The sequence below is a fragment of the Bombina bombina genome, chromosome 3 (genome assembly GCF_027579735.1).
Source record: "Bombina bombina isolate aBomBom1 chromosome 3, aBomBom1.pri, whole genome shotgun sequence".
NCBI classification, from domain to species: domain Eukaryota; kingdom Metazoa; phylum Chordata; class Amphibia; order Anura; family Bombinatoridae; genus Bombina; species Bombina bombina.
In genome coordinates this window covers 842,782,400-842,854,488 of record NC_069501.1, presented here as the reverse complement: position 1 = coordinate 842,854,488, position 72,089 = coordinate 842,782,400, and the positions used below count along the sequence as shown (strand labels likewise).

General features: G+C 36.2%; 1 protein-coding gene across 1 annotated transcript; it reads right to left on the bottom strand.

Annotated features, from left to right (window-relative positions):
* Positions 1-18,142: 18,142 nt before the first annotated feature.
* LOC128651949 (ileal sodium/bile acid cotransporter-like) lies at positions 18,143-64,650 on the bottom strand. Its single transcript, XM_053704909.1, has 6 exons — positions 64,210-64,650; positions 48,534-48,652; positions 39,164-39,252; positions 35,193-35,368; positions 23,762-23,919; positions 18,143-19,387 (listed from the first exon to the last, which is right to left on the bottom strand). Exons 1-6 carry the CDS (start codon positions 64,602-64,604, stop codon positions 19,278-19,280), a joined length of 1,047 nt encoding a protein of 348 aa, XP_053560884.1. The 5' UTR covers positions 64,605-64,650; the 3' UTR covers positions 18,143-19,277.
* Positions 64,651-72,089: the final 7,439 nt, after the last annotated feature.

The window sequence follows — 72,089 nt, the reverse complement described above, 5'->3', positions numbered from 1 at the left end:
CTTCACCTGTAACTGCGCCCCAGCTCGCCTCCGGAGAAGCACATATGTGCACCTGAATTTATAAAAAAATAGACGTAACTTGGCGCAGGCTAGCTGGGGCATAATAATGATAACTTTCGCCTGTTGGCAAAAGCATTTACTCCCTATTTATCAGAGTAGATACCTATAAATATTTACGCCGCCATGTTTTGATTATTAAAAAAGCATTTTTTAGGTAACTATTTAGCTTATATTTATATTATATAATGTTTTTATGCTGTTTTTGCCATATGTTGATAATTTAAGATCACAAAAATAAATATATCAATATATTGAGATATATATATATATATATATATATATATATATATATATATATATATAACTGTTGGTACCCATATGCTCCTGTGGAAATGCAAATTTCTTGCAATAACATTCTTTTTGTCGCTGAGCCTTTGAAAAATTAGTTAAAAGAAGAAAGTACTGCATCACAAGATGTAAAAGCATGTATTATAATGGTGTTCGCTTCAGTCTGTATGGCGAAATATACAACACGCAATTGAAGCCAAAATTTCAGTTCCCTATCGGCGCAAAGCAATGATGAATTCCAAACAAGTCGCATTTCTATGTCTGCCTCTAAAATTACGTCTGTAAGCAATGTGTATTAGCACTGTCGGGAGCGCGCCAAGGCGAACAGATTTCTCCAACATAGGTGTGTCCGGTCCACGGCGTCATCCTTACTTGTGGGATATTCTCTTCCCCAACAGGAAATGGCAAAGAGCCCAGCAAAGCTGGTCACATGATCCCTCCTAGGCTCCGCCTACCCCAGTCATTCTCTTTGCCGTTGCACCGGCAACATCTCCACGGAGATGGTTAAGAGTTTTTTGGTGTTTAAATGTAGTTTTTATTCTTCAATCAAGTGTTTGTTATTTTAAAATAGTGCTGGTATGTACTATTTACTCTGAAACAGAAAAGAGATGAAGATTTCTGTTTGTAAGAGGAAGATGATTTTAGCAAACGTTACTAAAATCGATTGCTGTTTCCACACAGGACTGTTGAGATGAAGTAACTTCAGTTGGGGGAAGCAGTTGGCAGACTTTTCTGCCTGAGGTATGACTGGCCACATTTCTAACAAGACTTTGTAATGCTGGAAGGCTGTCATTTTCCCTATGGGGACCGGTAAGCCATTTTCTTAGATTAAGTAAAAGAATAAAGGGCTTTATAAGGGCTTAAAAAACTGGTAGACATTTTTCTGGGCTAAAACGATTACTTTGCTAAGCATATTTGGCAGATTATAACTCTTTATAGTTATTATAATCTTGGGGATTGTTGTTAAAAAACGGCAGGCACTGTATGGACACCTTTTTCAGATGGGGGCCTTCTCTAGTCATAGGCAGAGCCTCATTTTCGCGCCACTAATGCGCAGTTGTTTTTGGAAAGCAAGGCATGCAGATGCATGTGTGAGGAGCTAAGAACCACTGAAAAAGCTTATAGAAGGCGTCATTTGGTATCGTATTCCCCTCTGGGCTTGGTTGGGTCTCAGCAAAGCAGATACCTGGGACTGTATAGGGGTTAAATGTAAAAACGGCTCCGGTTCCGTTATTTTAAGGGTTAAAGCTTTCAAATTTGGTGTGCAATACTTTTAAGGCTTTAAGACACTGTGGTGAAATTTTGGTGAATTTTGAACATTTCCTTCATGCTTTTTCGCATATTCAGTAATAAAGTGTGTTCTGTTTAAAATTTAAAGTGACAGTAACGGTTTTTTGTGCTTTGTTGACAAGTTTAAGCCTGTTTAACATGTCTGAACCATCAGATAAGCGATGTTCTATATGTATGAAAGCCAATGTGTCTCCCCATTTAAATATATGTGATAATTGTGACATAGTGTCCAAACAAAGTAGGGACAATGATGCCACAGATAATAATTGCCCAAGATGATTCTTCAAACGAGGGGAGTAAGCATGGTACTGCATCATCCCCTTCTGTGTCTACACCAGTTTTGCCTACACAAGAGGCCCCTAGTACATCTAGTGCGCCAATACTTATTACCATGCAACAATTAACGGCTGTTATGGATAATTCTATTGCAAATATTTTATCTAAAATGCCTACTTATCAGAGAAAGCGCGATTGCTCTGTTTTAAACACTGAAGAGCAAGAGGACGCTGATGATAACGTTTCTGACATACCCTCACACCAATCTGAAGGGGCCAGGAGGGAGGTTTTGTCTGAGGGAGAAATTTCAGATTCAGGAAAAAATTCTCAACAAGCTGAACCTGATGTTGTAACATTTAAATTTAAATTAGAACATCTCCGCGCACTGCTTAAGGAGGTATTATCTACTCTGGATGATTGTGACAATTTGGTAATTCCAGAGAAATTATGTAAGATGGACAAGTTCCTAGAGGTTCCGGTGCCCCCCGATGCTTTTCCTATACCCAAGCGGGTGGCGGACATAGTAAATAAGGAATGGGAAAGGCCCGGCATACCTTTTGTTCCTCCCCCTATATTTAAGAAATTATTTCCTATAGTCGACCCCAGAAAGGACTTATGGCATACAGTCCCTAAGGTCGAGGGGGCGGTCTCTACTCTAAACAAACGCACTACTATTCCCATAGAAGATAGTTGTGCTTTCAAAGATCCTATGGATAAAAAATTAGAGGGTTTGCTTAAAAAGATGTTTGTTCAGCAAGGTTACCTTCTACAACCAATTTCATGCATTGTTCCTGTCACTACGGCAGCGTGTTTCTGGTTCGAAGAACTAGAAAAGTAGCTCAATAAAGAATCTTCGTATGAGGAGGTTATGGACAGAGTTCAAGCACTTAAATTGGCTAACTCTTTTATTCTAGATGCCGCTTTGCAATTAGCTAGATTAGCGGCGAAAAATTCAGGGTTTGCTATCGTGGCGCGCAGAGCGCTTTGGCTAAAGTCTTGGTCAGCGGATGTGTCTTCCAAGACAAAATTGCTTAACATCCCTTTCAAGGGTAAAACACTGTTTGGTCCTGATTTGAAAGAGATTATTTCAGACATCACCGGGGGAAAGGGCCACGCCCTTCCTCAGGATAGGTCTTTTAAGGCTAAAAATAACTGCAAAAGTAAATGTGAAAGATACTAACACTCTCAGGCTCTGTAGCTGACCCAGAACATTAGCGAATCTCCAAAACGCTAATGTGAGAAAACATGGAAAAGAGGTGCAGGGTAGCGCTAATGAAAGCACAGAGCTCAATTTGTATATGGTATATCTATACTAATATGGTGATGTATAAAAAATATATGTCTAAAAAAGATAATAACTATGTGAATCTTTAAAAATTTATTATACAATAATCGTATAATCATATAACAATAGTGCCGGCACTGATTAGAACAGTATAAAAAAAGGACATAAACATAAAATACATAAACAATGGGTGTTGATTTCAAGTAATATTGGCAAAAGATAAAAATGGCAAGAGAAAAAGTTAGCTTGCTAAGTATTTTGGCAGCCTAAACTTCAAATGTGTCCGTATTGGATAATTCACAAATGTTCTCATATAGGGCACATTAAATTACCGTCTCTGCTATGTGTGGAGTTGTCCGTTGTTTTTATTAAGTCCCGTGACTTTGTGCAGAGTGATTCTCCTGGTGTAAGTAGAGCAAGTATTAATGTAGAGAGCACGCTGGTAATTGTAATCCTTCAGTGCTTGCTGTGAGTGATCCAGTAGCGTCCTAGGGTAATGGCCACAGTGGCAGATGTAAGGGTAGGTCCTGGGACCGAAGGTATTAGCTGGTTTCTGATGCTTTGTTTGACAGCTGTACCAAACGAGTCCTATTACCCTTACAGTATCAGAGTCGGGAGTGTGCTTCAAACCCCAGATGTATTGCGGTAATCATAAGGTGGACACAAGCGGTAGGCAGATCATGGGCCGGTTAATTAAGCATATATCAGCCTCTGTGTATTGTGAGAGGGATATTGCACCGTACCTACTGTAACCACTTGAATCAGAGTAGAAGTTATGTGCAGACGAGCAAATCTACGCGTTTCAGCCCGATAGGCCTTTATCAAGATGCTCGTTCTGTGTTAATCCAGGTTTAAATGTCTATAAGATCCTCCTTATTGGTTGGGAAGTACCCTCCTTGGTGGGTGTGTTTCTAATTGAATTAACAGGTGTGTTTGATGTCATTCAAGATTTGGGAGCTTGTTTTCCAATTTGTATGGGAAAAAAACTTTTTCTCTTTTTAGACACATTCGTTACAAACCTTGCAATAAATTGTATGTACATATGTACAGGGAGTCACAATTAAATATGAAGCATAAATGTAAAGTGTACAGATATTCCATATCTATCTCTCATAGGTGTAATATGTATGAACTTAGAAAATCGTTCTTAGAAAAAAACGATCTATGTGATGTCGTATTTTTGCTATGTTGCGTGTAATCGTGATCTTAATATATAACCTAGGAAAGTGACAGCAGAAATTTAAGAGAAAATGAAGAGTTCACTTTGACATATCAAATGAGAAACAATGTTTCGAAATGTGTGAATGCAGAACAATTTTTTGGTATGGGAGTACTTTTGTTGAATAAATGAATTTAAAGGAGTTAATAATATAAGGAAAAAAGTTAATAATAATAATATAGAATGCTACGTTAAATTGAAATATTAGTTTAAATTTGTATGATGTTTATTTAGATAATATTGGACTATGTAGTAGCTCATATAAACATCAAGTACTTTGATATTAATCAAATGGATTTTTTTGTACTAGATGTTAATTGCATTTGCTTAACTGACTTGTATATGTTACGAAGGAATGTGGGAATAAATAATAAGTAAATGTGAGGTTAGATGCAATATTTAGAAGGCTTATCAGCATTATATGTAGTGACTATTCTAAGTTACCTATTACTACTTTAACTTACTTTGAAGATATATATCAGTCACAAAAAAGTGTGAATATGGAAAAAAGGCGAGCTCATAGCGTTTTTTTCAAAAAACTCTAAAGAATTCTCTGAAAGCTTTTAAAAGGTATTCAATATTGTTTTTAATGAAACATATGCTAATATTCTTGGATAGAGTGTACATATTAGTGTTATGTGAAGTTTTATGATCTTAAAGGGAAATTATTTTGTGCATAGAAGAGAATTTTTTTGTGTAATCATATATTTAAAAATGGAAGTGAATTAGTTAGAAGGAATTTTTAAACTTAATATACGGTGCCAAGATGTTGGAAATTACTCCTTGAGTTTTTGTTTATGAGTTTTTATATAAGTGAATTTAGGTCCAGCTCTGAATTTAAACCGTGAGGGTGTAAGGTATTATAGTGGAATATTAGTTCTGCTTCTTTTCTCATAAGTAGTTTGTTCATGTTGCCGCCCCTCTTATTAATGGTCAGCTTTTTTATGCCCCAGAATTTAAAATGTTTAAGGTTTCCCTGATGTATCTCTTTAAAATGTGAATATAGTTTGGTGTCTGAGGCTCCATGTTCAATTTTTAGAAGATGTTCACGTATTCTATCTTTGAGCATTCTACTTGTTTGTCCGAAGTAGGAAAGTGAACAGGAACATTGTATACAATATACAATGTTTCTATCTGTACATCTAATGACTTCTTTGATTTTAGTTGAATATTTGGTAGTGGGGGATTTTAGTTCTTTGAGTTTGGTGCTGTATTGACAAGATTTACAAGATATGCAAGGGTAATATCCACTTAATTCTTTACCTAAAAGATCTCTATCATGTGCTTGTTTACCCCTTTTAAATTCACTTGGTGAGAGTATCATTTTAAGGTTCCTAGCTTTTCTAAAAATAATATCTGGTTGATTTTTGAGGTTGTGGCCTAGAATTTGATCTTGTTTGAGTAAATTCCAATGTTTCTTTAGGATTTTCTTAATTTCTAGATGTTGTGAACTGTAATCTGTTATAAATGGTATGAAAAGATCTTCTGAATTGTTGTTCATATTGACATTTCTTTTATGATTTTTATTTTTGTTTTTTAGTAATGTCTCTCTATCTATGGTGGCTACCTCATTCATTGTTTTTTTGATACTGAGCGGGTTATATCCTTTCTCTATAAATCTAGTAGTTAATATTTCTGATTGAAGATTATAATTTTCTAATGAGGAACAGTTTTTTTTAATCCTCATAAACTGACTTTTGGGTATGTTTGATTTCCATTGTGTTAAATGGCAGCTCTCAAAGTGTATGTAATTGTTGGCGTCAATATCTTTAAAATATGTTTTGGTATGGATTTGGTTATTAACTATTTCGATTTCTATATCTAGGAAATGCATCTTTCTGCTACTGTATTCGTGGGTGAAAGTAATACCCATATTATTATTATTTATATCAGTCATAAAGGTATCTAATAGCTCTATATCACCCTTCCATATCAGAAATATATCGTCAATGTATCTGCAATAGTGCACGAGGTTCGCCCCCCCATGGGCCATCATAGATGTATGTTTTTTCAAATGAGCCCATGAATAGATTGGCATAACTGGGGGCGAACCTCGTGCCCATCGCAGTCCCTTTTATTTGGAGGAACAATTCATCATTAAATAAGAAACAGTTATTTGATAGAATAAACTTAATGCATTCAATTATAAATTTATTTTGTAATGATGAGAGTTCATTATCTCTATCTAGAAAAGTTTTGACTGCTGTAAGTCCCAGTTCATGTTGGATATTTGTGTAAAGTGAATTCACATCACATGTGACTAGAGTATAGTTATCTTGCCAGGTTAGATTTTTGATAGAATTAAGAAAATGTGTTGAATCTTTGAGGTATGATTGTAAATTTATGACATATTGCTGTAAATAAAAATAAATGTATTGTGATAAATTACTAGTGAGTGATTCAATCCCTGATATTATTGGGCGACCTGGTGGTTTTGTCCGGTGTTTGTGTATTTTTGGTAAGAAATAAAATGTTGGAGTCTTAGGGTGAATTATAGTAAGAAAGTCTAGTTCTGATTGGTTGATAATCCCTTCTTTTTTAGCATTTTGTAAAAGGACATCTAGTTGTCGTATCTGTTTGGGGAGCAGGTTTATAGATAATTTTTTATAAGTTTCCATATCATTGAGCAATCTGTAAGATTCTTCTATGTAGTAACTAGTATCCATGACTACAATCCCTCCCCCCTTATCTGCCGGCTTTATTATTATTTCCTTTATGTTTTTAAGTTCTTCTAGTATTTCAAATTCTTTTTTTGTGAGGTTATTTTTCATTGGCTTAGTCAAATCTAATGATGTGAGATCTTTCTTAATATTCTGTTCAAATAATTTGATATGTTCACTTTTCTCATTGATTGGGTAGAAGTCTGACTTAGGTTTATAATTCGTATGTATGTAACTGTTATTATCAGATTGTTGTTGATATTGTATTGGGTTCTTAAGGAAATATCTTTTAAGTGTCAGCTTACGTATGTATTGATTTATGTTGATTAGCGTTTCAAATTTATTCATTTTGCACGATGGTGCAAAAGTGAGGCCCTTATTGAGGACCTCTTCTTGTTTTTCATTTAATTTTATTTTACTCAAATTGAAAATCCCTGATCTTATTGGTATTGTCTTTTTGCTGTTTTGTTTTGTGTGTCTTCCCCCTCTTCTGCCTCTAGTCTTCTTTTGTTTTGTGGGATTCTTTGTGGTTTTGCTGGTTCTTGGCATTCTTTTGAGGGCCCCGCTTTCACGGGGGAGTTCCCTAAAAAAGATGCTCCCTCAGATTTATTTCCTTGTTTTTCGTAATTTCTACTCAAGAATGTTCTGTCTCTATTTGGTGTTACTTGTAGGGGTTCGAATCTGTTTTTTACAGGGATTCTCCAATTTTGGTTATAGTGGTTATAGTGGTTATAGTCCCTGTAGTGTGGTAAGTCATTGTAGTTTCTTCTATTTTGTATTGGTTGTGATTCATAATTGTAATTATCTCTTCTATTATATTTGTTCTTGTATTGGTAGTTGGATCTATAGTGTCCATAGTTGTCGTTTTTAAAATTTGGTTTATAAGGTCTTATCTGATGTTCTGTGTGTGTAAATCTGTCGTAATAGTTATGATGAAAGTTATGTTTAGATCTGTCTTCATTCAGATACTGTGGTTCTTGGTTCCTATCATATGTGTCCCTATATGTTCCCTGATTTCTATTCCAATTAGTCCTTCTATTGGGGGTGTAAATGTGTGGTGCACTCCTTGCAGTGTAGTTAGTTTTTTCTTTCCAATTGTGTTGATTAGTGTTTGTTCCTGTTTTATTCTCATCGTGATAAGTCTGTCTTGTATTTTGCTTATCTAACTTTTTATTCTGTGGAGTTTGTAATTGGTTGTGTATTTTGGAAGAATTTTTACTAAAAATAGTAGAGAGATCTTTTTTATGGGTAATTAGTAAGTTATCTGTTGTAGTGTCACTGTGTTCTTCATTGTGGGTACTATTCTCTTCTACCCCTTTGTAATCTTCAGTGTCTCTGTTGAATTTTGAGTTTTTTTGTATAATTATATTCTCCTTCTGTTCTGAAAGTTTGCTTATGATATCTAGTTGTATTTGTTTATATTCTTCAGTGATATCTGAGTTATTAAGTGTATTTTTTAACGTATCTATCTCATTTTTGGTATCCATGAGATGAATCTGTCTTGCTTTAATAATTATTTTCATGAGTCCTAAAGATGCTGTTTCTAAGGTTTCTAACCATTCGCTGGATAATGTGTCTGGTAGGATGAATGTACAGCTCTTTTTGAGTCTTAGACCCCTCGGTACCATGTTTAAATTTATATAATTTTGTATATATTTTATCTCCAGTGTGTGTTTAATTTCTTTAAGGAGTAAATTTTCAAGGTCAGAAAAAATTTCATCTAAGTTTGATTCAGTGTGACCTTCTGGTGTAATTGTGATATTAGTGGCAATATTGCCACTAATATCACAATTACACCAGAAGGTCACACTGAATCAAACTTAGATGAAATTTTTTCTGACCTTGAAAATTTACTCCTTAAAGAAATTAAACACACACTGGAGATAAAATATATACAAAATTATATAAATTTAAACATGGTACCGAGGGGTCTAAGACTCAAAAAGAGCTGTACATTCATCCTACCAGACACATTATCCAGCGAATGGTTAGAAACCTTAGAAACAGCATCTTTAGGACTCATGAAAATAATTATTAAAGCAAGACAGATTCATCTCATAGATACCAAAAATGAGATAGATACGTTAAAAAATACACTTAATAACTCAGATATCACTGAAGAATATAAACAAATACAACTAGATATCATAAGCAAACTTTCAGAACAGAAGGAGAATATAATTATACAAAAAAACTCAAAATTCAACAGAGACACTGAAGATTACAAAGGGGTAGAAGAGAATAGTACCCACAATGAAGAACACAGTGACACTACAACAGATAACTTACTAATTACCCATAAAAAAGATCTCTCTACTATTTTTAGTAAAAATTCTTCTAAAATACACAACCAATTACAAACTCCACAGAATAAAAAGTTAGATAAGCAAAATACAAGACAGACTTATCACGATGAGAATAAAACAGGAACAAACACTAATCAACACAATTGGAAAGAAAAAACTAACTACACTGCAAGGAGTGCACCACACATTTACACCCCCAATAGAAGGACTAATTGGAATAGAAATCAGGGAACATATAGGGACACACATGATAGGAACCAAGAACCACAGTATCTGAATGAAGACAGATCTAAACATAACTTTCATCATAACTATTACGACAGATTTACACACACAGAACATCAGATAAGACCTTATAAACCAAATTTTAAAAACGACAACTATGGACACTATAGATCCAACTACCAATACAAGAACAACTATAATAGAAGAGATAATTACAATTATGAATCACAACCAATACAAAATAGAAGAAACTACAATGACTTACCACACTACAGGGACTATAACCACTATAACCACTATAACCAAAATTGGAGAATCCCTGTAAAAAACAGATTCGAACCCCTACAAGTAACACCAAATAGAGACAGAACATTCTTGAGTAGAAATTACGAAAAACAAGGAAATAAATCTGAGGGAGCATCTTTTTTAGGGCACTCCCCCGTGAAAGCGGGGCCCTCAAAAGAATGCCAAGAACCAGCAAAACCACAAAGAATCCCACAAAACAAAAGAAGACTAGAGGCAGAAGAGGGGGAAGACACACAAAACAAAACAGCAAAAAGACAATACCAATAAGATCAGGGATTTTCAATTTGAGTAAAATAAAATTAAATGAAAAACAAGAAGAGGTCCTCAATAAGGGCCTCACTTTTGCACCATCGTGCAAAATGAATAAATTTGAAACGCTAATCAACATAAATCAATACATACGTAAGCTGACACTTAAAAGATATTTCCTTAAGAACCCAATACAATATCAACAACAATCTGATAATAACAGTTACATACATACGAATTATAAACCTAAGTCAGACTTCTACCCAATCAATGAGAAAAGTGAACATATCAAATTATTTGAACAGAATATTAAGAAAGATCTCACATCATTAGATTTGACTAAGCCAATGAAAAATAACCTCACAAAAAAAGAATTTGAAATACTAGAAGAACTTAAAAACATAAAGGAAATAATAATAAAGCCGGCAGATAAGGGGGGAGGGATTGTAGTCATGGATACTAGTTACTACATAGAAGAATCTTACAGATTGCTCAATGATATGGAAACTTATAAAAAATTATCTATAAACCCGCTCCCCAAACAGATACGACAACTAGATGTCCTTTTACAAAATGCTAAAAAAGAAGGGATTATCAACCAATCAGAACTAGACTTTCTTACTATAATTCACCCTAAGACTCCAACATTTTATTTCTTACCAAAAATACACAAACACCGGACAAAACCACCAGGTCGCCCAATAATATCAGGGATTGAATCACTCACTAGTAATTTATCACAATACATTGATTTTTATTTACAGCAATATGTCATAAATTTACAATCATACCTCAAAGATTCAACACATTTTCTTAATTCTATCAAAAATCTAACCTGGCAAGATAACTATACTCTAGTCACATGTGATGTGAATTCACTTTACACAAATATCCAACATGAACTGGGACTTACAGCAGTCAAAACTTTTCTAGATAGAGATAATGAACTCCCATCATTACAAAATAAATTTATAATTGAATGCATTAAGTTTATTCTATCAAATAACTGTTTCTTATTTAATGATGAATTGTTCCTCCAAATAAAAGGGACTGCGATGGGCACGAGGTTCGCCCCCAGTTATGCCAATCTATTCATGGGCTCATTTGAAAAAACATACATCTATGATGGCCCATGGGGGGCGAACCTCGTGCACTATTGCAGATACATTGACGATATATTTCTGATATGGAAGGGTGATATAGAGCTATTAGATACCTTTATGACTGATATAAATAATAATAATATGGGTATTACTTTCACCCACGAATACAGTAGCAGAAAGATGCATTTCCTAGATATAGAAATCGAAATAGTTAATAACCAAATCCATACCAAAACATATTTTAAAGATATTGACGCCAACAATTACATACACTTTGAGAGCTGCCATTTAACACAATGGAAATCAAACATACCCAAAAGTCAGTTTATGAGGATTAAAAAAAACTGTTCCTCATTAGAAAATTATAATCTTCAATCAGAAATATTAACTACTAGATTTATAGAGAAAGGATATAACCCGCTCAGTATAAAAAAAACAATGAATGAGGTAGCCACCATAGATAGAGAGACATTACTAAAAAACAAAAATAAAAATCATAAAAGAAATGTCAATATGAACAACAATTCAGAAGATCTTTTCATACCATTTATAACAGATTACAGTTCACAACATCTAGAAATTAAGAAAATCCTAAAGAAACATTGGAATTTACTCAAACAAGATCAAATTCTAGGCCACAACCTCAAAAATCAACCAGATATTATTTTTAGAAAAGCTAGGAACCTTAAAATGATACTCTCACCAAGTGAATTTAAAAGGGGTAAACAAGCACATGATAGAGATCTTTTAGGTAAAGAATTAAGTGGATATTACCCTTGCATATCTTGTAAATCTTGTCAATACAGCACCAAACTCAAAGAACTAAAATCCCCCACTACCAAATATTCAACTAAAATCAAAGAAGTCATTAGATGTACAGATAGAAACATTGTATATTGTATACAATGTTCCTGTTCACTTTCCTACTTCGGACAAACAAGTAGAATGCTCAAAGATAGAATACGTGAACATCTTCTAAAAATTGAACATGGAGCCTCAGACACCAAACTATATTCACATTTTAAAGAGATACATCAGGGAAACCTTAAACATTTTAAATTCTGGGGCATAAAAAAGCTGACCATTAATAAGAGGGGCGGCAACATGAACAAACTACTTATGAGAAAAGAAGCAGAACTAATATTCCACTATAATACCTTACACCCTCACGGTTTAAATTCAGAGCTGGACCTAAATTCACTTATATAAAAACTCATAAACAAAAACTCAAGGAGTAATTTCCAACATCTTGGCACCGTATATTAAGTTTAAAAATTCCTTCTAACTAATTCACTTCCATTTTTAAATATATGATTACACAAAAAAATTCTCTTCTATGCACAAAATAATTTCCCTTTAAGATCATAAAACTTCACATAACACTAATATGTACACTCTATCCAAGTATATTAGCATATGTTTCATTAAAAACAATATTGAATACCTTTTAAAAGCTTTCAGAGAATTCTTTAGAGTTTTTTGAAAAAAACGCTATGAGCTCGCCTTTTTTCCATATTCACACTTTTTTGTGACTGATATATATCTTCAAAGTAAGTTAAAGTAGTAATAGGTAACTTAGAATAGTCACTACATATAATGCTGATAAGCCTTCTAAATATTGCATCTAACCTCACATTTACTTATTATTTATTCCCACATTCCTTCGTAACATATACAAGTCAGTTAAGCAAATGCAATTAACATCTAGTACAAAAAAATCCATTTGATTAATATCAAAGTACTTGATGTTTATATGAGCTACTACATAGTCCAATATTATCTAAATAAACATCATACAAATTTAAACTAATATTTCAATTTAACGTAGCATTCTATATTATTATTATTAACTTTTTTCCTTATATTATTAACTCCTTTAAATTCATTTATTCAACAAAAGTACTCCCATACCAAAAAATTGTTCTGCATTCACACATTTCGAAACATTGTTTCTCATTTGATATGTCAAAGTGAACTCTTCATTTTCTCTTAAATTTCTGCTGTCACTTTCCTAGGTTATATATTAAGATCACGATTACACGCAACATAGCAAAAATACGACATCACATAGATCGTTTTTTTCTAAGAACGATTTTCTAAGTTCATACATATTACACCTATGAGAGATAGATATGGAATATCTGTACACTTTACATTTATGCTTCATATTTAATTGTGACTCCCTGTACATATGTACATACAATTTATTGCAAGGTTTGTAACGAATGTGTCTAAAAAGAGAAAAAGTTTTTTTCCCATACAAATTGGAAAACAAGCTCCCAAATCTTGAATGACATCAAACACACCTGTTAATTCAATTAGAAACACACCCACCAAGGAGGGTACTTCCCAACCAATAAGGAGGATCTTATAGACATTTAAACCTGGATTAACACAGAACGAGCATCTTGATAAAGGCCTATCGGGCTGAAACGCGTAGATTTGCTCGTCTGCACATAACTTCTACTCTGATTCAAGTGGTTACAGTAGGTACGGTGCAATATCCCTCTCACAATACACAGAGGCTGATATATGCTTAATTAACCGGCCCATGATCTGCCTACCGCTTGTGTCCACCTTATGATTACCGCAATACATCTGGGGTTTGAAGCACACTCCCGACTCTGATACTGTAAGGGTAATAGGACTCGTTTGGTACAGCTGTCAAACAAAGCATCAGAAACCAGCTAATACCTTCGGTCCCAGGACCTACCCTTACATCTGCCACTGTGGCCATTACCCTAGGACGCTACTGGATCACTCACAGCAAGCACTGAAGGATTACAATTACCAGCGTGCTCTCTACATTAATACTTGCTCTACTTACACCAGGAGAATCACTCTGCACAAAGTCACGGGACTTAATAAAAACAACGGACAACTCCACACATAGCAGAGACGGTAATTTAATGTGCCCTATATGAGAACATTTGTGAATTATCCAATACGGACACATTTGAAGTTTAGGCTGCCAAAATACTTAGCAAGCTAACTTTTTCTCTTGCCATTTTTATCTTTTGCCAATATTACTTGAAATCAACACCCATTGTTTATGTATTTTATGTTTATGTCCTTTTTTTATACTGTTCTAATCAGTGCCGGCACTATTGTTATATGATTATACGATTATTGTATAATACATTTTTAAAGATTCACATAGTTATTATCTTTTTTAGACATATATTTTTTATACATCACCATATTAGTATAGATATACCATATACAAATTGAGCTCTGTGCTTTCATTAGCGCTACCCTGCACCTCTTTTCCAAGGCTAAAAATAAGCCTAATTTTCGTCCCTTTCGCAGAAACGGACCAGCCTCTACTTCTACATCCTCTAAGCAAGAGGGTAATACTTCTCAACCCAAACCAGCCTGGAGACCGATGCAAGGCTGGAACAAGGGTAAGCAGGCCAAGAAGCCTGCCACTGCTACCAAAACAGCATGAAGGGATGGCCCCCGATCCGGGACCGGATCTGGTGGGGGGCAGACTTTCTCTCTTTGCTCAGGCCTGGGCAAGAGATGTTCAGGATCCTTGGGCACTAGAAATAGTTTCTCAAGGTTATCTCCTGGAATTCAAGGAACTACCCCCAAGGGGAAGGTTCCACAGGTCTCAATTATCTTCAAACCAAATAAAAAGACAGGCATTCTTACATTGTGTAGAAGACCTGTTAAAGATGGGAGTAATTCATCCAGTTCCAATAGGAGAACAAGGGATGGGGTTTTACTCCAACCTGTTCATAGTTCCCAAAAAAGAGGGAACATTCAGACCAATTTTGGATCTCAAAATCCTAAACAAATTTCTCAGGGTTCCATCGTTCAAAATGGAAACCATTCGAACGATCCTTCCTACCATCCAGGAAGGTCAATTTATGACCACGGTGGATTTAAAGGATGCGTACCTACATATTCCTATCCACAAGGAACATCATCAGTTCCTAAGGTTCGCTTTTCTGGACAAGCATTACCAGTTTGTGGCACTTCCATTCGGATTAGCCACTGCTCCCAGAATTTTCACAAAGGTACTAGGGTCCCTTCTAGCGGTTCTAAGACCAAGGGGCATTGCAGTAGTACCTTACTTGGACGACATCCTGATTCAAGCGTCGTCTCTGTCAAAAGCAAAGGCTCATACGGACATCGTTCTAGCCTTTCTCAGATCTCACGGATGGAAAGTGAACATAGAAAAAAGTTCTCTGTCCCCGTCAACAAGAGTTCCCTTCTTGGGAACAATAATAGATTCCTTAGAAATGAGGATTTTTCTGACAGAAGTCAGAAAATCAAAACTTCTAAGCTCTTGTCAAGTACTTCATTCTGTTCTTCATCCTTCCATAGCGCAGTGCATGGAAGTAATAGGATTGATGGTTGCAGCAATGGACATAGTTCCTTTTGCGCGAATTCATCTAAGACCATTACAACTGTGCATGCTCAGACAGTGGAATGGGGATTATACAGACTTGTCTCCGACGATTCAAGTAGATCAAAGGACCAGAGATTCACTCCGTTGGTGGCTGATCCTGGACAACCTGTCACAGGGAATGAGCTTCCGCAGACCAGAGTGGGTCATTGTCACGACCGACGCCAGTCTGGTGGGCTGGGGCGCGGTCTGGGAACCCCTGAAAGCTCAGGGTCTATGGTCTCGGGAAGAATCTCTTCTCCCGATAAACATTCTGGAACTGAGAGTAATATTCAATGATCTCAAAGCTTGGCCTCATCTGGCAAAGGCCAAATTCATAAGGTTTCAATCAGACAACATGACGACTGTTGCATATATCAACCATCAGGGGGGAACAAGGAGTTCCCTGGCGATGGAGGAAGTTACCAAGATAATTCAATGGGCGGAGGATCACTCTTGCCACTTGTCTGCAATCCACATCCCAGGAGTGGAAAATTGGGAAGCGGATTTTCTGAGTCGTCAGACCTTCCATCCGGGGGAGTGGGAACTCCATCCGGAAATCTTTGCCCAAATAACTCAATTATGGGGCATTCCAGACATGGATCTGATGGCGTCTCGTCAGAACTTCAAGGTTCCTTGCTACGGGTCCAGATCTAGGGATCCCAAGGCGACTCTAGTGGATGCACTAGTAGCACCTTGGACCTTCAACCTAGCTTATGTATTCCCACCGTTTCCTCTCATTCCCAGGCTGGTAGCCAGGATCAATCAGGAGAGGGCTTCGGTGATCTTGATAGCTCCTGCGTGGCCACGCAGGACTTGGTATGCAGACCTGGTGAATATGTCATCGGCTCCACCATGGAAGCTACCTTTGAGACAGGACCTTCTTGTTCAAGGTCCATTCGAACATCCGAATCTGGTTTCCCTACAACTGACTGCTTGGAGATTGAACGCTTGATTTTATCAAAGCGTGGGTTTTCAGATTCTGTAATAGATACTCTGATTCAGGCTAGAAAGCCTGTAACTAGAAAAATTTACCATAAAATATGGAAAAAATATATCTGTTGGTGTGAATCTAAAGGATTCCCATGGAACAAGATAAAAATTCCTAAGATTCTATCCTTTCTACAAGAAGGTTTGGAGAAAGGATTATCTGCAAGTTCTCTGAAGGGACAGATCTCTGCGTTATCTGTTTTACTTCACAAAAGGCTGGCAGCTGTGCCAGACGTTCAAGCGTTTGTTCAGGCTCTGGTTAGAATCAAGCCTGTTTACAGACCTTTGACTCCTCCCTGGAGTCTTAATCTAGTTCTTTCAGTTCTTCAAGGGGTTCCGTTTGAACCCTTACATTCCGTAGATATTAAGTTATTATCTTGGAAAGTTTTGTTTTTGGTTGCAATTTCTTCTGCTAGAAGAGTTTCTGAGTTATCTGCTCTGCAGTGTTCTCCGCCCTATCTGGTGTTCCATGCAGATAAGGTGGTTTTGCGTACTAAGCCTGGTTTTCTTCCGAAAGTTGTTTCCAACAAGAATATTAACCAGGAGATAGTTGTACCTTCTTTGTGTCCGAATCCAGTTTCAAAGAAGGAACGTTTGTTACACAATTTGGACGTAGTCCGTGCTCTAAAATTCTATTTAGAGGCCACTAAGGATTTCAGACAAACATCTTCTTTGTTTGTTGTTTATTCTGGTAAAAGGAGAGGTCAAAAAGCAACTTCTACCTCTCTTTCTTTTTGGCTTAAAAGCATTATCCGATTGGCTTATGAGACTGCCGGACGGCAGCCTCCTGAAAGAATCACAGCTCATTCCACTAGGGCTGTGGCTTCCACATGGGCCTTCAAGAATGAGGCTTCTGTTGACCAGATATGTAAGGCAGCGACTTGGTCTTCACTGCACACTTTTGCCAAATTTTACAAATTTGATACTTTTGCTTCTTCAGAGGCTATTTTTGGGAGAAAGGTTTTGCAAGCCGTGGTGCCTTCCATTTAGGTGACCTGATTTGCTCCATCCCTTCATCAGTGTCCTAAAGCTTTGGTATTGGTTCCCACAAGTAAGGATGACGCCGTGGACCGGACACACCTATGTTGGAGAAAACAGAATTTATGCTTACCTGATAAATTACTTTCTCCAACGGTGTGTCCGGTCCACGGCCCGCCCTGGTTTTTTAATCAGGTCTGATGAATTATTTTCTCTAACTACAGTCACCACGGTATCATATGGTTTCTCCTATGCATATTTCCTCCTGTACGCCGGTCGAATGACTGGGGTAGGCGGAGCCTAGGAGGGATCATGTGACCAGCTTTGCTGGGCTCTTTGCCATTTCCTGTTGGGGAAGAGAATATCCCACAAGTAAGGATGACGCCGTGGACCGGACACACCGTTGGAGAAAGTAATTTATCAGGTAAGCATAAATTCTGTTTTCTTTCAGATTTGCGCAATTAAAGGCACACAGTAGTTTACTGAATATGGGGATCAGTGTGTATGTGTTATTTTGAGCGTGATTGTAGGAGAATGACTTTGATAAATCTAGCCCATAGTGTCCTATGTGTTTAATGACAAAAAAGAAAATACTCTGTTAAAGCATTTTATTATTGCTTGGATATGTAACTATGAGCTTAATGCTTGCAAATGTTTAAACACATAGCTCCAGTAAGGAATTACAGCGTCTTAGCCTACCTAGGTATGCTTTTCAACAATGCATTACTGTGACCTAGCTGAATACATCTGTAGAGCCAATGACAAAAGGCATATGTGTGTAGGCAGCCATCACTGGCTAGCTCACAGTAAGGCATTACAGCTCAGACTACCTAGGTATGCTTTTCAACAAAGAATACCAAGAGAAAGAACTACATTTGTTAAGAAGTAAATTGAAAAGTCTGTTAAAATTTGCATGTTCTATCTGAATCGTGGCAGTTTGTGACCAGCCTGGTGCTTGAAGTGAGAGAGAAGGTAGTGGAGAAGCTGAGATGAGCTATGTAACTGTACATTGCAAAGTGGGAGGAGCAGCACCAGAATCTAATCTTGAATCTCTTTCCGAACTACTTGCGACACTGTTACATGCCATAAACAATCAGGTGGGGGTCAGTTCTGCCAAACACAGGAGTCTTTGTTGTATAAAACCTTCCAGGTCTGTGGACTATAATTTGGACTTGCATTAAAGTGTAGCTTTAATATGAATATGTTTTCTTTTGTTTTTTACATAGTGTTCTGATTTTATTTTTTCAGGTGCCTTAAATTTGGCAATACCACACATGCAATGCATTTGAGACTCGCAGAACACAAAACAATCATACTGTACAGTGCACAAGCATGCAATGCCAAACAGAAAAGTGGTATATACCTCAAAAATGTGTTGCCCAGATTCAGTAGTCAAGGTCTACAAACAGTCCATGTATTAGTATTGAGAGCATCCCTACCAAAATAGCAGAATATATTCTGCTGTTCTTTGTTCAGCAGGAATAATCCTAAAATCAGAACCATTGATAGATCTGGAGGATTATAGTAAGTCACCCCCTCCATTTTAATTATACAGTTATGTACTCTTGTTCATCCACCTGTCATCAATGTTCTTTTACACCATTATGTACACTGTTCAATGTCTTCTGCTTTGAAAAGCACAATGCAACTCAATTATCCACTTTGTCATCAAGTTGAAGTGCACCGTTTGACACTGCATAAGGTGAATCAGATTTGTCTTCAGACTTTTTTTTGTAACATCTTAGATATATCCGGTAGCCTAGAAGTAAAATTGGTAGTGTAAAAGTAGGTATATTTTGATATGACATTTGCACTAATTCACAAATAATTATTAAAAAACACGTAAGAAAACCTGGTAAATACAACTAGACTAAAGCAACTTGTGATAAAGGCCAAACTGACTTTATTTATCCATATTGCACATATGTGTAAGATGGATGGATGGATAGTGAGATTGATTTAAAGGGACAGTCTGCTTGAAAACATTTGTCTAAAAAGATAGATAAGCCCTTTATTACCCATTGCCCAATTTTGCATAATCACTTATATTAATACATTTTATTTCTATGATTACCTTGCATCTAAGCCTCTGCAGATTGCCCCCTTATGTCAGTTCTTTTGACAGACTTGCAATCAGTGCGACTCATAAAAAAAACTCCAAAGTAGTAAGCACAATGTTATCTATATGGCATACATGAACTAGCACTGCCTAGCTGTGAAAATATGTCAATTATATGAGGTGACCTTCAAGGGTTAATTTCAAGGAAAATTAGCATATGAGCCTACCTAGGTTTATCCTTCAACAAAGAATACCAAGTGAACAAAGCAAATTTGATGATAAAAGTAAATTGGAAAGTTGTTTAAAATTGCATGCCTTATCTGAGTCAGAAAGTTTAAAGGGACACTCAATGAAAAATTAAACTTTCATGATTCAGATAGAGCATGCAATTTTAAACAACTTTCCAATTTACTTCCTTTAACAATATGTGCAGTTTTTTTTATATTTATACTTTTGAGTCACCAGCTGCTACTGAGCATGTGCAAGAATTCACAGAGTATATGCATTTGTGATTGGCTGATGTCTGTCACATGATACAGGAGGAGTGGAAATAGACAAAATCTACTACTCATTTGAAGTTCAGACTAAGGGCTCGATTTATCAAGCGAGGACGGACATATGCGCCTCTGTCCGCCTCAGGTGGGCAGCAATCTGTTGGCGGAATTCAGCATTGCATGCGAGGCTATTTTGCACTCGTGTGCAACACTGCCCGCGCACAGCCAATCACGCTCAGGCAGGATCTGTCAATCTCCCCGGTCGGATGAGACCGGGGAGATTTAAATTCTCCACCTAAGAGATGGAGAGGAGGGTAGGAAAGCAGTGGTCTGATGACCTCTGCTTGATAAATACTGACTGCAGGTTCTATTGTGAGAACCTGCAGTCGTAGGGGAGGAGAAGGCTTGATAAATAGAGCCCTAAGTGTTATTGTATTGTCTTGTTATCATGCATTTGTTGATTATGCAAATCTACTGTATTTACTGGTCCTTTAATTTTGACTAGACTGTCCCTTTAATTCAGTTGCTTTTTACCTTTTGGCCATGATTTATGCTGCCCACAGGAGAGTGCAAAGAAGGCTCCTGCTATCTGTCTCAGAGCAGCAAGAAAGAGCAATACGTTCCTAGGATTTGTAAGATCAGGACAGTGAAGCAGCACAGTGTTTTAGATACTGTTAGTTTTTTTTTTTTACTGTCCCATTTATCTTAATTTAAATCGGATCCATACACAGCACAATCGAGTTTTCAGTTAAAATATTTACAAGTTGTAGTTTCCCCTTTTTGGAGCAAATATACACATACTGCAATTAATAATAAAACAATGAGAACTATTAAGCACATTCATTTTTTTGTTCTCTTTATCATTTTCTTATTTTCATGGCTAGTAAATTTGTGTCTAAAATGGGGCAACTATAAATTCTAAATATTTTAACTGAAAGCCCATGTGCTAAATTATGATTTCATATTGTGCTAAACATGGGGCAATAAAACAATACCTACAATGCGGTACTATTTTTCCCTGCTAGAGTATTTAACCCAGTTCTGACCCTAAAAGTCCTAGGATCTCTGCCTCTCACTCTTTCTTGCTCTTTTCTGCAACAGGTAGCAAACACCACCTCTGCCCTCTCCTGTGGGCAGCATAAGTTATGGGCAAAAGTTAAAAAGCAACTGCGTTAAATCAATCTCACTTTCCAACTAAAGACAACAAGAAAACATTAATATTGTTTTTGCAGGAAAAAAGAGGGCACGTTATGATAAATATTTGCTGGGTGTAAATGTCTAGTAGCACTAATTCTAAATTCTATGTAAGTCAATGAAAACATTGGTGATTTTCAATCGATCTATGTGCCAATTGCAGTGATTTTACTTACCTACTATTGGCAAAATTCCTTTTTATAAATACGAGATTTAATTTGTGCCTTTTTTGGGGGGAAGGGGGGGTGGAAAGGTGGGAGTTATGTGAACTTAACTTTTATAAATTTTGGTTGTAGTATAATTTGTGATAATACTTGGAGAAGATAATAACTAAATATCATTCTTTGTATTCCATTTGTTATTGGCTGTTTAAGTATACATTTATGTTTTTAAATATTTGCTATACAATAGAAATGAACATGGTATATGTCATTTACGCATAATATCTTAAGGGACATAAACCTTTTTACAAATGATGGTTTATGTGAATTATTTTTAAAGGGATAGGAAAGTCAAAATTAAATTTGCATGATTCTGATAGAGCATGTAATTTTAAGACACGTTTTAGTTCACTTCAGTTTTCAAATGCGCTTTGTTCTTTTGGTATCCCTTGTTGAAAAAGAATATGCACATATCCTACACTAGTGGGAACAGCTGCTGCCAGTAGTGCGATGCTGTTCCTTCAGCAAAGGATAACAAGAGAACAAAGTAAATTTGATAAAAGAAGTAAATTGTAAAGTTGTTTAAAATTGTATGTTGTATCCAGATCATGAAAGAACATTTTGGGTTTTCCTGTCCCTTTAAGTGAGGCTGCAATGCTGAAAATATTGTGTGTGTTTTATACAGATGTAACTAAATGGTAAAAATTACAAGTAATCTTATTACTAATTATTGGTCTTCGATATGTTCTTGTGAGTTTCTTAAAACCCAGGAAAGTCCTGGCTGTCATTCATGTTGGGATGCCCAGTCAGTCAGCTCTATCCTAGTTTTATTTTAACTTGCAGTGTTACGATTATGTTTGTCTCTGGGGAAACGTCTATTGTGCTTAAATAATTAATACAGCACAGTATATATGGTAGTCTGCAGCCCTCAATCTTATATGGACCAGTGCAGTGTATGATAGCAGTACCCAAAACCAGATAAACTACAAGGCAATATAGGAACCTATTTAAAGGGACAGTAAACACATTGAGATTTTGATATAAAAATTCTTAAATTATGTGTAGTAAAAAAACAACATTGCAGTATACTTTTATTATTTATTTTGCCCAATTTTCCTGTAATTTAAGTCTGGAAATAAAGAGTTTTTCATTTCTGACAACTGGAAAGCCCAATGGCAGGTGGCTTCACAAGCCTAAGAATGCCACATATCTGTCTATGGCTCCAGTAGAGAGTATTAGATAAGGAACTACAAAACAATTGATGGTTTGCTAACATAATGACTGTTGCTAGTCTTTTATAACAGGTCCTGAGTGGATTCTTCAAATAAGACAAGTAGTGGGTAGAGTTTGGCTATTAGAAAACAATTGCAGCAAACAAGATGTTGATGCATTCAAAACATTTCAACAAGGTGTTTACTGTCCCTTTATGTTCCATCATCTAAATGAGGGTCCTGTTTAAAAATGAAAAAAAGTTGCCTATGTAGTTGACTTACTAGAACCCCATTAGGCATCGTATTCATACAAAGCATGAGAGGTGTCATGTTATTATGAGGAAATGTGGTAGAGATAGAAATTATGGGAAATTGAATGTCTGTGTGAAAGGAGTGAGGACCCAGTTTGTTATCTTAGCTAGGGTTTGAGAAATCTTAAAGGGACAGTAAATACCTTTTAATTACAAGACATTTCTGTTGTGTTGCTATAAAATAACATATCAGCCAAGTTAATGTTTTTAAAATAAATTAACCTCCTTCGTACTGCAATTATTTTTCTATAGCCAAACCCTACGATTTGCCTTATTTGGAGGAGTCATTCTGGGCTTTAGTCTGCAGACAAGGCTAGTCACTTGTAAAGTTAGTAATAAATTAATTGTTTTGCAGTTGTTAGCTAAAGCCAATTAGGGACAGATATGTAGCAGGGTTATAGCCTTGAACAGGGGGGGGGGGGCATTTCAAGGTCTGAGAATTAGAAACTGTTCTATTTCAAGAATTAAATTACACGAAAAACATTTAAAATACATCATTAAAATATATTGCAAAGGTTTATATAAAAAATTCAAGAAGATTTTTTGGCTTTGCCGACCTGTAACAATTTTTCTATTTAATGAGCTTACATTTTATACATTTGAGCTATGAATTTATGTTGCTGATAACACTGTTAATGTTTATTTATATGGCTTTTTTACATATACATTTAATATGTTTCTATTATGTAAATTGCTAACTTACCTCCTAAGAATATGGCTGCTATCAGAATTTGGAAAATACTGTATATAAGTGGAAAAGTAAATATGTAGTTAAGCTGTTCTGGTGTAAAGGAGAGCTGCACTATGGTTGAGCACAGCTGCGTATTTTGTAAACCAGTCTCCATTGCAACGGTACGACATCTAAAATGAAATAGATATGTTTATTATGTGACAAAACACACTTAGACAAAGATGAAAGTATGGTTCACTCCAGGAAATACATTGCTAAAGTTACCAAATCTAATTACGTTGAAATATATGGTAAAATAATTTATGAGATTTATATGATTTCTTTATAAATATCAGTATTGTATAAACTTGTTTTCTATTATTCCATGTAAAAAAATAATAATATTTTATTGCAAATTTATTTAGATTTTTCTGACAATAATTGTGGAACAATAAAAAAAGATTTGTAAGCTATAATACAGAATCATTTTAATGGGACATGGAATTCAAAATAAAATTTCTTTCATGTAATTGGCAAGAGTCATGAGCTAGTGACGTATGGGATATACAATCCTACCAGGAGGGGCAAAGCTTCCCAAACCTCAAAATGCCTATAAATATACCCCTCACCACACCCACAATTCAGTTTTACAAACTTTGCCTCCTATGGAGGTGGTGAAGTAAGTTTGTGCTAAGATTTCTACGTTGACATGTGCTTCTCAGCATTGTTGAAGCCCAATTCCTCTCAGAGTACATCGAATGTCCGAGGGATGTGAAGAGAGTATCACCTATTGAATGCAATGGTTTTCCTCATGGGAGATCTATTTCATGGGTTCTCTGTTATCGGTCGTAGAGATTCATCTCCTACCTCCCTTTTTTAGATCGATGATATACTCTCATATACCATTACCTCTACTGATAACTGTTTCAGTACTGGTTTGGCTATCTGCTATATGTGGATGAGTGTCTTTTCGGTAAGTATGTTTTTATTACTTAAGATACCCCAGCTATGGTTTGGCCTTTCATGCATTTATATAAAGTTCTAAATATATGTATTGTACTTATATTTGCCATGAGTCAGGTTCATGTATTTCCTTGTGCAGACTTTCAGTTTCATATTTGGGGAAAATAAACATTTTAAGAAATATTTTTTTTTACCTAGGGTTTAGTCTTTTTTTCAGATTGACTATATTTTTCTTGCAAATTGTGGGTAGTACTAGGCCTGGGGGTGTGCCAAATGCTAGACTTTATTGCGTCATTCTTGGCCCGAAAGTACGTCTGTTGGCGCAAGTTCGTCATTTCCAGCGTCGTAGTTGACGCCGAGTTCCTATACAGGGTTGCGTCATTAGTGACGCAAGTGTGTCATTTCCGGATGTTGTTGGCGCCAAAAAATTTTCAGTCATGTTGTGCGTCATACTTGGTGCCAAATTTTTTCATTATTTTATTACCCCATTGCTATTTGCCTCTTGCCTTTTTCTATGTCAGAGGGCTATGCTATTTGCATTTTTCCCATACTGAATTATCCTCCTCTGATGAGGATCTATCTGATTCATAAGATCCTTCCTCAGATATTGACACTGACAAATCTACTTATTTATTTAATATGGAGTATATTCGTTCTTTGTTAAAAGAAGTGTTAATTACTTTGGATATTGAGGAAGCTAGTCCTCTTGACGTTAAGACTAGTAAACGTTTAAATGCTGTTTTTAAACCTCCTGTGGTTACTCCAGATGTTTTTCCTATTCCTGATGCTATTTCTGATATGATTTCTAAGGAATGGAATAAGCCAGGTACTCTTTTTATTCCTTCTTCAAGGTTTAAAAAATTGTATCCTTTACCAGCAATTTCTATAGAGTTTTGGGAAAAGATCCCCAAGGTTGATGGGGCTATTTCTACTCTTGCTAAACGTACCACTATTCCTATGGAAGATAGTACTTCTTTTAAAGATCCTTTAGATAGGAAACTTGAATCTTATCAAGCCTATCTATATTCAGGTAATCTTCTCAGGCCTGCAATTACTTTGGCTGATGTTGCGGCTGCATCAGCGTTTTGGTTGGAGAATTTAGCGCAACAAGAATTGGATCCTGACATGTCTAGCATTGTTCGCTTACTACAACATGCTAATCATTTCATTTGTGATGACATTTTTGATATTATCAAAATTGATGTTAGATCCATGTCTTTAGATATTTTAGCTAGAAGAGCTTTGTGGCTTAAATCTTGGAATGCTGATATGACATCTAAGTCTAGATTACTATCTCTTTCTTTCCAAGGTAATAATTTATTTGGTTCTCAGTTGGATTCTATTATTTCAACTGTTACTGGGGGAAATGGAATTTTTCTGCCTCAGGATAAAAAAACCTAAGGGTAAATCTAAGGCTTCTAACTGTTTTCGTTCCTTTCGTCAAGATAAGGAACAAATATCTAATCCTTCCCCCAAGGAATCTGTTTCCAATTGGAAGCCTTCCTCAAATTGGAATAAATCCAAGCCTTTTAAAAAACCAAAGTCAGCCCCTAAGTCCGCATGAAGGTGCGGCCCTCATTGCAGCTCAGCTGGTAGGGGGCAGGTTATGGTTTTTCAAGGATATTTGGAAAAATTCTGTCCAAAATCAATGGATTCAGAGCATTGTCTCTCAAGGGTATCGAATAGCATTCAAAGTAAGACCTCCTGTGAGAAGATTTTTTCTCTCATGCATCCCAGCAAATCCAGTAAAAGCTCAGGCTTTCCTGAAGTGTGTTTCAGACCTGGAGTCTTCAGGGGTAATCATGCCAGTTCCTTTTCAGGAACAAGGTCTGGGGTTTTATTCAAATCTATTCATTGTCCCAAAGAAGGAAAATTCATTCAGACCAGTTCTGGATCTGAAAATATTGAATTGTTATGTAAGAGTACCAACTTTCAAGATGGTGACTATAAGGACTATTCTGCCTTTTGTTCAGCAAGGACATTATATGTCTACAATAGACTTGCAGGATGCACACCTTCATATTCCGATTCATCCAGAACATTATCAGTTCCTGAGATTCTCTTTTCTAGACAAGCATTACCAATTTGTTGCTCTTCCATTTGGCCTAGCAACAGCTCCAAGAATCTTTTCAAAGATTCTAGGTGTCCTACTCTCTGTAATCAGAGAGCAGGGTATTGCGGTGTTTCCTTATTTGGATGATATCTTGGTACTAGCTCAGTCTTTACGTTCTGCAGAATCTCACACAAATCACCTAGTGTTGTTTCTTCAAAAACATAGTTGGATGATCAATTTACCAAAAAGTTTCTTGATTCCTCAGAGAAGGGTCACCTTTTTAGGTTTCCAGATAGATTCAGTGTCCATGCTCTGTCTCTAACAGACAAGAGACGTTTGAAATTGGTTGCAGCTTGTCGGCACCTTCAGTAGCTATGCTCATGGAAGTTTTAGGCCTCATGACTGCAGCATCGGATGCGATTCCTTTTGCTCGTTTTCACATGAGACCTCTCCAGCTTTGCTGAATCTATGGTGCAGGGATTATACAAAGATATCACAATTAATATCCTTAAATCCCAATGTTCGACACTCTCTGACGTGGTGGTTAAATCACCAGCATTTAGTTCAAGGGGCTTCCTTTGTTCGGCCAACCTGGACTGTGATCACTACAAATGCAAGTCTTTCAGGTTGGGGAGCTGTTTGGGGATCTCTGACAGTGCAAGGGGTTTGGAAATCTCAAGAGGCGAGATTACCAATCAATATTTTGGAACTCAGAGCTCTTCAGTTTTGGCCTCTGTTGAAGAGAGAACCGTTAATTTGCTTTCAGACAGACAATATCACAACTGTGGCATATGTCAATCATCAGGGTGGGACTCACAGTCCCCAAGCTATGAAAGAAGTATCTCGGATACTTGCTTGGTCGGAATCCAGCTCCTGTCTAATCTCTGCGGTGCATATCCCAGGTGTAGACAATTGGGAGGCGGATCATCAGACTTTACATCCAGGGGAGTGGTCTCTCCATTCAGATGTGTTTTCTCAGATTGTTCAGATGTGGGGTCTTCCAGAGATAGATCTGATGGCCTCTCATCTAAACAAGAAACTTCCCAGATACCTGTCCAGGTCCAGGGATGTTCAGGCGGAAGCAGTGGATACGCTGACACTTCCTTGGTGTTATCATCCTGTTTACATTTTCCCGCCTCTAGTTCTTCTTCCAAGAGTGATCTCCAAAATCATCATGGAACAATCGTTTGTATTGTTGGTGGCTCCAGCATGGCCACACAGGTTTTGGTATGCGGATCTTGTTCGGATGTCCAGTTGCCAACCTTGGCCACTTCCATTAAGGCCGGACCTTCTATCTCAAGGTCCGTTTTTCCATCAGGATCTCAAATCATTAAATTTGAAGGTATGGAAATTGAACACTTAGTGCTAAGTCATAGAGGTTTCTCTGACTCAGTGATTAATACTATGTTGCAAGCTCGTAAATCTGTCTCTAGAAAGATTTATTATCGAGTTTGGAAGACTTACATTTCATGGTGTTCTTCTCATAAATTCTCTTGGCATTCTTTTAGAATTCCTAGAATTTTACAGTTTCTTCAGGATGGTTTGGATAAGGGTTTGTCTGCAAGTTCCTTGAAGGGACAAATCTCTGCTCTTTCTGTTTTATTTCACAGAAAGATTGCTAAACTTCCTGATATTCACTGTTTTGTACAGGCTTTAGTTCGTATTAAGCCTGTCATTAAATCAATTTCTACTCCTTGGAGTCTTAATTTGGTTTTGAAGGCGTTACAGGCTCCTCCATTTGAGCCTATGCATTCTTTGGGTATTAAACTACTTTCTTGGAAAGTGTTGTTCCTTTTGGCTATCTCTCTAGAATAGTTTCTGAGCTATCTGCTCTTTCTTGTGAATCTCCTTTTCTGATTTTGTCATCAGGATAAGGCGGTTTTGCGGACTTCATTTCAATTTTTACCTAAGGTTGTGAATTCTAACAACATTAGTAGAGAATTTGTTGTCCCTTCCTTGTGTCCTAATCCTAAGAATTCTTTGGAAAGATCCTTACATTCTTTGGATGTGGTAAGAACTTTGAAATATTATGTTAAAGCTACTAAAGATTTCAGGAAGACTTATAGTCTATTTGTTTTATTTTCTGGTCCTAGGAAAGCTCAGGAGGCTTCTGCTATTTCCTTGGCTTCTTGGTTAAAGCTTTTGATTCATCAAGCTTATTTGGAGTCGGGTAAGACCCCGCCTCAGAGAATTACAGCTCATTCTACTTTGTGGGCTTTTAAGAATGAAGCATCAGTTGATCAGATTTGCAAAGTGGCAACTTGGTCCTCTTTGCATACATTTACTAAATTCTACTGTTTTGATGTATTTGCTTCTTCAGAAGCAGTTTTTGGTAGAAAAGTTCTTCAGGCAGCTGTTTCAGTTTGATTCTTCTGCTGATGTTTTAAGTTTTTCTTGTCATTTAAAGAATAAACTTATATTTTGAGTTGTGGACTATTTTTTCAGCGGATTATGGCTGTTGTTTATTTTTATCCTTCCCTCTCTAGTGACTCTTGCATGGAGTTCCACATCTTGGGTATTGATATCTCATACGTCACTAGCTCATGGACTCTTGCCAATTACATGAAAGAAAACATAATTTATGTAAGAACTTACCTGATAAATTAATTTCTTTCATATTGGCAAGAGTCCATGAGGCCCACCCCCTTTTTTATGGTCGTTATGATTTTTTTGTATAAAGCACAATTATTTCCAAATTCCTTTGTTGATGCTTTCTACTCCTTTCTTTATCACCCCACTACTTGGCTATTCGTTAAACTTAATTGTGGGTGTGGTGAGGGGTGTATTTATAGGCATTTTGAGGTTTGGGAAACTTTGCCCCTCCTGGTAGGATTGTATATCCCATACGTCACTAGCTCATGGACTCTTGCCAATATGAAAGAAATTAATTTATCAGGTAAATTCTTACATAAATTATGTTTTCATGATTCAGATAGAAGGTGCACTATTTAAAACTTTCCTATTCATTTTTATTTTCATTTACTTCTTTCTCTTGGTATCCTTTGTTAGAACTTATCTTCCAGAATAGCTAGAAGGTTCAGGAGCCTGTACATTTCTTGGACACTATTTGGCAGTGGGGTGTTGTATACACTTGCCATATAGTGCTCATGACATGCGTCCCACTCATTGTATACTGATGATATGCTGTGGTTTGTGCAAGATCCTTCAAAATATATACCAGTAATTTTCAACACCATACAGGAGTTTGACAGTTTTTCGGGCTATAAATTCATAATGTCAAAATTCAGAGGTCATGGGATCTATTAGTGTATGATTAAGCTCCACTAGAGTGCTCTAAATGCATCAGACTGTCTTGCAGCTCCATGTCTGTCTTGTGTTTTTATGGAGTTCCAATAAAAGTCTTTTTTTTAATGCCCACATTGTTGCGCAACCTTTTCCATTTTTTGTCATGGGATTTTTAACTTATGTGGAACTACACTTACAGGCCAACCCAAATAAACTCTATGATTGGAATATTTCCAAACAGTGCAACTAACTTAAGTCTCAGTTTGCAGAGTTGGAGGTTTCTACTCCTATCGCTCTCAAGTAGAATTAGTATGTTAAATATGAGCATTCTCCCTCATATTCTATATCCACTGCTCATGTTGCCTTTTATTTTTACTTAGTTGGATCTACATTTACTTCAGGAGCAGTGAGATTGTTTACCTGGAGGAATAAAAAGCCTCATATTAAAACTAAATAGCTCAGCAGGGCATATTTAGATGTAGGACTGTGTCTTCAGACCTTTAATTCTTTAACTGAGCAGTTTGTTTGTGATTAGTCACTCACTGGAAGCTAGGCATTCGCTACTTCTGTGATGCTGAAATAGAGTGGGTGATCCTAGGCTCGTGTGCCTTATCATATCTGGTCTATGTAGGTATGAGGGGGCTTCCTAAAGAAAATATCCTGAATTTTCTTTATAGAGATAAGCTTTGTGCTTGGTCCTTAGCCCATAAGTACATTTAATAGAGTAACGTCTTCTTATATCCTGATCATGGGAAACCTCAGGTTCACCTCCTGGTATGAGCCATCACATTTCTAAGTATTGATAAAGGTAGGGATTTGAGTGGAAGGGGGCATTCTGGACCCCTTTTCACATATGGTGAAAGCATTTAAAGAGTTTCATCAACAATATAATCTACCACATAACCATTTGTTATGCCTATTTTATATTCCTGCACTACATTAATTAGCTTGTAAGAGACGATCCTGAGTTCTGGAACACACCTTGTTATTCTGTTCTGCGTTAGCCTTAAAAAGCAGCGTTAAGGGGTCCTAATGCTGCTTTTTATCTAACGCTGGTATTACGAGTATGGCAGGTACAAGTGTACCGCTCACTTTTCTTCCGTGACTTTTGGCTACCGCAAATCCCCTTTCGTCAATTGCGTATCCTATCTTTTTAATGGGATTTGCCTAACTCTGGTATTACGAGTCTTGGAAGAAGTGAGCGGCAGAGCCTCTACCTCCAAGACTCCTACCGCATAAAAAAGTCAGTAGTTAAGAGTTTTATGGGCTAACGCCGGAACATAAAGCTCTTAACTAAAGTGCTAAAAAGTACACTAACACCCATAAACTACCTATGAACCCCTAAACCGAGCCCCCCCAATCGCAAACTCTATAATAAAATTATTTAACCCCTAATCTGCTGACCGGACTCCGCCGCCACCTACATTATAGCTATAAACCCCTAATCTGCTCTCCCTAACATCGCCGACACCTACATTATATTTATTAACCCCTAATCTGCCCCCCCAAACGTCGCCGCCACCTACCTACACTTATTAACCCCTAATCTGCCGACCGGACATCGCCCCCACTATAATAAATGTATTAACCCCTAAACCGCCACAATCCCACCTCGCAAACACTATAATAAATTGTATTAACCCCTAATCTGCCCCCCACGTCGCCGCCACCACCTACCTACAATTATTAACCCCTAATCTCCCGCCCCCAACGTTGCCGCTACTATAATAAAGTTATTAACCCCTAAACCTAAGTCTAACCCTAACACCCCCCTAAGTTAAATATAATTTAAATAAAACAAAATAAATTTACTATAATTAAATAAATTATTCCTATTTAAAAATAAATACTTACCTATAAAATAAACCATAAGATAGCTACAATATAACTAATAGTTACATTGTAACTATTTTAGGGTTTATATTTATTTTACAGGCAACTTTGTATTTATTTTAACTAGGTACAATAGCTATTAAATAGTTAATAACTATTTAATAGCTACCTAGTTAAAATAATTACAAAATTACCTTTAAAATGTAATCAGCCAATCTGATTGAAGTTCAATCTGATTGGCTGATTGGATCAGCCAATAGAACTGACCTCGCATTCTATTAGCTGATCCAATCAGCCAATCGGATTGAACCTCAATCTGATTGGCTGATTACATCAGCCAATCGGATTTTTCCTACCTTAATTCCAATTGGCTGATAGCATTCTATCAGCCAATCGGAATTCGAGGGACGCCATCTTGGATGACATCATTTAAAGGAACCTTTATTCGTCGTTAGTCGTTGGGAAGAAGAGGATGCTCCGCGTCGGATGTCTTGAAGATGGACCCGATCCACGCCGGATGGATTAAGATAGAAGATGCCGCTTGGATGAAGACTTCTGCTGGATGGAGGACCTCTTCTGCCCCGATCGGATGAAGACTTCTGCTGCTCCGGATGTCCTCTTCTGGCCCATCGGTGCCTGGCTGGGTGAACACAAGGTAGGGTGATCTTCAGGGGGTTAATGTTAGGTTTACTTAACGGGGGATCGGGTGGGTTTTAGAGTAGGGGTGTGTGGGTGGTGGGTTGTAATATTGGGGGGGACTTTTTTTTTTTTACAGGTAAAAGAGCTGATTACTTTGGGGCAATGCCCCGCAAAAAGCCCTTTTAAGGGCTGGTAAAAGAGCTGATTACTTTTGTAATTTAGTATAGGGTAGGGAATTTTATTATTTTGGGGGGCTTTTTTATTTTTTTAGGGGGCTTAGATTTGGTGTAATTAGATTAAAATTCTTGTAAGATTTTTTTTATTTTTTGTAATTTACTGTTTTTTTTTGTAATATAGTTTAGTTTATTTAATTGTATTTTAGTTTAGATCATTGTAGTTAATTTATTTAATTAATTTATTGATAGTGTAGTGTTAGGTGTATTTGAAACTTAGGTTAGGATTTATTCTACAGGTAATTTTGTAATTATTTTAACTAGGTAGCTATTAAATAGTTATTAACTATTTAATAGCTATTGTACCTAGTTAAAATAAATACAAAGTTGCCTGTAAAATAAATATAAACCCTAAAATAGCTACAATGTAACTATTAGTTATATTGTAGCTATCTTATGGTTTATTTTATAGGTAAATATTTATTTTTAAATATGAATAATTTATTTAATTATAGTAAATTTATTTCGTTTAATTTTTAAATTATATTTAACTTAGGGGGGTGTTAGGGTTAGACTTAGGTTTAGGGGTTAATAACTTTATTATAGTAGCGGTGATGTTGGGGGCGGGAGATTAGGGGTTAATAATTGTAGGTAGGTTGCGGCGATGTTAGGGAGGGCAGATTAGGGGTTAATACAATTTATTATAGTGTTTGCGAGGCGGGATAGGGGTTAATATATTTATTATAGTGGCGGCGATGTCTGGTCGGCAGATTAGGGGTTAATAAGTGTAGGTAGGTGGCGGCGACGTTGGGTGCGGCAGATTAGGGGTTAATAAATATAATATAGGTGTCGGCGATGTTGGTGGCAGCAGATTAGGGGTTCATAGGGATAATGTAGGTGGCAGCGGTGTACGGAGCGGCAGATTAGGGGTTAATAGTATAATGTAGGTGTCAGCGATAGCGGGGGCGGAAGATTAGTGGTTAATAAGTGTAAGATTAGGGGTTTTTAGACTCGGGGTTCATGTTAGGGTGTTAGGTGTAGACTTAGAAAGTGTTTCCCCATAGGAAACAATGGGGCTGCGTTAGGAGCTGAACGCTGCTTTTTTGCAGGTGTTAGTTTTTTTTTCCAGCCAGCTCAGCCCCATTGTTTCCTATGGGGAAATCGTGCACGAGCACGTTTTTCCAGCTTACCGCTACCGTAAGCAACGCTGGTATTGAGGGTTGAAGTGAAGCTAGATTTGGCTCAACGCTCACTTTTCTGAGGCTAACGCAGCCATTCAGAAAACTCGTAATACCAGCGTTGGCTTAAGGGAGCGCTGAAAAAAAAAGGCTCGTTAGCCCCGCAAGTTTTTACCGACAAAACTCGTAATCTAGACTTATGTTTTTTAAGGTTTTAATTAAACAGAGCTCAGAGAAACTTCACATAGATTTTTTGGCTGATTGGAGTGCAATTCTGTAGTCAAGTGCAGCATTGGCTCTTGAAGCTGTTCCACACTGAGTTAACCTAGAACTTTGAGGGACACAGGTTTTACTTTCTATCTGGGACAAAGGGTTTGTGAAATGTCATGGCATTCTGATGCTTATGGTCTTACTGGCATGTAAATGTATTTTGAAGAATTGGATCACAGACAAAGTACCCCCAATAGCTTCACTTATAAATAGTATATTAAAGCAACTATTCATAGAAAGACTTGATGTATGGTTAACTTATTTTTAAACAAAATTAAAATAGTACTTTAAAACATTGAAACCAAAACTAAAAAAGAATTACTGATGCCATTTTCACAAACCAAAACCTTATTGCTGGCCTTTTTATGAGTCTGGGCAATCCTTTATGATTCACACTCTAACACAGCCAAAAGAGAATTTAATGGAGAGGGAGGCCCATAAATGTGGTCTGGGCATGGAGAGGTGGGGAGAAGGAGAGTTGTGTAGCCCCCCTGAATAAAACAATGAATACATTGCTTGGTAACCATGCCAATTGCTTCTTAATAGCTCAGATTAAGCCATAGCCAACCAAAAGATTTGTAAATGGGTTTGGTTAAGCATAACATTTTTGCAATGGGCTCAATACTGTTTTTTTCTATGATTGAAAATATGGCACCTATCTACATGTGCACAAAACAACAGATCATATCATACAACACTGATTTTAAAGTTAACACTTTTGGTACCAATGCTTCTTATAAGGTATGTCACCTATTTTAAGTATGTACTTTTTATTGATATATATTTTTTTCTTTATGGGAAAATTAGATTCTTGTTACTGGTAAAACATGGTGAGTGATCTGTGCATCAGAAATAAGCCACTGATAGTTAACTTTGTTAGGTGATCTCCGCAAGTATATAATTTGTTATATTGGTTGGGATATTGTAATTGTGTTAACTTCAGATGTATTTCTCTCCATAAAAAACACATTTTTTTTTAAATCATGTAAGTTTACTTCTCTTTTCCATGTCCATTTGGTAGAAATAAATTTACACAATCACTATTCATCATTGATTAATCTGTTTTGAAAAAAAATGTACTGTGTTCAGATTCATAATTACATACATACCGACGCCATGAAAGATTAGATATATATGCAAGACCAAATCCAAAAAAGTAACCAATTGCAGGAAATATTGTTCCTAAAATCCATAACTTTGGGTCAATGGCCCAGGATCCTTTATATAGGACACCACCAATAACGGCTATGATCACTATAAGAATTGTTCCTGCTATAGAGCCAACCTATAAAGTAAAATAGAATAATATTCAGAATTATCAATATCCAGAGGCAAATTAACACATTGTAAGACTGTTGCAACTACAATGGGAATATTTTATTATCTCTTATAGACTATAAACATGAACAACAACTTTATTGCTCTTAAATTAAAGTACTATTATTTTATTAAATGAAGCATTAAAAAACACTTTAAACCATTTATTTTGTTAGCAAAATTTGCATTTTTTTTATAGTATAGGGGCATTTGTCTTCTTTTGAAGTATGTTTATCTCATCTCCCCTGCTGTGGCCATTTAGGGAGACATATACATGAGCTCCTGCCCTGCTTAAGCAATCAGTATATAGATTGTTTTAGGGACAGGGTTCAATATTGGGCAGGAAGCACTTCAGCTTCACCAGGTCAGCTGATAACCCAGAAAGGTACATTACATTAATTTTTTTTATTTTTATGTACTATGCATAATGATATATTAGGAATTCAGTTTTAAGTTTCATGGGATACTTAGCCATGGAAATGGTAGATATATGATTTATTCTAAGCAAAGATTAACCTGAGTAAAATAAGGAGACATGTTTTTATTAGTTGTATAGGTATAAAACCCTTTATCCAAACTGTTTGGGACCACACAAGGTTTGGATTTCGGAAAATATTTGTATATTTGCATCTGTAAAATGGGACAGCTTAAAGATAGGCTGGGATCACGTGTAACCAAAAATATCTTATGTTATTTAGCAATATTTACATATCATAATACATATACATGCAACCTAAAGGTAGTTTTATATCATTTTTAATACTTTGATACATATAGTACCATCAGGTATTTCAGCACTGTGCCATGTTGTAACTAAGCTGTCCTGGGTAAAAAAAACAACAACCTGTTCTTATCTGACCTCTCCTTCTCGGGCCTATTAGGGATAGTTGTAAATTAGCTAAAAAATAACATTATCAGATGGTTTAGTGTCTCTTTAATAAACATTTGAAACAGTTGTTTATTGAAATAATACAAAAATAAATAAATATTAATGCAAAATGTATTACTTTACTATTTACTATTACTTTCTTCACACAGCAAATATATCAGCAAACTTCACTGCAGCAGAAACACTGCATGCCAAGCACCTGCAACACTGTGCCTGTGGTAATAAACACCCACTGATTTTACAATTATATGTGATGTTTTATATGAAACAACATATATTGGTGTCAGATATAACTCTTATTAAAACAATATGAGGTTATACAGCAAGTTATCAGTACGTTTTAATAGTGTTTAATGCTTATGCTGTTTCTTGTAGAGTTAAACTACAATGTCTCGCAAAAGTGAGTACACCCCTCACATTTTTGTAAATATTTTATTATATCTTTTCATGTGACAACACTGGTGTCAGATATAACTCTTATTAAAACAATATGAGGTTATACAGCAAGTTATCAGTACGTTTTAATAGTGTTTAATGCTTATGCTGTTTCTTGTAGAGTTAAACTACAATGTCTCACAAAAGTGAGTACACCCCTCACATTTTTGTAAATATTTTATTATATCTTTTCATGTGACAACACTGAAGAAATTACACTTTGCTACAATGTAAAGTAGTGAGTGTACAGCCTGTATAACAGTGTAAATTTGCTGTCCCCTCAAAATAACTCAACACACAGCCATGTCTAAACCGTTGGCAACAAAACTGAGTACACCCCTAAGTGAAAATTTCCAAATTGGGCCCAATTAGTTATTTTCCCTCCCCGGTGTCATGTGACATGTGCTACAAGGTCTCAGGTGTGTTAAATTTGGTGTTATCGCTCTCACACTCTCTCATACTGGTCACTGGAAGTTAAACATAGCACCTCATGGCAAATAACTCTCTGAGGATCTGAAAAAAAGAATAGTTGCTCTACATAAAGATGGCCTAGGCTATAAGAAGATTGCCAAGACCCTGAAACTGAGCTGCAGCACGGTGGGCAAGACCATACAGTGATTTCACAAGACAGGTTCCACTTAGAACAGGCCTCGCTATGGTCAACCAAAGAAGTTGAGTGCAGGTGCTCATCGTCATATCCAGAGGTTGTCTTTGGGAAATAGACGTATGAGTGCTGCCAGCATTGCTGCAGAGGTTGAAGGGGTGGGTGGTCAGCCTGTCAGTGCTCAAGCCATACACCGCACACTGCATCAAATTGGACAAGCAGACTAAGGACATGGATTACTGGAACCATGTCCTTTGGTCCAATGAGACCAAGATAAACTTATTTGAGTCAGATGGTGTCAAGCGTGTGTGGTGGCAACAAGGTGAGGAGTACAAAGTAAAGTGTGTCTTGCCTACAGTTAAGCATGGTGGTGGGAGTGTCATGGTCTGGGCCTGCATGAGTTCTGCCGGCAATGGGGAGCTGCAGTTCATTGAGGGAACCATGAATGTCAACATGTACTATGACATATTGAAGCAGAGCATGATCCCCTCCCTTCAGAGACTGGGCCGCAGAACAGTATTCCAACATGATAACGACCCAAAACACACCTCCAAGATGACCACTGCCTTGCTAAAGAAGCTGACGGTAAAGGTGAAGGACTGGGCAAGCATGTCTACAGACTTAAACCCTATTGAGCATCGTCAAACAGAAGGTGGGGGAGCACAAGTTCTCTAACATCCACCAGCTCCGTGATGTTGTCATGGAGGAGTGAAAGAGGACTCCAGTTGCAGCCTGTGAAGCTCTGGTGCACTCCATGCCCAAGAGGGTTAAGATAGTGCTGGAAAATAATGGTGGCCACACAAAATATTGACACTTTGGGCCCAATTTGGACATTTCCACTAAGGGGTGTACTCACTTTTGTTGCCAACGGTTTAGACATTAATGGCTGTGTGTTGAGTTATTTTAAAGGGGACAGCAAAGTTACACTGTTATAGAGGCTGTACACTCACTACTTTACATTGTAGCAAAGTGTCATTTCTTCAGTGTTGTCACATGAAAAGATATAATAAAATATCTACAAAAATCTGAGGGGTTTACTGAAGAGCTAACATGCAAAGCTCCACACCCCCAAAATTTCTCCCTAGCTATGGTTTCTTACATGCTTAGTAGGATCAAGGTGACCCATATAAAAACAGAACATTTATGTTTGCATATTAAATAGTTTTTTTATGTGAAGTAACTAATTTTCCTGTTGAAACCTCACCTATACTAACCATTTTAGTACTGCAGTAATGGCTACAGAAAAGCTATGTCAACAAGAGACATCACAATAAATCAACCTACCAGTGGGGGTAGGTGGGAGAGAGAGCAAACCTTTTTATAGGGTGTTCCTTTTCCAGCTGTAAACACCATGAACTTGCTTGCCTGAGTACACTGTCCCTTTAAAAATGCCTATGTCTATTGAGTCAGTGATCTCTTAAATTTTTAATTTCTAATCACCCATTACCAGGGGGGCAGGTTTATTTTTAAGGAGTTTTGAATATAAAATATATAAAGAAAAAATATAATATAATAAATATGATATGTTATAAATTAATATAATATAAAAATATAATATAATATGATATAATATAATTGATTTTACTACATGGAACCATGTGGCCCAACCATCAATAACTTATATGCATATGAATTAACCAGCTGAGAGCATGTAAGTGTAGAATGCATGGGGGAGCAAATTGTATATTACCCTTGTCCATATGTGAATAGCTCAGCATGGGAAGCACACTTACAACACATCCATATTCAGAGAAAGATCACAGGTAGGGTGTGGATTTGGGGTGTTTTTAAACTGCATATTTGTTGTACTTCAATATGTTATGTTACGATCATACCTTCAGAATTATCTTTGCTTGTTTAGGCCACTTATAGTTAACAAACATCCCCAATCCAACAGGAACAACAAGAGTTACCAATGAAATTCCTAAAAAATAGAAATAATTTTTTAATGATTTTCCAAAATATATTTGACTGGATAAAAATGTAAACACAATAAAAAGTGACGGTTGACGCCTTGTATTTTCTACTGTAAATACGCAGAAATGGATACTTGTGTTATGTTAGGGGGACAGGTGCTTGTGTATCTTACTTAACCCTGAAATTGTAGTACTAATTATTTATAATTTTATAATAATATATTTGTTATAATTCAGGGTGCTGTTTGTAAAATATGGTGTTTTATTGTGTTGATGTAAATGTGGATTTGCAGGCAAGTAGATTTGATGATGACTTATTTTCAATATGAAATATTTTACCCCCTAGCAGAACTTTTAAGCGCTACCACTGTTTAATGGCTGTTCTCCAGATTATACGGTGGATTAGTAAAACCACTTATTCCCTCTCTCTCTCTTCTTCACTAACCCCTACCTTAACTCATCTCTTTAACCAATCTCTCACCTCTGGCACATTTCCTGACACATTCAAGCATGCGCCAATCATACCAATCCTAAAAAAGCCCTTGCTTGACCCCTCCACGCCTTCTAACTATCGACCGGTCTCCTTACTTCCCTTTGCTTCAAAATTATTGGAACGACTAGTCTATAATCGGCTAACTCAATTTCTCACAACTAACTCCTTACTTGATCCACTACAATCTTTTTTCCACCCTAGACACTCAACAGAAACAGCTCTTGCTAAAGTAACAAATGACCTGTTATCAGCTAAAGCAAAAGGCCATTACTCCTTACTAATTTTTCTTGACCTGTCCGCAGCTTTTGACACAGTTGACCATCCTCTCCTCCTAAAAATACTACATTCATTTGGCATCCGAGACACAGCCCTCTCCTGGTTTGCATCATATCTGTCAAATTGCTCGTTTTCAGTTTCCTTTAACAACATATCTTGTGATCCTATGCCTCTCTCAGTTGGAGTACCGCAAGGCTCTGTCTTGGGCCCCTTGCTTTTCTCTCTCTATACATCCTGCCTTGGAAAACGTATAGCCTCCTTTGGATTGCAGTACCACTTATATGCTGATGATACCCAAATCTATCTTTCCTCTTTCCTGATATCTCTACCTCTTTACTTAACCAGATTTCTGACTGCCTATCTCTGCAATTTCCTCTTGGATGTCTTCACACTACCTCCAACTCAATCTGTCCAAACTGAGCTGCTTCTTATCCCCCCTCTTCGAGACATCCAACACCTGACATTTCTCTGATGGTTTGAGACTCTATTCTCAACACCTCACCCCAAGTCCGCTGTATTTGGGTCACACTAGACTCAGAACTCACATTCAACCCACATATACAAGCGCTAACAAAAAATTTGCCGTTCACACCTACGCATTATTTCCAGAATTCGTCCCTTCCTTACTTAAAAAACTACAAAAATACTTATTCATTCCCTCATTTTGTCACACATTGATTATTGCAATCTACTCCTAAATGGCCTTCCAAAACACCATCTCCCCTCCCTCGAATCTATTATGAATGCTTCTGCTAGACTCAGCCACCTAAGTCGATGATCTACATCAGCTGCTCCGCTCTGCCAGTCTCTACACTGGCTCCCCATACACTCCAGAATACAATTTAAAGAATTAACCCTAACTTACAAAGCACTCAACAGTCTAACTCAAAACTATATTTCCTCTCTCATCGTGAAATATTCCCCATCCTGTCCTCTTCGATCAACCTCTGACCTATGTCTCTACACTCCTGTTATCTCTACGTCCCACTCCCGCCTCCAAGACTCCGCTTCCACATGCTGCTCCTGTCTTCTGGAACTATCTACCCCTCTCCATAAGACTGTCTACAACCTTGTATAGCTTCAGACGCTCCTTGAAAACACACCTTATCATCTCTCCTCCATCTCTCATCCTAACCAAACTAGTACATGAACTGCCTGACTCACTACTGCAACTACAACTGATGTAACAAGCTACCCCAACCTTATGTCTCTGCACCTTTAACCTATAGACTGTGAGCTCTCCGGAGCAGGGCCCTCTTCCTCCTGTACTAGATTTGTTTAGTTTTGTTATGTTTTGTATTTTATCACAAATCTTTGTCATTGTATACCCCTATCACTGTACCCAGCGCTACGGAATTTGGCGGCGCTATACAAATAAATTATAATAATAATGAAATGAAAAATTAAATTGTGTAAATCACGTTCTGTGTGGTCCAATAGGCTTGGAAATCTGCAACAAATGTACTTTATCATCATTAACCCCTAGTTGATAAGTATCATTAAAATATTTGTGAAATAGTTAAAGGAACACTAAACAAAAATGGTAAACTACATGATTTTGAACCTTCACATCTGAAAATAATTTTGCAATAAAAACTGCACTTTTATTTTGTCAAATGAGTATATTGTTTTATAAGTATGTAGTAGATCAAGCGCTAGTGGGTACCCCTATAGCTCTCTTCCAAAAAAAAGTCCCCTAGTGGACTTAGGAGTGTAAAGCTGTTCAAAATGAGGAAGTGAGGAATATTCAAAAAAATATATTCAAAAAAATGATATTAAAAAAATTTATAGGATTAAATTAAATTTAATCCTATAATTTTTTTGAATATATTTGATACCATAGACAGCATGACCCTTCATATTACCTGGTTCCGTATTTATAGAATCTAATTATTTTGGGCGAATATTTTTGGGCCTTTTTTTTGGGCGAATTATTCGGTATATGTTTATTTACCTCATGTGCACTCTGCTGATGTGATCAATTTGTTGTTACTCTGTTCATTTAATGTATAGAGCTCCTATTATAATGATGCAAATGATGATAAGATGATTATTTTTTTATGTAAATTTTATGTATTTTTTATACATTTTTTATGTATATATCTCTTATGTATTTTTTTGATACTCTTTCCAATATCTCCAGTGGACTAAATGCCACATTAAACTATATATACATTTTAACATCATACAGGGACATATCCACCTCACATGTATTCAGCATTATTAATAACCTATAGTATTATGTAGACTTGTATCAGCTTGCCTCAAAATAAACATCCGGCGATAACAAAACCGGAAATGATGTCACAAGTCGAAAAAAACGGAAGTTGCGTCAAATAAAGACGTAAAACTATCAATTCTACTCTTTTCTTTTCGTTCTTAGCATAAGGCTTTAGTTACTACCCTCAGATACTATGACCCAGTAAGAAGTAAGGAATATGTTAAAGCACTAACATCCAGATACACGAAAAACTGGAAACGACATTTTAAGCTCAAAACCAGAAGTTAAAAAAACGGAAATAGTACTGCAAGTCCAAAACCGGAAGTGAAGTGTAAGCCCGAAAACCGGAAGTGAAAATACGCTTAAATGAACATCATATAAAGCAGTCAAGTATTGTTATACAACGATTGACACTATTCTCATAAGGGGCATGATACTATTACCCCAATAATCTGATTTCGAATTTTTAGCTTTTTTAGACCCTATAAGCCTATTATCACTAAATACCCAGAAGACACCAGGATAGACAGGAAGGGGGCGTTCCAAATGATTTTGGCGCCAAAACAAACTCAAATTAGATTATTCTTCACCCTATATAAGCTCCCAGCACACACACAGTAGTATTGTCTTGAGAAAGGCCTGGAAAAGGCAGAAACGCGTCGACATACTACTGGTGAGCTCCATTCCATTATTTTAAAGATTTTTAAATCTTTATTGCACTATTGTTGTTTTTTGTTGTTTTTTAAGTTAAGGACTTCAAACATTTTCATATTTTTGGCTTTTTTTTGGGGGGGGGGGGGGATATTTTTATGGAAACTAGACTCCAGCTTGGATACATATATATTTTAGACTTTTAAAGAAACAAGACTCCAGCTTGGATACTTCCTCAGATATTAACTTTTTTGTCCTGATTTTTGGATTTTTATTGTTGGATTTTTTATCTTTATGTACTAATATCATGCATCACACAGAGGCAAACTTTCACAGCCAATCCTAGATTTTGTGTTTATCCACTATAGACTTTTCATTATCACGCTACACATTGTTTTCACATTTTTTCTCACATTTTTGTTATTCATTTCTTTTTGGATTTCTTTCTTTTTTGGACTGAATTTTGATTCCCTGCTTCATTTCAATTTTTGATTTTTTGGATTTTATTCATTTGAGACACATTGGACTATTTCTTACAATTCACTGTTAGGTATTAGGATCAGGCTACCATATACACCTACTTACACTACCACAGATAGAATTCTCTATCTTCTTATTCCACCTAAGTGATTCTCATATTTATATGTGTTCACGTTTATCCACTTTTTTTAACTGCTTCATTGTATTGCTGTAATAAGGAGTGACATCTGTTTTGTCTCCCTTAACTAAGCACATGGTACATTTATTGCATTTCCTTTTGCTTTTGCATCAGTGTTTATATGTTATCATGGATCCATAAAGTTTTTAATTTTATTGTATTGCAATATTTGTCTATATTAAAAACATTGTAACGGGATTTAAATCTATACCGTCTTTATTCTAGCCCTATATGCTTTGAGCGCTCACTTCCTCATTTTGAACAGTATATTGTTTTATGTTTATTCTTTTCACTGATTTCCGTGTCCCCCAGAATAAAAGAACGCCTGCTAACCAATCACAAACCAATTTTCAGATATAGCACAAACTCTGTTTGCCCATGTGCAGTTGAGAGACTGGGGAGGCCTGCCCTTTTCTCTTCCTTACATAAATTGCCTAAAAGTATTAACCTAATCCTCCCTGGAAGAAAGTGAAACAAAGCACAATATTTAGATGTATTTTACAGCAAAAGGCAGCACAATAAATAATGAATGTATATTGCAATAATGTTTCACTTGCAATAACCAAACATTTTATACATTGTTGAAATGTCATGTTTAATGGTCTGTTAACTAACATTACATCATTTATATCTTTACTTTTTATTTGAAAATGCAAAATAGACTTATTTATGGTATGTACGACAAGTTATTATTACCCTTTGATCTCTAATGAGATCTCCAATGTAATATATTTCAATGTACACAAAAAATGTGGAACTTTAGATTTTCTTTTTCATTTGGTGTGTTTGAAAGCACTGAATATTAAAATATTGTTAACAAAAGGGTTATTATATAATAAAAATAATCACATAAAAAATGAGCAACAACAAATAAGTGGCGTAACAAAGCACAAATAGTTTAGATGTTGATATTGTACTTGCTCATTTGCCTGCTTATTATACAAATCATTGACATATGGTACACCTTCCTGCCTTTATTTGTGCAATAATGTTGGATTACTTCAGTTTTATTTATAAACTGTATTCTTTTTTTAATACTAAGAAATTAGTGTGCTTTGGTGATTATAAACAGATTCCTAAAACTGTGTTTTTCATTTGCAATATTTAGTAACCCCTAAAGGTTTGTATTTTGTTGCATTGATTGACACATATGTTTATACATCGTTTGTCACAGAAATGATTTTTTTCTATCAATATCACCAAGCTGTTCTAGTGGTTCAATATCTGCAATGTAATTCAAGTGAGATATGTGATTACACTGCATATTCTGGTTTTAAAAAAAAACTATTTAAAGTCAATAATTCTCTAGGAGTAGTAGAGAAGATTAAACAGTCAACCATGAACCAGTAAATACGTTACTAAGCTTAAAGTGACATTAAACCCAAATTGTTTCTTTCATTATTCAGAATAGAGAATACAATTTTAAACAGCATTGCAATTTACTTCTAATATCTAGTTTGCTTCATTCTTTAGATATTCTATGTTTAAGAAATAGCAATACACATGGGTGAGCCAATCACACGACGCATATATGTGCAGGCGCTAATCAGCAGCTTCTGAGCCTATCTAGATATGCTTTTCAACAAAGAATATCCAGAGAATGAAGCAAATTAGGTAATAGAAGTTGTTTAATAGAAAATTGTTTAAAATTGCATGCTCTAGCTGAATCATGAAATAAAAAAGTTGGGTTTAATGTCCCTTTAATTTTGTGTCATTGATACCTAACGGTTTGTATCATGTGTATAGGTGTGTTGTTACTTTATGAGCAGTGGCCTTTATTCCTTAGAATTAGTCAATGTGACAGCAGTTACGTAGATCAGTTATTAAAAATGCCTTTAATCTTAAATATATAAATGTTCTGACAATATTACGAAATAAAAGCATATGTGCTTAAAATAACATACAAAAAAATGAAAAAAAAGCAAAAAACCTACAAATATATTAAAACAACAACAGTCTGCTTCAATGAAGATTATTTACACTTCTTTCGCCACCTCAGTTGTAAGAGGAATTGAACTGGATCGCATTCTAGAGGATTCCAGATTGTTGCGCCACTCTTCCATAATGATTGATGCCTCAAATGTATGATAAGAGACCTAGATCAGTTCTTTCTTACAGTGCTGATTTGAGGGTGACAGAAACATGCCTGATTCCATTGAAATGGACTGTTTCTTTTATATTTTTGACTGAATTATGTACTTTTTATGAATATTTTAGGTTTTCTTTGTTTCAATATTGAGGTTTATTATGTATGTTATTTAAACACGTGCTTTAACTTTGCAATGTTGTATTCATATAAATAAAAAATATTTGAGGACTTAAGCTGTATAATGTATATGAGTTTGATCATTTTAAAGCTGCTTTATAAGTTTTTAGTTAGGGACTATTAACAATATGAAAAAGTGACAACACCACATCTTTATAAAAGCAAACATTTTAATGAAAAGGCATTTCAATACATTATTTAAGAAACATGTTTTTGCTTCTTTTGAACACAATAGCGCCTATATATGAAAGGCCTGTCGGACATGATCCGATATTGCGGATCAGGTCCGACAGACCTCGCTGAATGTGGAGAGCAATATGCTCTCCACATTCAGCATTGCACCAGCAGCTCTTGTGAACTGCTATTGCAACACTGCCCCCTGCAGATTTGCGGCCAATCGGCTACCAGCAGGGTGGTGTCAGTCAACCCGATCATATTTGATCGGGTTGATTTGCGGCGATATCTGTCCGTCTCCTCAGAGCAGGCAGACAGGTTATGGAGCAGCGGTCTTTAGACCGCTGCTTCATAACTGGTGTTTCTGACGAGTCTGAAGACTCGCCAGAAACACGGGCCCTCAAGCTCCATACAGAGCTTGTTAAATGGGCCCCAATGTCAACATTTTAAAAAACTTTTTTCATTTTTAAAGATCTTGTATAATGCAAAGTTCCCTTCTGATCTAATACAATCACAAATAGTTTGTATTTGGATGACAATATTAGTGCATGTTCAGTTAAAGGGATACTAAACCTAATTTTTTTTTCTTTAAAGATTCAGATAGAGCATGCAATTTTAAGCAACTTTCTAATTTACCCCTATTATCAATTTTTCTTCGTTCTGTTGCTATCTTTATTTGAAAAGCAAGAATGTAAGCTTAGGAGCCAGCCCATTTTTGGTATAGCACCTGGGTTGTGATTGCTGATTGGTGGCTAAATGTTCATTATCCACGGTACTGAACCAAAAATGGGCCGGCCCCTTAGCTTAGATTCCTGCTTTTTCAAATAAAGATACCAAGAGAACGAAGAAGAATTGATAATAGGAGTAAATTAGAAAGTTGCTTAAAATTGCATGCTCTATCTGAATCATGAAAGAAAACATTTGGGCTTAGTATCCTTTAATATTTAAACACTACCTAGTTTTATGTTATACAAAAATATTTAAAAGCTCTAACATGCCTAGATTTGCTAGGTGTCCAGTATTCAATTGGAGAGTTCAGTATTTTAGCAGGCTGTCCAAAATAGGCTGTGCAAAAATACTGGAAACTTAAATGACATTTAAAAAAAAAAAAAAAAAAGTTCCCTGAGTGACAGCTACATTTTACTGACCTCTTATGCCTCTATGGATTACAAAAATGGAATAGAAAACATGACATTTCACATGACAGCAAATGAGGGTGATAAAAATCACTAATGGTAGTTATGCTATGCATGTGCTAATGTCAGTCAAAGAGATGAAATTATTGATCTGTATGTAACTGGCAGCCAAACGGATGAAATTACTGCTCAGTTGTCAAAAAGATATATATAGTGGGACCAAGGGTGGGCTTTAAGGTAGAGCTGTGGGGAGGGGCTATTTTGTAACCCTGTGCCATTACACTTACACATTAATTTTTTGTGGATGAGAGCTGGCAACCTTAAACAATGCCTAATGTCTGCTCAGTTTTAATTGAAACACATTTACCGTCTTAACACATTTTTCTTTTCCTTTGCATGACATATATGTGCATGCTTGGTTAGTATGTAAACTATTATAATATGAAACACTTTATAGCTTTGCAGTAAACAAAAAAAAAAAAAAAAAAAAAAACCTTTGAACATATTAACATATCAAACATGCCCAAACATTAAACATTTTAGAAAAAAAATAATTTTTAAAGAGTTTAAAATGTCCATGTCACAAAATATTAAGGGACCAGATTACAAGTGGCGCGCTAATTAACGCTCCTGCTCGAGTGTTAATTGCGCTGGAAGAAAGCTTTTTGCGCTCGTTTGGTTGTGCTCATATTATGAGTTGAAAGTTTAACTCGACGAGTGCAAAAAGCCAAACTTAGAATATCGCATGCGCGTTCACTTTTCCCCCCATAGAAATCAATGGAGAAAAAACCCCTATATATAATCATCTATAAATAGATATAGATATATATAGTACTAAAATACCATCAGATATGTGTAGAAATATTTCTTTATGAATAAATATATCATATACTTTTATGTGAAGAACATTGGAATGTAAAATATTCATATTTTTAGGTCGTGTTAGCGCACATGAGATTATGCAATCAGGTTTGCACATGAGTAGGGTGTTTTCCCTCCATTAACTTCTATGGGGGAATACATGAACACGCATACAATATTCTAAGTTCAGCTTTTTGGGCGCGCAAGCAAAAAACGTTTACTTACAACTCGAGCGCAACCGATGAGCACAAAAAGCTTACTTCTAGCGCAATTAATGCTCAAGCGGGGGCGTTAATTAGCACGACACTTGTAATCTGACCCCATGTGTATTTACCCAATTTAAGCCGAAATACACTGATTACCATGGAATATGGTATATATAACTTTTTTTTTTTTTTTTATGAAAGGTGTGTCTTCTTATAAATTGGAATATTATACATTTTAAACCCAAAGTCACCTGAGTTGCATATAATGTATTTCCTTGGCAAACTCTAATGGATTGAAATGGAGCTCAGATTTAGAAATGTATTTGTACCTCAGCATCACTACTTACCTATGCTGTCATAAGGAATTACTATGGAATTGGAATCAACCCATTTTTTGGTATATACAAACAAGCAAAGCGGCATCATTCCCAATGCAAGCAGGGTGGAACAAGTTGTCATAGTTAAACTGTAAAGATAAGAATAGTTGAGTTTGTTTGTGAATTGTTTCTAGTAGAAACTAAAATCTATCACTAAAATAAATATAAATAATAAAGAAAAATGACTATAAAAAGAATGTTACTGTTATTCACACAGAAAATGTATTTTTAATAGGTGGAGTATACAGCTTTTTAGCTTTTACCCTGATAGCACACACATATAGGCCCCTGTGTACTAAAAGGCGAGCGGACAAGCTACTCAACACGAGACGTCCGCTCACCTTTGCTACATACGGCAGCGGACAAACAGGATTCGCTGCCTATATGTATCATTACACGCTAAAGTTTAATTTAGACTTTTCTATCCCTTTAAGTAGAAACATTTTACAGTAAACTTACATTAGCAAAAATGCTTCTAGTAAAAGTTGCTAATATTTTTCAATTAACATACGCACATGCTGTGAGGACCCATGCACCAGTATTCAGACACCAGACCTTCTCAGAGAGACACCAGTGGCTTGTATGACCCAAATTAAGTCTTTACAGGCACACAATACACATAAGAGCTCTCAGCTTGAAGACTGCTGCATGGGACCACACAGCATATGTGCGTATGCTGCTGTAAAAAACATTAATAACTTTTACTTGAAGCATTCTTGCTAATGAACGTATATTGCAAAAATGCATCTATTTAAAATAAAAAATGCACCCATGCACATTTTAATTTTGACCTTTCTATCCCTTTAAAAATTGGGTAAATTTTGCTCGTTTGCTGGTGCACTATCAATTAGCACTCCATTTGTAATCTAACACAAAATGTTACCACTATTATTACTACAGAATCCAACTTGTCATCTCAGCCTCCTTTTATAGCTACTAATTACTGTAGACGCTCCCCTTCTGCAGGAGGAGGCCTTGACTGATAAACCATTGCAGTTTACTGATGGTATTTGCATCTATATTAAAATCTAATTACTTGTCTGCAGTTTATCTGCAGACAGTGTAGTTAATTTGTTTTTATATTAAAACCCCTGCCCATTTAATATGATCAGAAAACATGTTAACTACTTGTGTGCCAGACCACATCATAAATATGTAATAGAAGAAAAAATGGCACTACTCTTAGTGTAGATTGAAGGGTTTATGGGTATCTGTAAGTCTAAACACAATGTTAATGTGATATTTATTTAAATATCCATAGGTGCTGTGTATCAAGGAAAATGTAATATTGACAGATCCAGCATAAAACTGGACAGTATACACCATCAAGCACTCATTCCCTTCAAAAATAGGAGAAATGTGACATTAGAAATCCAAAATAAAAACAATAATCTTTATTGGTAAATAAATAAAAATGGGTGAAAAACACACAATTAAAAAATGGATTGCAACCATGAAAGATGAGTCAATATGAAATCTAATAAATATCCGCTTGGCATCAGAGTCCAGCAGCATACATAATATGATATATCAAATACTCTTATAGGAGTTCACCAACGTATTACAGTGTGTTAACCCTTAAATGTGGTTAAGTTTATAGGTATCATCCATTCCGAGTTAGATATGTTAGGCAATAGGAATACCACCAAGTACTTGTTATGTTGGAGTATAATTGACACTGAGTATATCTGTACACCTCTTTCAGGTGGAGAAACTAAGTGCAAGGATATCCTGCTATATTCTTTTATAATAGTATAACCTTCCTGTAGTGGAGGATTAAATAATAGGCGCTTATACAATGAGCCACTATGTATTTTACAGTGTTCCAATTTTTAAATTTATAGAGTGGAATACCCAGGTAACTGTTATAACATACGTGAGGATCATAAGCATAGTAATTAGCTGTATAGCTGGTGGTAAGTACAGCCTATGGTTACAACAACTGAAAAACTACAGTTATTAATATGTGATGCTAGGCATGAAAAGATAGGTTGGTGTTTGAGTGTTATGGTGATAACACTACAACTAAGATGCCTGGCCCCTAATATTAGGGTAACCACCTGGTTAAATAGCAATCTATGATGCTACCTATATACAACTCAATTCAATATTGGCAATGAAGTCTATGAATGTTCAAGGTAATCAGAACGTCAAAGTGCCTTGCACCACTAAACAACTATTCCTTATAGATGTTCAATTGAACCGGGTGTATATATATATATATATATATATATATATATATATATATATATATATATATATAGTTATAAAATAGATTGTAAAGTTGTTACTATAAATATATGGTTATAAAGTTGATACTTAAATCACTCAAATCGATACTTTCCTTAGATTAAGACACTAGCCATAAATTGAATAATAATGCCCACTTTGACACATGTATAGTCCGCATATGGTGTGTCTGAGGAATTGTTATTAATCGATTAGCACAATGTAAATCTTTATATGACCTTATATAAAAATTTACATCGTGCTAATCGATTTGAGTAACTAAAGTATCAACTTTATAACTATATATATATATATATATATATATATATTAACAACTTTATAATCTATTCTATAACCATATATATACACCCGGTTCAATTGAACATCTATAAGGAATAGTTGTTTAGTGGTGCAAGGCACTTTGACGTTCTGATTACCTTGAACATTCACAGACTTCATTGCCAATATTGAATTGTGTTATATATAGGTAGCATCATAGATTGCTATATAACCAGGTGGTTACCCTAATATTAGGGGCCAGGCATCTCAGTTGTAGTGTTATCACCATAACACTCAAACACCAACCTATCTTTTCATGCCTAGCATTACATATTAACAACTGTAGTTTTTCAGTTGTTGTAACCCTAGGCTGTACTTACCACCAGCTATAAAGCTAATTACTATGCTTATGATCCTCACGTATGTTATAACAAAGTTACCTGGGTATTCCACTCTATAAATTAAAAAATTGGAACACTGTGAAATACGTAGTGGCTCATTGTATAAGCGCCTATTACTTAATCCTCCACTACAGGAAGGGTTAGTTTCTCCACCTGAAAGGGGTGTACAGATATACTCAGTGTCAATTATACTCCAACATAACAAGTAATTGGTGGTATTCCTATTGCCTAACATATCTAACTCTGAATAGATGTTACCTATAAACTTAACCACATTAAAGTGTTAACACACTGCAACACTTTGCTAAACTCCTATAAGAGTATTTGATATATCATATTATGTATGCTGCTGGACAGGGCCGCCATCAGGGGTGACAGGGGTGACTCCTGTCAGGGGCCCAATGGGCCAGGGGGGCCCCATGAGGCAAGAACAACTTATTTAAAAAAATATACCGTATATATTTTTTTACATTTTGGCAGCCACCAGAGGGTACTACAGCGGAGTGCTATTGAGCGTGGGAAATGTTATTATAAAGGAGTAAAGCATTAGCATTTGAGAGGATTTCTGAGTGTGCACTAAACCACTATGCACAGTATGAGACAGACTTGGTGCTTAAGTTTGTACAGTGTGTGCCTGAGTCAGACGGCAGATCACTTTCATTTGCAGAGGAGGTAGGACTCACTTAGTAAATGTTTTTTATTTCTTTGTGCAATTTCAGATTGTAACTTCAGTGTGGTAGTAGTTGTATGGTGGGGCCAGGGGTCCATAAAAACAAATTTTATTAGCAATATGTAGCAGTGTATTTATGATTATTTGACAATGCTGTAGAAATTCTATATTTAAAGCCATGTAGAAATGTTTCCTCCTAAATACACAAATGGTAGGTGCCCCTTTGGCAGATAGGAGTTTTTTTTTTTATTAATATATATATATTTTCATTACATTCCAGTTTACTGCCCCTTTATGCAAGGACTTTTCAGATGCAAGGAGCCATATACCCAGATCATTAATGTACAATTTTGAATTCACAGAATTATTTTTTTTGCACATATGCAAATATGATTCTTTAAAAAGTAATCTCTTAATTTTTGCAATTTTTTTTTATTTAGGGGATGCAATGTGCAGACATTTTACCTCCTGTGAGTGTTTCTGTGGGTGTCTGTGTTTATGTCTTTGTACTTTTGTTTGTGTTTCTATGAGTGTGTATGTATTTTTTTCTATGGGTCTCTCTGTGAGGGTGGGTGTGTATGGTATGTCTGTGCATTTTCTGTGGATGTCTGTGAGGGTGTGTGCGTATATCTTTGTGCTTTTTTTATGGGTGTCTCTGTGAGGGAGTGTGTATGTATGTCTTTGTGTATTTTCACTGGATGCCTCTGTGAGGGTGGGTGTGTATGTCTTTGTGTTTTTTCTGTGGATGTCTCTGTGAGGGTGTGTGTGTGTATGTATGTCTGTCTGTCTGTGTTTTCTGTGGATGTCTCTGTGAGGGTGTGTGCATATATCTGTGTTTTCTGTGGTTGTCTCTGTGAGGATGTGTGTATGTCTGTGCATTTTCTGTGGGTGTCTCTGTGATAGTGTGTGCATGTCTTTGTTTTCTGTGGATGTCTCAGTGAGGGTGTGTGTATGTATTTCTTTGTGTGTTTTATGTGGCTGTCTGTGTGTGTATGTCTTTGTGTGTTTTCTGTGGGTGTCTCTGTGTGTGTGTGTATATCTTTGAGTGTTTTCTGAGGCTGTCTCTGTCGATGCTTCCTTGGGTGTATGTGCAAGTTTGTGTTTGAGTTTGTGTGTGTGTGTCCATTGCCTGTTTTTTTCAGGACATTTTGACCTTACTACTTTTTTTTTTTTACATCTTTATTTTGATTGTTAGGATAATAAACAAAAAAGTATGCATTTAGCCATACAAGGCTCTGTATAGTTTGTATATAAAAAGAAAATCCACACATTAATTACATAGGAAAATGCAATCCATATCCTGACATTGTATACATATTATATTAACAATAAACAGAACAAAAACATCCAGCTTTTACTGGACAAGGTGAAGTCATGGCATTATACACACTTTAAGGGCGAGGGGGATGGGCGAAAAAATAAATAAATATATCTTTCTACAGACTTTGAGACTAATGAAACCTTGCCGGAAGTCACCAATCCACCATTTAACCTTTCAATTATTGTTTAGGCAGTTCAGGGCCCTTCCTTTCAGCCACTGCATGTTGTTGTCATCATTTAGTTGGCATCTTCCTTGACAAAAAGATTATCAGCACTCCATATTTTGTTTTGTAAATCTCCTTTTTTGACAAAACTGTAGTCTACCTCATTACTTGTAAGGTCATGTAAACAAATGCTGAGTATCTGTTTGGGTGTCTGTGAGAGTGTCTTTATGTGCATCCTTATGTGTGAGTGTGTGTTTCTGTGTTTGTGTGTTACTACCTTTACAACATTTCTACACTTAAAAATAAAGTGCATATATGTTTTAGTCACTTGGCCAAAAATTGCACATGTCAAAGGGGGGCCCTGATCTCAATAGTTAAGTCAGGGGCCCCAACATTTCTAGTGGCGGCCCTGCTGCTGGACTCTGATGCCAAGCGGATATTTATTAGATTTCATATTGACTCATCTTTCATGGTTGCAATCCATTTTTAATTGTGTGTTTTTCCACCATTTTAATTGATTTACCAATTATTATTATTGTTTTTATTTTGGATTTCTAATGCCACACCTCCTATTTTTGAAGGGAATTAGTGCTTGAAGGTGTATCAAGTCCAGTTTTCTGCTGGAACTGTCAATATTACACATCATAAATCTGCTTTTTAGTTTTTACACCCTTTTTAAATGATATACTAATCTTGACTTTTATATACAATCTATATGTGTGTGTATATAATGCATAGAAGGGTCTCTGAGAGAGTGTGTATATAGTATATTAGGATGCACAGGAAAGGCAAGTATACAGTACATAGCATGGGCTCAGAGAGAATGTGTATACTGTTTACAAAAGAAAAAGTGTTTATAAAGTGTATAGAAGAGGCAAAAAGCAGATAACAAAGATGTATGAAATATACTGGACTGCTGTTCTCCCTGCTGCTGATCATACTCTCTTTGTTACCATTAAAGGGATAATCTAGTTAAAATTAAACTTTCATGATTCAGATAGAGAATGCAATTTTAAGCAACTTTCTCATTTACTCCTATTATCAATTTGTATTTGTTGTATTAGTATCTTTATTTGAATGTAAGCTTAGGAGCTGGCCCATTTTTGGTTCAGCACCTGGGTAGCACTTGCCGATTGGTGTCTAAATGTAGCCACCAATCAGCAAGCGCTACCCAGGTGCTGAACCAAAAATGGGCCTGCTCCTAAGCATAGATTCTTGCTTTTTCAAATAAAGATTCCAGGAGAACGAAGAAAATCAATAATAGGAGTAATATACAAAGTTGCTTAAAATTGCATATCTGAATCATGAAAGTTTAACTTTGACTAGACTATCCCTTTAAACTCCTATAGATTTATACAACAGGCAATATTACTAAAAGTCCATTGCCTGGTAGAGAAGTATGGTGTGATCAGCATCAGTGTGTATATGTACATCATTATTATAGAGTGCAGCATTTTATTAGAAGGTTGACACTTAAAGGGACATGAAACACACATTTTTTTTCTTTCATGGTTCAGAAAGAGCATACAATTTTAAACAACTTTCCAAATTACTTCTATCTAATTTACTTAATTCTCTTGATATCATGTGTTGAAAAGCATATCTAAATAGGCTCAGTAGCTGCTGAATGGTGGCTGCACTTAGATGCCTCATGTGAGTGACTCACCCATGTGCATTGCTATTTCTTCAACAAAGGATATCTAAAGAATGAAGCAAATTAGATAATAGAAGTAAATTGGAATGTTGTTTAAAATTGTATTCTCTATCTGAATCATGAAATAATTTTCTTTCATGTAATTAGCAAGAGTCCATGAGCTAGTGACGTATGGGATATACATTCCTACCAGGAGGGGGAAAGTTTCCCAAACCTCAAAATGCCTATAAATACACCCCTCACCACACCCACAATTCAGTTTTACAAACTTTGCCTCCTATGGAGGTGGTGAAGTAAGTTTGTGCTAGATTCTACGTTGATATGCGCTCCGCAGCAAGTTGGAGCCCGGTTTTCCTCTCAGCGTGCAGTGAATGTCAGAGGGATGTGAGGAGAGTATTGCCTATTTGAATGCAGTGATCTCCTTCTACGGGGTCTATTTCATAGGTTCTCTGTTATCGGTCGTAGAGATTCATCTCTTACCTCCCTTTTCAGATCGACGATATACTCTTATTTATATACCATTACCTCTGCTGATTTTCGTTTCAGTACTGGTTTGGCTTTCTACAAACATGTAGATGAGTGTCCTGGGGTAAGTAAATCTTATTTTCTGTGACACTCTAAGCTATGGTTGGGCACTTTATTTATAAAGTTCTAAATATATGTATTCAAACATTTATTTGCCTTGACTCAGAATGTTCAACATTCCTTTTTTTTTCAGACAGTCAGTTTCATATTTGGGATAATGCATTTGAATCAATCATTTTTTCTTACCTTAAAAAATTTGACTTTTTTTTCCCTGTGGGCTGTTAGGCTCGCGGGGGCTGAAAATGCTTCATTTTATTGCGTCATTCTTGGCGCGGACTTTTTTGGCGCAAAAAATCTTTTCTGTTTCCGGCGTCATACGTGTCGCCGGAAGTTGCGTAATTTTTTGACGTCCTTTTGCGCCAAAAATGTCGGCGTTCCGGATGTGGCGTCATTTTTGGCGCCAAAAAGCATTTAGGCGCCAAACAATGTGGGCGTATTATTTGGCGCCAAAAAATATGGGCGTCGCTTTTGTCTCCACATTATTTCAGTCTCATTTTTTCTTTGCTTCTGGTTACTAGAAGCTTGTTTATTGGCATTTTTTCCCATTCCTGAAACTGTCATTTAAGGAATTTGATCAATTTTGCTTTATATGTTGTTTTTTCTCTTACATATTGCAAGATGTCTCACGTTGCATCTGAGTCAGAAGATACTTCAGGAAAATCGCTGTCTAGTGCTGGAACTACCAAAGCTAAGTGTATCTGCTGTAAACTTTTGGTAGCTATTCCTCCGGCTGTTGTTTGTATTAATTGTCATGACAAACTTGTTAAAGCAGATAATATTTCCTTTAGTAATGTACCATTGCCTGTTGCAGTTCCCTCAACATCTAAGGTGCAGAATGTTCCTGATAACATAAGAGATTTTGTTTCTGAATCCATCAAGAAGGCTATGTCTGTTATTTCTCCTTCTAGTAAACATAAAAAATCTTTTAAAACTTCTCTCTCTGCAGATGAATTTTTAAATGAACATCATCATTCTGATTCTGATGACTCTTGTGGTTCAGAGGATTCTGTCTCAGAGATTGATGCTGATAAATCTTCATATTTATTTAAAATGGAATTTATTCGTTCTTTACTTAAAGAAGTACTAATTGCTTTAGAAATAGAGGATTCTGGTCCTCTTGATACTAATTCTAAACGTTTAGATAAGGTATTTAAATCTCCTGTGGTTATTCCAGAAGTTTTTCCTGTTCCTAATGCTATTTCTGAAGTAATTTCCAGAGAATGGGATAAATTGGGTAATTAATTTACTCCTTCTAAACGTTTTAAGCAATTATATCCTGTGCCGTCTGACAGATTAGAATTTTGGGACAAAATCCCTAAAGTCGATGGGGCTATTTCTACCCTTGCTAAACGTACTACTATTCCTATGTCAGATGGTACTTCGTTTAAAGATCCTTTAGATAGGAAAATTGAATCCTTTCTAAGAAAAGCTTATCTGTGTTTAGGTAATCTTCTTAGACCTGCTATATCTTTGGCTGATGTTGCTGCAGCTTCAACTTTTTGGTTGGAGACTTTAGCACAACAAGTAACAGATCATGATTCTCATAATATTATTATTCTTCTTCAGCATGCTAATAATTTTATCTGTGATGCCATTTTTGATATTATCAGAGTTGATGTCAGGTTTATGTCTCTAGCTATTTTAGCTAGAAGAGCTTTATGGCTTAAAACTTGGAATGCTGATATGGCTTCTAAATCAACTCTACTTTCCATTTCTTTCCAGGGTAACAAATTATTTGGTTCTCAGTTGGATTCCATTATCTCAACTGTTACTGGTGGGAAAGGAACTTTTTTACCACAGGATAAAAAAATATAAGGGTAAAAACAGGGCTAATAATCGTTTTCATTCCTTTCGTTTCAACAAAGAACAAAAGCCTGATCCTTCATCCTCAGGAGCAGTTTCAGTTTGGAAACCATCCCCAGTCTGGAATAAATCCAAGCCTTCTAGAAAGGCAAAGCCTGCTTCTAAGTCCACATGAAGGTGCGGCCCTCATTCCAGCTCAGCTGGTAGGGGGCAGGTTACGTTTTTTCAAAGAAATTTGGATCAATTCTGTTCACAATCTTTGGATTCAGAACATTGTTTCAGAAGGGTACAGAATTGGTTTCAAGATGAGACCTCCTGCAAAGAGATTTTTTCTTTCCCGTGTCCCAGTAAATCCAGTGAAAGCTCAAGCATTTCTGAATTGTGTTTCAGATCTAGAGTTGGCTGGAGTAATTATGCCAGTTCCAGTTCTGGAACAGGGGATGGGGTTTTATTCAAATCTCTTCATTGTACCAAAGAAGGAGAATTCCTTCAGACCAGTTCTGGATCTAAAAATATTGAATCGTTATGTAAGGATACCAACGTTCAAAATGGTAACTGTAAGGACTATCTTGCCTTTTGTTCAGCAAGGGCATTTTATGTCCACAATAGATTTACAGGATGCATATCTGCATATTCCGATTCATCCAGATCATTATCAGTTCCTGAGATTCTCTTTTCTGGACAAGCATTACCAGTTTGTGGCTCTGCCGTTTGGCCTAGCTACAGCTCCAAGAATTTTTATAAAGGTTCTCGGTGCCCTTCTGTCTGTAATCAGAGAACAGGGTATTGTGGTATTTCCTTATTTGGACTATATCTTGGTACTTGCTCAGTCTTTACATTTAGCAGAATCTCATACGAATCGACTTGTGTTGTTTCTTCAAGATCATGGTTGGAGGATCAATTCACCAAAAAGTTCATTGATTCCTCAGACAAGGGTAACCTTTCTGGGTTTCCAGATAGATTCAGTGTCCATGACTCTGTCTTTAACAGACAAGAGACGTCTAAAATTGATTTCAGCTTGTCGAAACCTTCAGTCACAATCATTCCCTTTGCTCGTTTTCACATGCGACCTCTTCAGCTCTGTATGCTGAATCAATGGTGCAAGGATTACACAAAGATATCTCAATTAATATCTTTAAAACCGATTGTACGACACTCTCTAACGTGGTGGACAGATCACCATCGTTTAATTCAGGGGGCTTCTTTTGTGCTTCCGACCTGGACTGTAATTTCAACAGATGCAAGTCTCACAGGTTGGGGAGCTGTGTGGGGATCTCTGACGGCACAAGGAGTTTGGGAATCTCAGGAGGTGAGATTACGATCAATATTTTGGAACTCCGTGCAATTTTCAGAGCTCTTCAGTCTTGGCCTCTTCTGAAGAGAGAATCGTTCATTTGTTTTCAGACAGACAATGTCACTACTGTGGCATACATCAATCATCAAGGAGGGACTCACAGTCCTCTGGCTATGAAAGAAGTATCTCGAATTCTGGTTTGGGCGGAATCCAGCTCCTGTCTAATCTCTGCGGTTCATATCCCAGGAATAGACAATTGGGAAGCGGATTATCTCAGTCGCCAAACGTTGCATCCGGGCGAATGGTCTCTTCACCCAGAGGTATTTCTTCAGATTGTTCAAATGTGGGAGCTTCCAGAAATAGATCTGATGGCGTCTCATCTAAACAAGAAACTTCCCAGGTATCTGTCCAGATCCCGGGATCCTCAGGCGGAAGCAGTGGATGCATTATCACTTCCTTGGAAGTATCATCCTGCTTATATCTTTCCGCCTCTAGTTCTTCTTCCAAGAGTAATCTCCAAGATTCTGAAGGAATGCTCGTTTGTTCTGCTGGTAGCTCCGGCATGGCCTCACAGGTTTTGGTATGCGGATCTTGTCCGGATGGCCTCTTGCCATCCGTGGACTCTTCCGCTACGACCAGACCTTCTGTCGCAAGGTCCTTTTTTCCATCAGGATCTCAAATCCTTAAATTTAAAGGTATGGAGATTGAACGCTTGATTCTTGGTCAAAGAGGTTTCTCTGACTCTGTGATTAATACTATGTTACAGGCTCGTAAATCTGTATCCAGAGAGATATATTATAGAGTCTGGAAGACTTATATTTCTTGGTGTCTTTCTCATCATTTTTCTTGGCATTCTTTTAGAATTCCGAGAATTTTACAGTTTCTTCAGGATGGTTTAGATAAAGGTTTATCCGCAAGTTCTTTGAAAGGACAAATCTCTGCTCTTTCTGTTCTTTTTCACAGAAAGATTGCTAATCTTCCTGATATTCATTGTTTTGTACAAGTTTTGGTTCGTATAAAACCTGTCATTAAGTCAATTTCTCCTCCTTGGAGTTTGAATTTGGTTCTGGGGGCTCTTCAAGCTCCTCCGTTTGAACCTATGCATTCATTGGACATTAAATTACTTTCTTGGAAAGTTTTGTTCCTTTTGGCAATCTCTTCTGCCAGAAGAGTTTCTGAATTATCTGCTCTTTCTTGTGAGTCTCCTTTTCTGATTTTTCATCAGGATAAGGCAGTGTTGCGAACTTCTTTTGAATTTTTACCTAAAGTTGTGAATTCTAACAACATTAGTAGGGAAATTGTGGTTCCTTCATTATGTCCTAATCCTAAGAATTCTAAGGAGAAATCATTGCATTCTTTGGATGTTGTTAGAGCTTTGAAATATTATGTTGAAGCTACTAAGTCTTTCCGAAAGACTTCTAGTTTATTTGTTATCTTTTCTGGTTCTAGAAAAGGCCAGAAAGCTTCTGCCATTTCTTTGGCATCTTGGTTGAAATCTTTAATTCATCTTGCCTATGTTGAGTCGGGTAAATCTCCGCCTCAAAGGATTACAGCTCATTCTACTAGGTCAGTTTCTACTTCCTGGGCGTTTAGGAATGAAGCTTCGATTGATCAGATTTGCAAAGCAGCAACTTGGTCCTCTTTGCATACTTTTACTAAATTCTACCATTTTGATGTATTTTCTTCTTCTGAAGCAGTTTTTGGTAGAAAAGTACTTCAGGCAGCGGTTTCAGTTTGAATCTTCTGCTTATGTTTTTCATTAAACTTTATTTTGGGTGTGGATTATTTTCAGCAGGAATTGGCTGTCTTTATTTTATCCCTCCCTCTCTAGTGACTCTTGCGTGGAAAGATCCACATCTTGGGTAATCATTATCCCATACGTCACTAGCTCATGGACTCTTGCTAATTACATGAAAGAAAACATAATTTATGTAAGAACTTACCTGATAAATTCATTTCTTTCATATTAGCAAGAGTCCATGAGGCCCGCCCTTTTTTGGGGTGGTTATGATTTTTGTATAAAGCACAATTATTCCAATTCCTTATTTTATATGCTTTCGCACTTTTTTATCACCCCACTTCTTGGCTATTCGTTAAACTGAATTGTGGGTGTGGTGAGGGGTGTATTTATAGGCATTTTGAGGTTTGGGAAACTTTGCCCCTCCTGGTAGGAATGTATATCCCATACGTCACTAGCTCATGGACTCTTGCTAATATGAAAGAAATGAATTTATCAGGTAAGTTCTTACATAAATTATGTTTTTGGGGGTTTCATGTCCCTTTAAGTTATTGTATAAACAGTAAAATGAAGGCTCTGCTTGCTCACTACACATTCTGATCTGAATCCCTCTTACAAGGCCTTGCACTAGCTGATAATCAGATATACAGTTGCATAAGCAAAATAACATTTGAAAATATTAGTGCTAAGTGTTTAGTAAAAACAGCTGCTTTAATTGGAATGATTACAGGTTGATTTTTGTCCCTTTGAAATGTAAATCTGTTAACTAAGAAGAAATCATCAGTTTTGAAAATAAACCAAATGGGATCAATCTGTGATTTGTTTGTTACTTGCAGAGAGGATTTAAAGAGACAATAAAATTATTTTTATATTGATAGATCATAAGTTAAAGGGACATGAAACCCAAAATTTTTACTTTGTGATTCAGATAGAGTATACATTTTTGAACAACTTTCCAGTTTACTTCTATTATCAGGTCTGTTTCAATCTCTTGGTATCCTTTATTGAAGGTGCAGTAATGGGAGCTAGCTGAACACAGCAATAAGCCAATAAAAAGAGGCATATATTTGCTGCCACCAATCAGCAGCTAGCTCCCAGCTCTTCAGCATACCTAGGTATACTTTTCAACAAAGAGAACAAAGCAACAGGAGAACAAAGCTTATTAAATAAAAGAAGTAAATTAGAAAACGATTTATAATTACATGCTGTATCTGAATTATGAAAGACAAATGTGGGTTTTTATGTCCCTTTAACTTGTAGCATGTTCAGAGCTACTGTTCACAATTCTGTGGAATCTCTGTATCTCTGAAAGTGAATGTATTTATTGTCATTTTAAACGGCATTGCAAGACATAGGATATACGTTGTTATCAAATTTAAAATCCATTAAAGGACTAGTCAACACTGTAGATTTGCATAATCAACAAATGCATGATAAGAAGAAAATGCAATAACACTTAGTCTGAACTTCAAATGAGTAGTAGATTTTTGTTAAATAAATTGCAAAGTTCTGTCTATTTCCACTCCCCCTGTATCATGTGACAGCCATCAGCCAATCACAAATGCATATACGTATATGCTGGGAATTCTTGCACATGCTCAGTAGTAGTTGGTGGCTCAAAAAGTGTAAATATAAAAATACTGTGCACATTTTGTTAATGGAAGTAAATTGGAAAGTTGTTTAAAATTGCATGTTCTATCTGAATCATGAAGTTTAATTTTGACTTGAGTGTCCCTTTAAGTAGTTTTGGCTATAGGACTAACTAAACATCTTCAGAGCTAAATAATAAAACTTTAACAATACTCTTTATGTAATTAGAAACTTCTAAACAGATGTAATTAGATGTGCTATATTTGAATATTTTGTTAAAATTGTTAATTGTTTTAATTTTAGACAAATATTTCTATATTTATGAACAACTATATTTATGAACATCTGGGTTTGCATTTTCATAAAATAATGAATAGAAACTATATAACCCTCAGAAACCACACCTTTTATGCCTCTTTATATAGAACATCTTAATTAAGCATAAATAAGTCCAACATTTTAATTGCATATGATTTATTTAGACTTCATTAACATATGTTTTTTACCCTTGAATATCCCTTTTTTATGACAAATATCACAACTATAAATTTGGGAAACTCATTAGTTAGGGGTTTAAGAGGATATATACCAAGATAATATTCTACAGAAGCCAGGTACTCAACGTATGGATGTTTTGGAGGTTAATAAAATTTCATTATAACCTCTGGTACCTGACTATTTAAATGGCAAGATTGTTCCTTGAGTGAAAATGGAGCCCAAGGCATATGGATCACAAGGAATACTGTTTTTTTTTTATACTTTCTGTAGCAGTTTTCCATGTTTTAATTGTACAACTGGACATAAATGAACTGGATAACTGGACATAAATAATTAGCTAGTAGATATGCCTCTCCATTCATCCTTTGGGACATGACACAAAATTAAAACACAATTGATTTCCCAATTTATTTTTTAAGGATGTAAACTCTGCATACAAAAAAATATATACTGTGATGCATAATTTCCAGAAATACATTGATCCTGTACCAAATCTTTTTTTTTTGCATTCAGGAAAAAAACAGTTCTTGCTTTTGAGATATGAATAAGCATAAAACTATAACTATCTACTACTTTAAACACTTCTTATGTCTCAAAAACAATGGGTCTTCTTGCTTTAAGGGGGCATTCCAGCCAAAATTGGAATCCACATGGATGCATTTCAGTTTTGAATAGAAGCGTTTTTGTATTATACGTGTATTCGCCAAAATACTTCTATAGCTGTTTTAAAAGCGTATTGCACCGTACAACAGCATTTTAAACACAGAGAGCCTAAGCTGCTTGTACCATCTGGTAATGATTACATTTTTAAATTGCTGACACAATATATGTCTCATTTGCGCTTGAGCAGCTGCATTTTTTAAAATACTGGTGCACTGAGAATATCTAGCTATGCTTCACATGCACGTGCAGAGAAAAATGTTAATGCTCAAACAGTGAGAACTTTTACTAGAATCATTTTTGCCAATATATATACAAATATCTTTCTATTCAAAGATGTAATTAATCTATGCATTTAAATTTTGTCAGGAATGTCCCTTTAATGTATAATGAGTGTATTGGTAATAAATTAAGCTTTACTCTAAGGCCATCCTGCCAAGAAGAATAGCATAAAGGAGATATTTCACGTTTCTTGTTAAACCAAGTCAAATAGATGAATGAAAGAATTTGCTATTAAAAGGTTTTGACATTTTGATAGGCCGTTACATCTTCTAATTGATGGCTGTGTACCAGACAGCAGCACAAATCTGATCACATTTGATCTTAAATCTTATCATTTTTTGATAATATTGTTTGCTTGCTGGTTTACAAATATATTACATTCAGTTTGCTATTAAAATAGAAATTATCATACGTAAATGACTGCAAACCTAAAAGATCCATGAAAAAAAATGTAAAGTTTATTTCTAATAGTTACTTACCTTAAATCCATGTCCCCATCTGCCCAGTATGCCAAGATATTCGAGCTAGTTCCTCCAGGGCAGCATCCCATGATCAGGACTACCACAGCTTGAATTGGAAGTATGTTGAAGCATAGAGAAAGAATAAAGCCTGCAAGTGGCATTATTCCAAACTGGCAGAGGAAGCCGACTATTATACCCCATGGTCGTTTTATGTGACCCCAAAATTTTTTAAATTCAACTGTACAGCCCATAGAAAACATGACCAGGGCCAATAATATTGTGATTACTGTACTTAATACTATATTAAGTATCATATTAAAGTTGTCAGGGGGCTGTAAACAGGAGGTGCCATTGCAAATGGTGGCATTTTCTGGACAGGTCTTATTCTGGAGGGATACTGCTGAGAGACACATTTCTGGCGTTCAGGAGTGCATTTAACTATGAACTAACGATGTTATGAAGATTGATCCATCCACACTTGCAACTTGAATTTACTGCATAATTCTTTTGCTTTCGCCTCTATATATTTGTTCAAAATCCAATAAAAAGGTGGGAATATTTTTTTATGAGTTCAGTGCCCAGGGTGGCTGGCAGGACAGAAAGAAAGAAGAATACAAAAGTTTAGTTATAAAATCTTCACAATATTTTTAGTGTTAAATTTTACCAGAAGGTTTTTAGTTTAGTTATTTATTAGATGTTTGCTTCTACATATGCGTGCAGCATTGTTATGCGCAGGTATAAACTTTAAATCCACAAATTGGCCTCAAATGCATTGAATTTGTGCATAGCTATTCTTGGCAGCTCGTGTAATTTACAGCATACTCATTTTTTAGTGTATTACAATGTATAATCAAGTTACTATTTAAGACATTTAAATGTGTACTTAACTGTGACATTTCATTAAAGTGAAGAACAGTGTTGTCCAGCAGTTGTTCGACTCAAAGTTCAACATTCTGGTTTTCAAGGTTAATTTAATGTTTTCTTTTTTTAACCGACAGCATAGTTCCCTCCTACATTCCAGTTTTTGTGATATAGTGCAATTTATTTGTGCAAAAATATAAACAAATAACAATGCAATGCTCATTGATATTTAAAAAATGTAGACATTGGGCTGCATTTATCAAGTAGCTGGGCCCCCTTATATGAAAAGTTAATTGTTGTAATTGAGATGTTAAATTATTTATCTTATCCATAAATACACTTTCTATCATGTGATATTGTTTCTTTATAATTTCTTTATCATTTTTTTGTTGCTATTTAAAATGCTGTTTATATATTTACACTACTACAATGTATTTTTTTTAATACAGCATACATTTTAGCCATTCTTTTATTGTTGCATATGAATAGACAACTACAAAACATAAGTATAAAAAACAAGACCATCATAACTAGAAAAGACAATTGACCCAATATGTTAAACTCATCTACATTTTTGCCTAGATTTCTATCCTTGTTTTTGAGACTTGTGTGCTTTCACCCCTAGTATTATTAAAGTAGTGATGTTGCGAACATAAAAATTTGGGTTCGCGAACGGCGAACGCGAACTTCCGAAAAATGTTCGCGAACCGGACGAACTGCCATAGACTTCAATAGGCAGGCAAATTTTAAAACCCACAGGGACTCTTTATGGCCACAATAGTAATGGAAAAGTTGTTTCAAGGGGACTAACACCTGGACTGTGGCATGCTGGAGGGGGATCCATGGCAAACCTCCCATGGAAAATTACATAGTTGATGCAGAGTCTGGTTTAAATCCATAAAGGGCATAAATCACCTAACATTCCTAAATTGTTTGGAATAACGTGCTTTAAAACATCAGGTATGATTTTGTATCGATCATGTAGTGTAAGGCAGTGTTTTTCAACCAGTGTGCCGTGGCACACTAGTGTGCCGTGAGAGATCCTCAGGTGTGCCATGGCAGACTGACAACAGTGTGACATATTTTTTAAACTTTGCTTGTTTTTTACTCCTAGTGCAGGGGTAGTTTGTAGGAGGCATGGCATAACAGCACAATACATACAGTATGTGTGTGTTTGTGTGTGTATATATATATATATATATATATATATATATATATATGCTGTATTAGGCTACAATGTGTGATTTTTTTTAAATTGTGGGATGGTGGTGTGCCACAGGATTTTTTAATGTAAAAAAAGTGTGCCACAGCAAAAAAAAAAGGTTAAAAATAACTGTTGTAAGGGTTACGCCCGCTTCACAGTGCGCAGTGTAGGTGATATACCTGCCCTGACCATGCTTTGCAGACCAGGTATCAGTGGTCAGATGGACACTTGCCCCAACACTGTGTGCCAGACATGCCATTATAGCAGACATATGGCTTTGGCGTTGCTTTTTGGTAATTAGAAGGCTGCTAAATGCCACTGCGCACCACACGTGTTTTATGCCCAGCAGTGGCCCAAAGTATTGATCTAGGCCCATTTTGGTATATTTCATGCCACCATTTCACCGCCAAATGCGATCAAATAAAAAAAAATTGTTCACTTTTTCACAAACTTTAGGTTTCTCACAGAAATTATTTACAAACAACTTATGCAATTATGGTATAAATGGTTGTAAATGCTTCTCTGGGATTCCCTTTGTTCAGAAATAGCAGACTTATATGACTTTGGCGTTGCTTTTTGGTAATTAGAAGGCTGCTAAATGCCACTGCGCACCACACGTGTTTTATGCCCAGCAGTGAAGGGGTTAATTAGGGAACATGTAGGCAGCATATAGAGTTAATTTTAGCTTAAGTGTAGTGTAGTAGACAACCCAAAGTATTGATCTAGGCCCATTTTGGTATATTTCATGCCACCATTTCACCGCCAAATGCGATCAAATAAAAAAAAAAAGTTCACTTTTTCACAAACTTTTCTCACAGAAATTATTTACAAACAACTTATGCAATTATGGCATAAATGGTTGTAAATGCTTCTCTGGGATCCCCTTTGTTCAGAAATAGAAGACTTATATGGCTTTGGCGTTGCTTTTTGGTAATTAGAAGGCTGCTAAATGCCACTGCGCACCACACGTGTTTTATGCCCAGCAGTGAATGGGGTTAATTAGGGAGCATGTAGGGAGCTTGTAGAGTTAATTTTAGCTTAAGTGTAGTGTAGTAGACAACCCAAAGTATTGATCTAGGCCCATTTTGGTATATTTCATGCCACCATTTCACCGCCAAATGCGATCAAATTTAAAAAAAAAAACCTTAAATTTTTCGCAATTTTAGGTTTCTCACTGAAATTATTTACAAACAGCTTGTGCAATTATGGCACAAATGGTTGTAAATGCTTCTCTGGGATCCCCTTTGTTCAGAAATAGCAGACATATATGACTTTGGCATTGCTTTCTGGTAATTAGAAGGCCGCTAAATGCTGCTGCGCATCACACGTGTATTATGGCTAGCAGTGAAGGGGTTAATTAGGTAGTTTGTAGGGAGCTTGCAGGGTTAGTTTTAGCTTTAGTGTAGAGATCAGCCTCCCACCTGACACATCAGACCCCCTGATCCCTCCCAAACAGCTCCCTTCCCTCCCCCACCCCACAATTGTCCCCGCCATCTTAAGTACTGGCAGAAAGTCTGCCAGTACTAAAATAAAAGTTTTTTAATTTTTTTAGCATATTTACATATGCTGTGGTGTAGCATCCCCCCTTAGCCCCCAACCTCCCTGATCCCCCCCAAAACAGCTCTCTAACCCTCCCCATCTGCCTTATTGGCGGCCATCTTGGGTACTGGCAGCTGTCTGCTATTATTTCACAGTCAAAAAAGTGTTGTTTTTTTTTTAAATGTACACTACTGTTACACCAGATATGAGTGGTGGCACTGGGCAAGTGGGCACAGTATACGCTGTGAGCCTGACACACACGCTGGCAGGCAGGCAACTGCGATTAGATCACACAGGAAAAAAAAAAAAAAAAGCAGACTGATGTTCTAGCCCTAAAAAGGGCTTTTTGGGGTGCTGTCCTTTCAGCAGAGATCAGATGAGTCCTTCAGGACTATAGTGGACACTGAATACACTAGCCTAGCTATCGATTTCCCTATTAAATCAGCAGCAGCTACACTGTTCCTCCTCTCACTAAGAATGCAGCTTCCGAATGAATCTAAAATGGATGCTGTCCAGGAGGTGGGAGGGTCTGGGAGGGAGGGTCTGCTGCTGATTGGCTGGAATGTGTCTTCTGACGCGAACGCGAACATGCTATGTTCGCCGGGAACTATTCGCGACATCACTAATTAAGTGTCATTATAAGGCTGCACTAGATTATTTTTTAATAATGCACAACTGGTGCAGTCACTATTGGAGGCACTAAGATCCTGGTCATCTGTTTTCTGCAAGCTGAGTAACTAGAGGGTTTTGCTTGATTCTGCATTTAGTGTACACTGACTGCTTGGCAATATAGACCATTGCTGCTTACTTTACTGGGTTCTGTATTAAATGCTCTATATATACCTGCTACTCCAGATAAACATGCTCTGGTTTTAGTTTGACTCTTCTGTGAGTACCCATTTATCTGTGTAAAAGATACCCCTGGATCCTGGCCTTCCCTGAGACTGTATTCCTAGGTGCAAGATTCATTTGGTTCCTTAGCTTTTGTTTGGACTGTGTTTGCTGCCACTGACTTTTTAGACTTCTGGACTATCTACCCGTTCTTCTTGCCCTCGTATATCTTATTTTTGGATGTACAAACCTTCCCTCCAAGTTGCTATTCCTCATACACAGTATACATTAATCTAATTAATTAAAAACAAACCTGATGACAATCCCTCATCACCACTCAAGGGGGCGCAAAACAGACCAAAATGGTATTGTGACACTATACAAAACTATATAAAAATGTAAATAATATCTATAATTTTTGCATATAATTTTGCATATATGATGCTATAACTTATCAGTCCAAAGGGTGATCAGTCTCTATAGATGAAACTTCCACTTTGTTTTGCACTCCTTGGTGTCTTTGTCCTCAGATGACGGCCGCTCCTTCCCAGAAATAGGTCAGAAAAAAGGTATCTGTGATGGTGCAAACAAAACACAGAAGGGCGCCTCCTAGTGTGATATAGTACAGGCAATATATATATATTCAATGGCAATAGACTGGTACTCACAAGTGTGGCAGCACTCACTCGTGCTTAGTGGCACCTACTGGGATCTCTCAATGTCCCAGCTCACTGTTCTTAGGCTCTCACACACCTCCGTCAGGGGCGTAGTCTCCAACAGCAAAAGAACTGTCTCTCAGTCAAGTGAACTGTATAAAATCACTTTTAATAAAAATAATATAAAAACACAGTGTACAAAAAGTTCCCACTATGTATTAAAATCATGCAACTAGTTCTCAGCTGGCACGCTGTTTCCTCAGGCATCTACAACCTGACTGAGAGCTCTAACCTATAAACTAAACCTAACCAATGAAAACACAATTGTATTGTTACACCCCTAAACGCAGCTGTTGCTAGCCTAATTAATTGTCTGCTTAACCCTTCATCTCTCCCATACATATTTCTTTTAAAGAGATGACCATACACAGTTCCCTAAAACACTCTATACAATAATCAGAGCCACTAATGATAAAGGTCCCTATTGATAATTTGTAACAATTTTCATTCTAGCCCAGATCATTGTTAGATTCATAACCAATGGGGAGGACCTTATACGTCATATTGACATTGTCAATAGCCACACCCCTTTAGAGTCATTATTGGATTTCACAACTCCTGTAAGGTAAATCCTTTTGATCTATAAAGTTAAAAATGGATCAATCGATTTGAGGAAATTTTATTTAGGATTTATCTGACCACAATATCTATTAAGGACATAATCTTTGACTAACAGCAACTACTTTTCATGAGCCGTTATGTCTGAGAATTGCAAAACAATAATATTTTGATTTGTCACCTTGTATCTATATATGTTGTAGGTAACGATAGTGTATATATATATATATAGACCTTATACTACACTTTATAATACACTCACTTTATATTATAGTTTATATTTGCGATTATATTTCTTTGTTGATTCCATGACACATAATGGATTTCTATGATTGGTTACCATGGTAACTGCTTTGGCCTTTTTTTTTGCAGGGGGAGGGGTTATTGATTGTTCACTTTTGTATCACTATGTAAGTTGGTCTGACAAAGGGGTAAATTCCCCAAAATGTCATAATTATGCATTAAGGAGGATTATTACCATTACTTAAAGCCCTCTTTATTGTGCTATATATATATAGGTATACCTCACTTGACAGCGCTTCACTTTACAGCGCTTCGCTAATACAGCGCTTTGTGGAGCTGAAGTTCAACATCCAAGGATTTTAAAACAGTGCTGTAATCTTCGTGAGATTGCAAGAAAAGTGACTGGCACCATTTTATTATCCTTAGTTCACTCTGTTTACAGCATTACAGTGCAATCTGTGTCTCAGTGCTATACTCTGGCAAATTGTACTACAGTGATTGTCACTATTTTACAGGTACAGTATTTATTGAATACTGTGCTGTGCGAGTGTTAAACTAAACATAGCACTATTGCACCCCTAATATATGTTAATTAAAACATGTTTTTAAGTTTTTAAACACACTGGCAAGTGAAAAGAAAGCTAAAACTGCCTTGTTTCACTTTAAGGCGGTTTTCACTTTACAGCGGGGCTCCGGTCCCTAACCCGCTGTATGAGCGGGGTATACCTGTATATATATATATATATATATATATATATATATATATATATACATATATCCAAATGGGACTGCACAATCTTACAATTGTTTAAAGTGCCACGGTGCGCAGCAAAAATGTATCCAAATTAATCCCAAGGCACAGGCACTCGATGGTCTTTGAATAAAAAATTATTTATTTCATCATTTTAAAAATAAAGACATTATTTTATATATATATGTGTGTGTGTTTTATTTAAAATTAATGTATCAACAGAGATTTAAAGGGATATGGCTCAAAAGTGTATGTGTAAGTATATATGTGTATGTGTTTTCACATGTGTATGTGTATGAACATACAATATATACACATACATACACACCTTTGAGCCCATCCCAGTCCAACACTTTGTCATATACCATATACATTTAAATCACTGTTCAAACATTTAAATAAAAACCTCTCTATTTTACACACACACAGACACATACAGTATATATACTGTGTGTGTGTATGTATATATATATATATATACACACATATATATATATGTATGTAATACTTCATTTTAATATATTATTCATGTGTTTGGATATGCATAGATTCTAGCCTTAGAACTTCAGGTCATCCTGCACCATTCATTGAAAGTGTAGGGCACACTATAAAATGTTGGCCGCGTTAACAATCTTCAAGATTCTGCGCTATTGTTAGAGCTTGACTGTTGCAATATGGATAGTGCAGCCTGTGCCATCGGTTGCACTTCACATGTAATGTGGACATATTAGTGTTTAATGTGCGTTTAATAGATTGTGGGTGTACATCTATGTTACCTAAGTTATATACAAAACAGTAGCATGCTATTTGTGTGCATTCTGAGTTTTGTGAATTGCTTCCTGTGAAGTTTAGAAAAATAATATTAAAAAATATTTGTAATATGTTTATAAATACTAAACATTTAGCTTAGCTATAATAAGTTACCAATCAATATGGGATTTTATCATTAGTCATTATTTGAAAGACAATACAATTTGTTATGTTGAGTGACTTTGTCTAGGCATTTACCTGCTTACTATCATTGTTTAAAAAACTTGGTAACTTGTAACATGATAGGATACATTTCAAGGAAAAATATATGTCTTATTTTTTCTTGTCAAGCATTCCAATCTTTATCTATCTATCTACAGTGTATATATAGAAGCCATAAAATAAGACTGCTACTATATTTTTGACAATGTGGTTCAACAATAAA

Excerpts from the sequence above, each read along its gene's own strand:
- LOC128651949 (XM_053704909.1), bottom strand. The coding sequence starts at position 64,604 with ATGTGTCTCTCAGCAGTATCCCTCCAGAATAAGACCTGTCCAGAAAAT. Across the intron at positions 39,253-48,533 it reads AATTCCTTATGACAGCATAG|GAATTTCATTGGTAACTCTT; the intron begins GTAAGTAGTGAT and ends TCTATTTTTTAG. Across the intron at positions 23,920-35,192 it reads TCTAATCTTTCATGGCGTCG|ATGTCGTACCGTTGCAATGG; the intron begins GTATGTATGTAA and ends ATTTCATTTTAG.